This window comes from Lipophrys pholis (assembly GCF_963383615.2).
Source record: "Lipophrys pholis genome assembly, chromosome: 17".
NCBI lineage: Eukaryota > Metazoa > Chordata > Actinopteri > Blenniiformes > Blenniidae > Lipophrys > Lipophrys pholis.
In genome coordinates, this window is record NC_137643.1 from 9,767,550 (window position 1) to 9,828,284 (window position 60,735).

General features: G+C 41.9%; 2 protein-coding genes across 4 annotated transcripts; one reads left to right on the forward strand and one right to left on the reverse strand.

Moving 5' to 3' along the window:
- Nucleotides 1–1,702: 1,702 nt before the first annotated feature.
- abitram (actin binding transcription modulator) lies at nt 1,703–5,516 on the forward strand. Of its 2 annotated transcripts, none has more exons than XM_080485178.1 (6): nt 1,703–1,791; nt 3,024–3,075; nt 3,435–3,564; nt 3,672–3,748; nt 3,827–3,896; nt 4,106–4,976. In XM_080485178.1, the coding sequence occupies exons 1-6, from the start codon at nt 1,758–1,760 to the stop codon at nt 4,241–4,243; spliced, it is 501 nt and encodes a 166-aa protein (XP_080341304.1). In that variant the 5' UTR covers nt 1,703–1,757; the 3' UTR covers nt 4,244–4,976. The 2 variants fall into 2 exon arrangements, with proteins under 2 accessions (XP_080341304.1, XP_080341303.1); XM_080485177.1 differs by lacking the exon at nt 1,703–1,791 and adding an exon at nt 2,705–2,897 and having other exon boundaries at nt 4,106–5,516.
- Nucleotides 5,517–5,540: 24 nt separating this feature from the next.
- ctnnal1 (catenin (cadherin-associated protein), alpha-like 1) lies at nt 5,541–55,659 on the reverse strand. Of its 2 annotated transcripts, none has more exons than XM_080485175.1 (19): nt 55,133–55,659; nt 27,602–27,791; nt 22,343–22,530; nt 21,472–21,591; nt 19,573–19,662; nt 19,139–19,309; nt 17,538–17,738; nt 15,927–16,013; nt 15,488–15,646; nt 14,000–14,092; nt 12,370–12,520; nt 11,256–11,293; nt 11,112–11,162; nt 10,216–10,370; nt 9,861–9,909; nt 9,257–9,313; nt 7,797–7,916; nt 7,112–7,195; nt 5,541–6,484 (listed from the first exon to the last, which is right to left on the reverse strand). In XM_080485175.1, exons 1-19 carry the CDS (start codon nt 55,226–55,228, stop codon nt 6,323–6,325), a joined length of 2,262 nt encoding a protein of 753 aa, XP_080341301.1. In that variant the 5' UTR covers nt 55,229–55,659; the 3' UTR covers nt 5,541–6,322. The 2 variants fall into 2 exon arrangements, with proteins under 2 accessions (XP_080341301.1, XP_080341302.1); XM_080485176.1 differs by lacking the exon at nt 55,133–55,659 and adding an exon at nt 34,122–34,228.
- Nucleotides 55,660–60,735: the final 5,076 nt, after the last annotated feature.

The window sequence follows — 60,735 nt, forward strand, 5'->3', positions numbered from 1 at the left end:
CCTTCGGGTTAAATATACCACACAGAAAGCTACAGGGAAATATGAACCCGACTGTTAATTAGAGCAATACTCTATGCATACCGAAACGTTTTTAAAGTTCACAACTTTCAGGACGGAAGGCGGGACCTGTGGGCTCTCACATATGAGCACATTGACTGAGTGCAAATTAACAAGTTTGTGCTTGTTTATCTGAAAATGTTCAAGGATAAAGTTTCATTAAAGCATTAAAGGTGCTCTCACCATGACCAAATGAAGATATATACATCTAATAGAGTTAAACTACGATGACATATCCATGTCACTGATTTTAGTTTTTACCTATAGAAACTTACAAATCAAGGTCTTGAATGTGTATATTGGCTGAAACGTATACGACTCAATCTGCTTAACACAAAGTGCAGATGTGTGCCTTGTTGCTTTCCAGGAAAAAGACAGGCAGCAACTCTGTTATCCTGGATACTTATTAAATGAGACGGGGGCTCTCAAACGGTGTGCAGTTCCTCTCTTTAACAAATGAGTGCCTTACTGGCACCTCATCTGCATCAGCCACTGCATATTCCATCGGTCTCTCTTGCTGACACCACAGCTGACTGCGGGGCCGTGAGCCTTCAGTTTCCTGGTCTGCATCTTTATTAAGTACGGCCTCAATGACAAAATGAAGAAAAAAATGAACTGGAAGCCACGCAAACATCACCCCCACTTGGCCAGACCTCTAATCCTCCCTTATCAGGATGTCCTGTGGAGGAGGGAATCACTCACGGAAAAGAAGTGGACATCTTCTGTGGCGAGGGAAAGAATGCTGGAGCCAAACAGACAAACAGCAAAGCCAAGAGAGGAATGGCTGCTGTAACAGTGGCTGACGTGGAACTACGCGTGCATGACAAACACACACAGGCACGCACACACACACACACACACACACACACACACACACACACACACACACACACACACACACACACACACACACACACACACACACACACACACACACACACAGCTGGAGGCACTTGAGATGCCTGTCTGACAGCCAGCGAGTGAACCTCAAAGTGAAGTCATGAGGAGTTTGGGAGGAAGTTTTGTTTAATCCCAACAATAAGAAGTAAACGGTTAGGAATGTACACAGTCTGACAGATACATGTAGACAATCATCAGACTGATAAACACATACTCATGTGAGTTAACTGGACATGCATCTCTTTATCCTCTGAATCAACCATTTAAAATGAATGACTCCATATCTTCATGATTTATCACGGAATCTTTGGCAGGACAAGTTGTGATGTGTAGCATGAAGCATTTAATCGCTGCTCTACTAAGACCTTACGCTACTGTAGCAAATAAAATATGGTGTAGGAGTATTTTAGCGACAACAAGATAAGCATTTAAATCACAATAATTATGTCCCTGCCTTGCAGCCACGATGCACAGCTGCACATCTACAGCACACACAGCCTTTGTGTGCGCTGTTTCCACAATGGATTTATGTTTCATCTAAATTAATTGCAGACGACCACCTACCACAGGCAGAGGAGTCATGGAAAAAGTCATTAGAACAGATTCTGACAGAGAAAACTTTCCGAGCTTTGGTAAATGGTGAGTGGCTGTGTGGAAAAGTCATTGTGCAAACAAAATGTCAGCTGAGTCCCCTCTCACTCTCTCTCTGTTGTAACCAAGATGAAGTCATCACTGAATAATCTGACTGGTGCTGGGGCCAGTGCCACAGAAAGGTAGAGGTTCCCTCAGCAGTGCCCGTCATGCAGGAGGAGGATAACGCCCCAGTCACGTTTGGTATGTGATTGACCCGAGAAGGGCTATTTCTCAGATCCAGGGAGGGTAACATTCCTTCATTCCTGCATCCCTTCTCTCCCACTGCATTACATAATGCAGACTCAACAAACTTATCTGCATGAGTGAGGTTCATTAGACCTTAGTGGAAAGAAAAAAGAGGACATATTCTTAAAAGGTGTGAAAATGGCAAATGACTTTCCACATGTGATGCCAAGAAATGATAACACGAGATTTCTCTAAACTACTCTATATATAAGTACGTCTGAGCTAAGCATGGAAATACTTTACAGTCAATATAACAACAACAAAAAGTGCAGTGTGAAGAGTTTGCATGTCTTCCTAAATTGCATTTGTAATATAACCTTATTTAGTAGTTGGCAATAGTCTGACATCTAGTGGACAATGTGAAAAATCACTCTGACAGGGTTTTCAGGGATAAAAACTTAATCACAGCAGAATTGTAATAGTCACATTATTTAGCTGTGCCGATTCAATTTACCGAAGTATGTGGGTCTTCATTTAAACAAGTTCATCGCACAAGTATGTATAATTAATCAGCTTTTGTTAAAAGTGTTTGTTAAACTGTTATCTTGTTGAAATTAACGGTTTTGCACCGGTCACGTACTGAAGAATAAATGTCTTTAGATCTCTCTTTTGCATTAATTTGGAGAATTGGTGAGTTCAGTGTCAACATCAGTCAGATACCTGTGAATAAGGTGGAGGTCCACCCAAGAAAGTTGCGCAAAGGTCAGTGTAACTCAATCCTTCAACTGAACAGAGCATTATTTCTTCTTTTAAAGAGAACCAGACAAAACTAAACAACTCAAACCTTCTTGAAAAGCGACAGAAAAAGGAGGGCGAAAAGCGGAACGTTCGCCCGTTGCAACTTTGGGGAGGGTTGACGTGACGTACCGCTTGGTGTTGCACCACTATCTGTCCGGTGAACAAAGTTGGTTAAATTTTGTGCGGTGAGATTTTTTATTTCTGTTTCAAAAATCAAAAATCTTTGTGGTAAATAATTCCAATGGACTGTCCGGAGGAGAAAGACGATGACACACAGGCGCCCTCGGTTATAGACCGGTATTACACACGCTGGTACAGAGCTGGTGAGTTTAGTTTATCACATGTGAACTTGATGCTAAGTGGCTAGCTCGAGCTCTCACAAACACATGCGTTTTATTCCCGGTAGAATAAATAATGATGTTGTGAATGTATGTCTTTGCTTTAATTAGATATGAAGGGCAAACCGTGTGAGGACCACTGCATCCTGCAGCATTCAAATAGGTAAGAGTTAATGCTAAAAGAAACATCGTCAGGTGTTGGATACAGGAAGTTAAAAAAAAAAATCGATTTAGATTTATTGCATGAATTTCCTTACTGGATATAGACTATCAGTATCTGTAGTATTTATTTGCTTATTATGGTTATGTTTGTTTTATTATTAACCTCTTGGTGGACTCCGTAAAATAGTGATTGTGACAGATCCAAATAGAACAAAGTTAATGTCAAAACTTTAAGGCTTCAGGATATGTGTGCGTTCTTATTTTTAAGAGTTGTACTGACCAGAAGTGTACGTTTGCATGTATAATTCTGAAATGCTCAACAGATTTTAAAATGTATGTTTTTTTTATTTTATTTTGCAGAATCTGTGTTGTCACCATAGCGGAGACCCACCCGATTCTTCAGAACGGGCGAGCGATCAAAAGTATCAGTTATCAGATCAGTCATGGCTGCAGTCGGCTGAATAATAAAGTTTCCGGCAAGTCCAAGCGGGTAAATTAATAAAGCTTCACATGATTTTGTTCTCTGTGCACAGATTTGTTAGTTTTATGTACGTGCTAATAATGCTTCAAACTTTAATCATTTTGCATTTACAACAGGGAGGGCAGTTTCTTACCGATTACGCCCCGCTGTGTAGGATAACATGCACAGATGACACAGAGTTCACCATCTACAGGTGAGGCTATAGTTCTGAAGCATATCTGTCTTCTAAATATTTATGCGTTTTAATCATTTACACAAACTGTTGTTCTAGTTGTATCCGAGGTCGTCTCCTGGAAGTCAATGAGAATATTTTAGAAACTCCTAATCTGTTACTGGAGAAGGTATGTTACAAGTATTTTCACTTTATAATGTGTGTTATGCATACTTTCTACAGCATGTTTGCATGCATCTGTGTAAATGCACGTGCACCTTAGAGAGGCCAGATGATGATTAATCAGTCAATATTAGACCAACAGAATTTAGCTGAACTCATGAAAATGAAAGTTTGAATTAGATTGAATCGTTGCCTTTTTTTTTTAAATCTCTACAGCCGTCCGCTGAAGGATATATCGCTGTCATCCTGCCAAAGTTTGACGAGAGCAAGAGCATAACCGAGAGTCTCCTGAACAGAGAGCAGTTCGAGAGCATCGTCTCCAAGCGCGGCGTTGCCCAGTCGCAGCCTTCTTGACAGAACTCCACGCAGACGCCTTTTCCAAGTTTACAGATACTCTGTACTTTTCTTGGAGAATATTTTCCACTTGTTCTTACCGAATCCATATAAGACTGAAAACAAATTTGAATGGTGGTGGCTATCTTTGTGGCTGTTGGAACAAATAATTAGCCCTTTTGCTGCAGTAAGGCCCAGGTTAGAGTCTCGACTGGGGCCGGTTGCTGCATGTATGTTAAAAGAAAATGCCTAATGGCAACGTTTATTTGTTTTGGGAATGTACATTTGTGTGATTGTCCCTCCGTGAGCCTTGTGAGAGGCCGATGGTAGGCACAGGGTGGATCTTGCCTTTTGTCTTGTTTCGACTGTGATGGGCTTCACTCCTGCTGACTCCAGCCTCTACAAAGCAGCAGGTGCAGGATTATTAAGAAGTTCCAAATGCTACAGCAACGACTTTTTTCTGGAAGTTGTATTTCTCACTTTTTGTTTTGTTCCAACGATTGTGGTTGATCGTATTCCCAGCACTGGATAAAGCCACCAGAAAGATAGCCACTTCTATCTGTATTTGGAGTTACCTATGTGTATAGACTTTTGTGTATATAGCATTTGAACTTTTAGTTTTTGTTTGTTTTTGTATGAGACTTTGATGAAGGAAATACAGAATCGTTTGGTTTTAGTTAAAGCAAAAGTTTGTTTCATCCCGATAAGTAATGTAAAAGAACAAAGTTTGCAGAACATAAAGAAACAGACATTTAAGAAAAATATTGTTTATTTCGTCTCACTTTCATTAACCCTTTCGTCAAAAGAATAGGTGCTCCAAAACTAGATTTATGATTTCATCTCTTCTGTAGTGCCACTACACTACCCAGCATTCTTAGCTGCTCTCACACTGTACAAAGACTCCTAAAAGCTATATGTATGACGTACATTTCAGACATTACCACATACCCATCTCGTACCAAAGTCACCACCTTGGGATACACACAAGTATATGCTTCAAGTACCATAATTTCTCTATATAATATACCATTTAACACGTATCGGCCCACAAGGCAGCTTCACAATGATAGTCTTCATAACAAGTACACTTCAAGTTTTCATTTGACATAGGTGCCAGTTCAGTAATATATATATATTTCGTTTCATCTTACTAATAAGCTTTATCCCAAAGAAACATGCCTGCAGGCATGACGGGAAAACAATGAGAATCATATAGTTTCATTCTCAGAAGCTGAGGATCTGTTTCTTCTTGATAATATTTGGCATTACATTTTTAATAAATATATTTTCTTGCATTTTTTTTTTCTTTTCTTTTTTTAGCTGGCATGGCACATGGGGAATGTCTCGTGAACTTTATGGCATTTAGTCATATGGCGTGGTCAACATTGCAGTGCGAGTGATCATGGGTGTTACGTGGTACCACTGTGGCTAATATTAGATAAAAAGTGTGAACAAGTCAATGATCATTGTACACTCAAACACAAAGGGTTGGGTGCTCATGCGTGGTGGGATTTCAGGTTTAGTTTGTTTTTCTGTTTTTTTTTTTCCCATGTAACTTGTGCAACACATTTACAGTACGTCACAGAACAAATAGGCTTGTTACACAGAGGCACGTAGTGAAGACAGATGTATGGCTGAGCTGAGCATCAAGTGGATTTCCCCTCTGCTCTCTCATCACTTCATCAACTCAGTGGATTGAGATGTGAGGAGAGTGAATTTAAAACAAGGTGGTGTGCCAGGCCTCACTTTCTTTGGAGACTCACTATTGTAATAATGGCTGATTTGTCTCCACCGTGTGGACTGAGGTGGAACCGGTGTTTCTGGTAACCCAACTCACCCTGGAGTAAAACTGCACCATTGGACAAAGAGAGCTTGGATGTGCTTCTGATTTCAATGAGCCTTCTATAATTAATCACCAGGACAGCAAATACAAAACTCTAGCTGACCTACGGCGGCCAACTTCACCCCACAGCTCAAGACCACGCGATGGTGGCTACATAATGAGGATGAAGGCAGTAGTCCCTGGAGGTGAGGCTGGCTATTGTGCTGATCCAAAAAGAAGAGCAAAACAAAAACAGACAGGGGACAGTGTCTGACGGACTATTTGCTTTCCAGGAGGTTGAGGCTGGCCATGTGCTGCTCCAAGGACTTGACACCAAAGCCGTTACCGTTGAGAGCCGCCTCCTCTTTGATGGGTGTGGAGGCTTCCTGCCTTTCTCTCCAATCCTGCGGAGAGCTGAGGCTGTTCCTGTCTGACTTGTACTGCAAATGGACAGCACAGAGAGATGACACATGAAAAAAAACCCCAGCAGAGCAGAACATGTTGGGCCAGTAAAGTACAAATCTTGATACTATCAATTTTGCAAGGAAAACAGATTATTTGGTTATTGGCACATGAGAGCGAGTGGTTGCACTTAAAAAAGCAACAGAAAGTTAGTTTCCCAATTCTCGTGTTTTATGTATTTTTCTCTTTGGCTTACAGTAAAAAGAAAAGAAAAACTTTGCTGCTTTGGTGGCGTTTCATTACTCATCAAATGTTTGGCCACAAAAATAAAAGCCACTGCATGAAACATTAACTCCTTTCAACAGTCTTCACAATGGAGATATAGGAACCAGAAGACTGAATATTATTCATCTTTATCATTTTTCCACCTCTCGTTGGTTCTATCGTCTTTAATTTGTCTGTTTCAGTTATATTGGCATCCAAATGTTGTTAGTAGTTCCCGTGTCTCCTTTAACAGAGGTCACCACAGCAAGTCGCTGCAACACAGACAGTGGACTGAGCTAGTGTTTACACTGCATGCCCTTCCTGCCACAGCCGGGATTTGAACCAGGATCCACCACACTTAAGACAGATACTGATTCAGTGACGGTTGTTGTGTCGCTCACCTTTCTGTTGAGCTTGTTACAGAATGGGAGGAGGGAGAGGACCACAGCCAAAACGCTTCTGGTTGTCTGGATTGACGAGTCCACCTGAAGACAAAGACGTGAAATTATACATCAGTACTTTAAGAGAGTGTCATTTAACATAATCATTAATCTACAGCCAAATCTCGCCTGACAAACACTCTGATAGCAGTGGTAAAGATCAAGTGAAGATTAGGTTGCGATCTCATAAATCTGAGTCAATACGTGGAAAAAAAAAAAGAAAACCCTATGCTCATTAATCAGCAGGGGTCTTTTCATGCCTCGGCTATTCCATTTCATTTCAACCTTTGCCTTTATTACAAAGTTACCCAAGGCAAACTCATCTACATTCATTAATTCAGTGCAGAGATTCATTAATGAAGCTCTAAGTCTCAGATGTTGTCACAGGTCATTCAAAGATTATGCTATAGCCACTAATGACCACTGGTCATTAGTGTCAACTGCCTCATTGGAACCCAAATGCTGTTGGATACACAGTCTAATGCAGTCAAAGCTATTTGAACAAGTTTGTCTTGTTGAGACTCAGTGATATCACTAATTTGATGTGCAAACTGAACAGATTCTGGACAACATCTAATCAAAAATCATTTAAATACATTTTAATTCATTAATGCAGGCGCGAACACACAGAATGCAATGTGGGTACCTTCTGGAAGGTGGCAGTCTTGCCCTGCACAGGAGTCTTGGCACCCATCTGCAGCTGTTGGCACAATGCCACCAGCTTCTCCATTTCTGTCATCACAACTGACTTTTCCTCATCAACTAGCTGGAACATTGAGAAAGAAGAGGATTCTTTCAGACTATGGTTTATGGTGCCATTTCCTCTTCTTCTCTTCACAGGGCGGACTGGTAAAATGAGCAGAAACTGATAAATGTATTGGATGAAATTTACAGTGCAGCACAAAAAGAAACAATCTAGTTAGATCTCAGTCGCAGGGGCCGTCAGTGTGTCAGATACTACTGACTTAAAAGCACATGCTCTTTTATTGAGGGTAGCATTAATCGTCACTGATTAAAGCCCAGAAAACCTCTTAAATCTCAATAGAAATGCTTGAGCTAATTAACATCAACCTTTTTTTTTTAACTTTCCATTGAGGGCAAACCAGGTGTGCTGTAGGCATGTGTAGTGCCAAAGAACCATCGGTGTGGAGGGTGAGACCGGGGGAGCTCCATTAGCACCACTTTGTTTGATGTCATTAATCAGAAAGCATGAGGCACGTTGAAGAACGGCGCCTCCTGATTATGAATTAGTGCAGCGCCGTCGTCGCACATCCCACCCCGATCCCCGCCACACCTGCCCAAACTTACACACCCCGCAGACACTTGTGGGTGACAAATGGCACTCGTTAAAGGCTGTCAAGAAGAGCCGTCTAATTAAACTTGGAGGACCTGGAGAAGAAAGAAGGTGGTGGAGGGCAGGCGGAAGGAAGGCTACATTTGTTTGCTCGATCTCGAGTCTGAGTGGAGAGGAAGAGGAGGATGTGTGTGTGTGTGCGTGTGTGTGTGTGTGTGTGTGTGTGTGACAACCTTAATATCCTGCTCTCGCCGTGTGATTTATAAGGCAGACCTGGCACAGCGGCACGTCAGAATGGGTGATCTGGGCGCGGAGTGTTGTGAAAGGCATAATGTGGGTGGGGGCACAGGTGTCGACACGCATTTTTCAAGCTGAATATTTGAAGCTCACCCTGTTCAAAAGTGAATAAACTATATATTTTTTGTCCTCTTAGCACAAAGCTCTGTGTCACGGTAGCTGGTCAGATTCTTCCAGATTAAAATAAACTTGCTTTATGTCATACATAGACAGTATATTTTCATTTTTTTGTATTCTAGTGTATTCGTATTTCTCCTACGTCTCTAAAAATGTGTTATTTATTTCATTTAATGTGCATTAGTTTCATATTTGAGTGCTTATTTTGCAAGAAATGTTCTGTAACCATATTATGTAAATGCACTGCTCTTTGGTTTACAGCCTGAAACTGCGTGTGTGTGTGTGTATGTGTGTGTGTGTGTGTGTGTGTGTGTGTGTGTGTGTGTGTGTGTGTGTGTGTGTGTGTGTGTGTGTGAGAGAGTGTTTGAAAGAGACAAATTTATCACATTAGTATATACCTGAGTAGAAAAAGTGCGGAGAGATGAGCACAGCTGGAGTCCCTCCTCAGAAAGAACCTTAGGAGTAAGAAAAAAAATAACCAGACAATTAAAAAAAAAAAAACCTTCCTCAACGAGCAGAACTAAAAGTCTTTCAACTTTCACTTGGAAGCTCTTCAATGGCAAAAAAAAACATACTTTGTAAATGTTATGCATTTACTTTTTCTCAGCTTTCCTTATCAGTATGCCTTCCCGTCTCTTTCCCCCTCCCGTTCCTCTTGCTCTCTTATCTCCACTGCTCAATTCCAAATTGAATGAATTCTGGTTGACATTTGGGGCCTTGATTCTACAAATTACTGTATATTACTGGCAATGATCCCAGTTCAGTGGGATATATCTCTACTTCCCGTCCTGTCTAAGATGTCTCGGAACCTACTGCACTGTATTTTGGCCAGGGTGAAAGGTTCTTGTCGTGGCTTATCAGATCTGAATGGAAGCGGGCATCGATTGTTAATCTAGTGTGTCTTCAGACTAATAAAACCCGACATGCATCAATTTACAGTTTTTAATAAAATGGAAGGAAGAGGAAAGGAAGGAGAGGCGAGCAGGACAGATGAGCGGATACCTCAGCTTGATGGAAAAGATCTAGTGTTGTTTTCAGCAGCCCCTCCCCTCTGCGGAATCAATAGGGAAAAGAGAGAATATTAAAAACATATCCATGGGCCACAAAGATGGATGAGGACAACACCCAAAATGTGACCTGAGATAATGCAATTGTTTCATTGATTGGACGAGTCAGTGCCACGTCAACTCAGTCGGAGCCTGAAGCTGCGCCTGGTAAATATCAATATCTGTGTCCCAACATCTAATTAACACCAGGCCTCTGAAGAGATTGACGGAAGCTTTGCTCGGTTGAGCTGTGAAACAAACGGACCGGCTGAAATTCGACGTGGTGGTGGTGGTGGTGTCTGCGGGTTTACCGAGTGAACAGGTACATGTTGTAGGCCATGCTGGCGAGGCTCTGGCTCTGCCGCACCACGTCGTGCTCCTGCTCCTCCCACTTCTCCACCTCCGTGTCCACATCCGACGACAGCAGACGAAGCTCCAGTCCCAGTTTGGCCATGCTGGTTTGCTCCTGCACACACGCAGACTCAAACCATTTAGGGGGGGTGTCCACCATGCAAACACTCGTACCATTGCAGTTTATTCATGTAAGTGTGATCGCCGCCATCACCACCCCGGTGTGCACTGAACACGAGGAACAAGTACGCTCGCAAACTTTCTCCTGTGCAGTTTGATTAAAGTCCACTCGGAGTGTGAATGCAGCTCTGATTAAAGAGCTGCAGGCGGATCAAATAAGGACCAAACCCATCAAACAAAAATTATGCAGTAGCACTTTCTGCTGATATTTTTTTTTATATTTTATAACTTGTAGGTGTGTTCTTAGCTGGTAGAAAACCAAACACAACAATCCAACAAGCATTATCCTGCATTTAATGCAAAATAGAACATTGATAAGAACAATACGCTCTCGTACACAGCCTAAAATCAGTCTGATTGAAGTTTAATACAACTTGGAAGACTGAGGCATAATGTACGCCGTTAGAAAAACATATATGCAAACAGGGTGCTTTTCACTTGTTTATACTCTGGGAAATCCTGTAATCAGCATAATCCTGCTGTGTGTGGAGGAGCAGTGTGTGGAACAAAAGTGCCGGCCAGCAAAACTGTAGCATATTACCATACCAACATGATCCTTTCTTCAAGAGAGTGACAGAGAGTTTTTCGGAGATGGATATAGTGCCGCCACCACACGGTACAAGATGTGACATGATGCATTGTGCCGAGTGCCGGTGGGGTTTGTGGTGCACGCTACCTCTGCATCCAACTTGACGGCCTTGGCAGTCTTCAGGTTCGCCGAGTGTTTCTGTTGGAGGAAAGCAGATTTCCTAAATTAATCAGAGGATTATTAAGCATTTTATCGTTGGAACAGTTGTGCGGATGGACGTGTGATACTCACCCCGGGTCGAGGAAGTGACAAATAAGGTCTTTTGTCTCCTGAAAGAGGAGAGTTATAGTGATTATCACTTTATCGCTTTAAGCTTTGATATTAACGACATATCATATTCCCACAGTTGTTTGTGCTTCTTAACTAACTGTGTAGATAAATGCACTTTTCAACTGATTACAATTAGAGCTATTCAGTGATTACAGAAAGGGAAATTATTTCGCTTTTATCACTGCCCACCTCTGACACATCTTTATCTAGCATCATAAATATAAACAGCACGGTTCATTTCAATGCACAACAGGGGCAATAAACTCAGGTGTCATGTTCACGGGCGAAGATTAGCAAGAATAATAAAAGAGAAGATAATAAAATGCCTCTTCACAATGTCCATAAAACATTTTAATGCAGGAATAAAATGGTCTCGTCGATTGCGTGCACCTTTGACACACTCGGCTGCAATTGATAATATTTACAACACTTTATATTTAAGTCACATACCTGAGAGAAATCCTGAAACTACGAGTGTTTACAGAGAGAAAGCATTGAGTTTAAAAAAAACCAAAACAACCTACGTCCCGCTTTCATGACACAAAACACACATCTAAATGTGCAGGGGACATAGTGTCCAAATACACACACACCTAAGGTTGTGTGTGTGTTTTCTGTTGCTGACTCTGTCAGTGAGGATACAAAGAGGAACGTTTTTAAGAGTGGCTTGTCCATGACTTGGACACGTCAGGTTGCCAAACACAATAGTGAACAGAGTGAGGCGGTACAGAGGAGGAATGAATACATGGGTGCTCAATGACATTGACGTTATTCCTTTTACAAGATGCTTCCTACAGTCCACGATGATTAATTTCTAATAGATATGCTCATGCTGCCGGCTTTGCCTGAGCTTCAACTTGTATTAATTCTGCTGAAATGTTCAGGAACAGAATGACTCATGAAGGTTTTTTTTTATCTCTTCAGACTCAGACATGGGCAGCACATTTCCATGTATTTACTCCTCCTTCTCACTCTTTCAGAAAGACTTTCTCTTGCTTGTTTGCGAAGCCCCGCTGCCGCCGCCGCCGCCGCAGCTCACCCAACTGCACACATGCACCCGTTGACTTAAACGCACCTCGCCTGCCTTCAAACACGTCGTTGATCTCTCGGAGCAGCAGAGCCATGTCGCAGAGCTGCGACTCCCAGGCCTCGCAAAACACTTCCAGGTTCTCCTTTGCAATCTTGCTGGATGGGTGGAGGGCCAGCGTCTGAGCGGCCGAGATGATCTGTGGAGCAGCGAGAAGAAAGAATCATGGGAATTGTCAGCTAACAGTGAGAAGTCAAGTAATCAAAGTAAGAAAAGGAAAGAGACAAATGTCATTTACATTGTAGGGATGGACATTTGAGTCCTTGCAGCTTTTTATTGCAGTGTCTTAAAACTCTTTTCAGTTTTCATCCTTGTCTGTTCCTGGTTTTTAATTTGATTCGAAAGTTGCTGTTATATTGCTGTTTGTTTGGTCTTTGTGTACTTGTTTTATAATAATAATAATTATTATTATTGCCAGACGCTCCTGTTGATCTGAACAAATGGATGTTGTTTAGAGCTTAAAGTCTTCCATCCAGCTTCTGCATCTTCTATTTTTCAATTTAGAGTTGAAGGTTGGAGACAATCCAAAAATTAAAACTGTCAGAAGGGTAAAACTTCAACAGATCACCAATCCCTCACAGTACCGACACAGTTGAAAACATATATTCATACGGACAGCTAATTTAGAGCCACCGATGAACCAACAGAAAAGGGAGGAGGTCAGAGTACCAGGCGAAACCCAGCAGGCAAACATGCAAACTTCACAAAGAAAGGCACCAAGCCCAGAACTGAACTGGGATCATCTAAACCATTATGACCTAACGTTTCCCAAAATACGAAGAATTTTGTAATCTTTGTGCGACTGAACATACTTCATGTGTACAAGCTCAGGCTTATCTTAAGTGCAAAACATACAATATTTAAATATCTATAACTGTAAATACATTCTGGCCTCTGGACTCCATTGAAGCACAATATAAGAAACACACACCACACACACACACACACACACACACACACACACACACACACACACGCACACACACACACACACACACACACACACACACACACACACACACGCACACAAACACATACAGTGTAGTATTTAATAGCCAATTACCCTCTGGGCCACCTCGGCATTACTTTGGGAAGTGACAGTAAGATAGCGCCAGTGCCAACCCATATTGTGTCGTTATTGATTGATTGACCTTTGAACTTAGGAGCGGCGTCATTACCGTAAAGTCATACGGGGCCTGACATTAGAGCTGGAGGACGGGAACATTCAACACTGCTGATAATTACTGGCATGGATGGTTTCCAAGAGCAAATATAATTAGATCGGAGATGGAGGACTGGGTGGACAGCATGTTCTCGGCCATTTTGAATGAATGGAAGGTGTAGGAGGCAGACGGAGTAAATTGTCTATCTTGCCTCCCTTAGTGGAATATTACCCATGTGTGATTTTACTCCTGAATCGCAGTGTAACCAGTTTTGACTTTAATGACATGTAATTCTTAGTGTTAAATGGAACAAAGTGCATCGCAACTTTAATGAAAAAAGTCTCTCAGTGTGTTTCACTGTTCCTGGCCGCTATGTGCTGCTATTAACACATGAGGCAAACGGGCAACCACCTAATCACAAACTTAGAAACAACAAAATGTAGACATATGTTTACCTGTGGACCGATGACGTGGAAGGTCTCCTCAGCGTGAATGCAGGTAATCTCCAACGGCTCTGTACCCGACACGTGGCACAACAGCCGACACGTCTGCAGTGAATTACACACGGAAAAAGAATTTCAATTAGGGTGCTTGTGACATTAATAAAACATCCATCCATCATTTATACCCCTTGTATCTAGTGTAGGTCGGGGGGGGGGGTGCTGAACCCTCAGAGCAAATGGCAAAGTGCACAAAGGCTCCCAGTCTATCAGAAGACACAGACACACACACTCCTAAGAAAATGTTGGGATCAATAATTATATTTATTCTGCAATGACTCATTCAAACTTTCAGAAAATGAAATTAATTATTTCCACTTGTATTCGCATAATCAAAACACCTGCTAGGGTTACATTTGATTGACAGTGAAATATCAATTCTGCTATTTATTGAAAGCACAAGTTGAGTACTTTTTGGATAAATGAAAGCTTGTTGCAGTTTTTAGTTTGCTGCAGCTTTGTATCGTGTCAATTCTGTTTTCATTGCTCAAGAAGTCAAGTAAATCAATAATATGTATAAATTACACTTGACAACAGATTTTTTTCTTATATACAAAATGTGTCATCAGTAGATTGTAAAGAAAGATGATAGGAGGACAAGGAGGATTATCACAGCTAACTTGACGGACTAATAGCAATTTCATTCAACACGGATGTGTTTATTCGTTGTTTTTTTTACTTATTTGGAATAAGTTAAACAGATAAGTCAAAAATGTATTAATGTGAAATCAATACTTTATTGATTTGATTTTTAATGGGGATGCTGCAAGTGGCTTGCACACCTAGAGTTTCCCCTGCATGGCCTAAAGAAAGCAGCCAAATCTTCTGCATTGCCCCAGTAGCTTATTGCTGGATGTCAAAAACATCTCATTAGAGAGTAGGGGGTGTGCTTAACCAAAGAAAATCAACAAATGGATGTCAAACACATTTTCCTGAAGACGCTTTCTATCGCTCTTGGTAGTTATTCTTATTCCACTTTTAAATTTGCCTTTGCGTTTGGATACCACATGGCATTTGAGGGGATTTCTTGAGTGTGAGATTTGTACAGCCTGAGGCTCCGGTCCACTGCCACTACTGCAAAAATACTCAAATGACATGAGCCGGCATTCTTGAAATGCTTTTGAAATGTCATAAGTGTTTGGGAGACATTTCGTCTCTTATCCAAGTGGCTTCACCAGTTCATGCTGTTCATTAGATGAGGCTGGCTAGTCTGATATTATAGTCAGGTGAAACTCACAAACACCAAAAAACAAACAAAAAACACGTAGTCCCAACATATATAGTTCATAATTTGATGTGAATTTGTTGCTGAGATGTACTATAAAAGTAAAGTACAGCAAAGTGGCCTTGGGTTTTCTGGAAGTGTAAACATGTAACCTGTCCTTATTGACCGTCTAACAGCGAGAACCATCCAGAATACCATGCACCCCCGATCCCACCCACCTCCACAAGCTGCTCCTTTTGCTCAGTGAGTTTGCGTGAATACTCCGACACGGCCTCCAGGTTTCCTTCAGCGCCGGCAGCCTTGAGAGCTCGCAGGGGCAACTGCTCCCCCTGAACGTTCAGCAGGTGCGAGGCGCGTCCCACCGCCACCTTGTGCAGCTGCGGGAGGAATCAAAGATTGAACAGCACACTAAGAGGAGCAAGGAGGAGGAGAGATTGCACGAGAAAGAAAGACAAGAGTGAAATCTGGAGGATTTTGAAACGAGTGTAGGTGACAGAAAGAAGTTGGCAGTGAGACGTCGGTAGCAGGGGAGCTGAGGTGACGTGTTAGGGTAAGGTGGGAACGCAGCCACAGAGGCAGGGCAGCCAGCGACAGACATTCCCGTCATGTTTGTACCCGAGCACATCCACTCAGACACAAAGAGAGGCCGCCGCTCACCTCACGTCTGAGGTCGTTGATGCTCTGGCACGTCTTCAGGATGACCACCTCCATGTCCTCCGGGGCCTCCTTGGCATGGACAGACTGCTGCTCCGATGAGAGAAGCAGAAGAGAATAAAACATGAGACCCAATGTGGTTTCATGGACTCGGGCACAATCTCTCGTGACAAGAGACGTGACAAAGCACCGCAAAAAGACTGGACTAGTAATTTAGGTTTGTGCTTTTAAAGTTGGTCTTTTTTGTTTTTTTTTAACAATATAATCTTAATTTTGTTCTCAAAAAATAAAGATAATTGAAGATTGTACCACATAAACTAATAAAATTTGAATATTTCACAATAATTTTCCTAATTTCAGACTGGCTCAAATTAAAAAAGCAGCCAATACAAAAGTGCGCTTTTGATTCTGCCGAATCTGCTACAACAACAACAACAACAACAACAACAACAACAACAACAACCAGGAGCACACACTGAACTGGGCAGAACACCCAAGAATATTTGCAAATTCTCAAGCTTTTTCACTTCAATTTCGAAACGCTGCAGTTTTCTGGTCTTTTCAAGTCTCCACGTGACCTGCAATTGCGGGGGGAGGGAGAGATGAGGCACTCCTGTACAATTATGCAGCAGCTGCCGCTCTGTGTATACTGAGAACACAAAGGGAAAAAGTTGACAATGAGAAGCTGCAACATAATGACTTGTGTTGCATAAGTCTATCAATTTTCAAGGCCAAGGAGCCTGTGCTGAATACTAAGGAACACTACGTAATGTTTCTTCTTCGGCTGAACAAGCCATGGTTTAAATTTTTTTAATTAAATAAAAAAAAAAAAAAAAATAAAATAAAATATATATATATATATATATATATATATATATATATATATAAAACCACATGAGGTCAATTGGCGATGCTAAATTGCCCCTAGGTGTGAATGTGAGTGTGTGTGGTTGTCTGCCTATACGGGTTTTTCCCTGTGACAGACTGGCGACCCGTCCAGGCTGAGCATCCTGCGACCCTGAACTGGATAAGTGGGACAGAAGACGGATGGATGGATAAGAAAAACTGATATTTAGGTGGGTTAACATCAGGTTGTTCTAAAAGAGAGATGTGAAAAGAAAGTGAGAAGGCAGCGTGAGTAAGTGTTGCAGCGTCAAAGTTTGAACGTTGCACAATGACGCATAAAAGCGTGTTCCCACTTAAATGTTTTGTAAAAAGGCCGACAGCAAGCGTTTCCTTCATTTATCATTCTGCTGATCACACTCCTGATTAATCTGTTGATCAGCTCAATGCTGAGCAGGATAAGCAGGAGATTGCAATTTATCAAAAGCTTTGTGTTTTGTTTTTTTTGATAAAAAACAATATCTAAAACTTAAAAAATACATTTCCATGAGAACGCATGAACTGAGAATCTGGAGCGAATGTAAATTCAACCCACAGCTCACCTTTTTTTGTGAGAACAATCCTCTATTTCATTGGTTATATACTGATTACAACACGGGTGTCTTTCAGCTGAAACTCTGACCGTTCTTCATATGCCACCATATGTTTTTTCTGAGTATCCCTCCGTCTGTGCGTGCATCTGCAGCGCCGTGCCTGCGTGTGCCAACGTACCGCTTCAACCCAGGCGTGCACCAGCTGCTGAGCGTCCTGGCGCGCCAGCTGGCACAGACCGAGGATGGCCTGGCGCTGCTCGTGACTGGTGTAGGCCGAATCGGTGAAGTCTTCTGTCCGCTCCACCAGGGCCTCCAGCTGGCCGGTCAGGCTCTGCGGTGACACGGAGTGCAGGTTCTCCCGCAGGCACTCCACGCTGGACTGCGTGAGGTGAAAGAGCATTTAAGAACATGGATAGACGAAGGGGGGGGGGGGGGAGACAGAAAACCATTGTAGCGGAACAGCTTTGGTAACCAGTGTCTTGAGGAGGAGAAAGCACAAGTCAGACTATCAATACTATGCATCTATCACTGTGTAGCAGCGACTGCAGGATTTAGGTTGCGTCGGGGGTTAAATCTCACCCTGGTCCATCAAACGTGCACAAAACATTCTGGAAACCACATCGTCAACACAAACTAAAGCTAATGGATTTTCTGTTTCAGCTTTCTTGTGTCAAACAAAGACCTGGTTTTAGGAGAAGTAAAAGTTCCTGCTTATGCGTCATAAGAAGCCCAGTTTATAAGAGCTTTCAGTAAACTGCCACTAAAAGCTGCTGCACCATTTCAAAACACAATTTATTCACCATCTCCAGATTTCTTCTGAAAATACTTTATTCTTAGTCTCTCTCGACTTGAAAAGACCCCGGCCAAAATGTTTTTGCAAGTGCTTGTTCCTTTAATCTGCAGGCGTACGAGGAGGAGAGAGATTAGTGAGAGTGATGTAGGTTCATTGGTGATTCTGAGTCACACTTGAAGCCACAACACAACCACAATGAATGCAAATATGGTTTTCCTCAGCAGCCACTAACATGAAGGAGAGATCTGGGGAGTTTTGCTTAAAATAATGGGGCTCTTCCAACATGCAGCCAAAAACAGGTTCGATACGGCCTGCAGGATGATGTCGCAAAGTGGAAAAATAAAGAAAGTAATTGTTTCATTGTTTCAGTAAAAGTGGAAGTTACAACACTGGCAACCCTTCCAGAGTCGTATCCTGCCTTTCAGGCAGTTTGAGGTTCGACTGGAAAAAAATCCCCCACCATCCTAAATAAATAGAAATGGGAGATGGAGAGGTTGTAACATTCGAGGCACAAAAACTAAACAGCAGATGGCAACAATGCTTGTTGCTAAGAGATGCGGCAGTGAAAGGTTATTGCGAGTGGAATAGCATTAGCATCATTCCATGAATACCATGAATGTGAGTTTGTGAAAACGGCGGCGCTGATGGCTTCAGAAAACCTGTGTTCGGAGTGGAAGTATACCTCTTCCCACATAAAGTTTCAGAGGAGAAATACTGCAGCGGCAAAATGAACATTTTCAAGATGTTCTCATATTCTTTTGCACAAACATTAATGAAAAAAACTTTGAAGTTGACAATATTTCGAGGTTTTGAACACGGGTTTTCCAGGATATGTAACATGTTTTCGTTAATAGTGTTTATGGTCAGGTCCAGTTGACATTAAAATAGGCTGACACCCCTGGACACATACGATGAGGATCATTCATTGATTTGCGGGATGAGTTTCATCAAGTGGCTACTTCACTGAGTCGATGATCGGAATCTACCTTGAAATCCTTGATGCCGTTGTAGATGCTGGCAGGAAGGATCTTGCTCTCCCCACAGCTCCGGGCCTCGGTGACTATCTCAATGACCTGCTCCAGGGCGCAGCGCATTCGGTGGAACACGGCATCTTTGTTGATCCGCGCCGACTCACAATCGGGGTGCCTCAGGCAAGTCTTTTGGAAGAGGGTTGATGTGAAATGTCAAAGCTCACAACCTCTTTTGCCCTTTTTTCAAATTCTGTCCTTTTTCATGCTTCTCAACATGGTTGATTCACCTTTTATCAATGAAAACGAGGCTTCAACTTAAATGTTAAGATTCTATTAAGCATGTCAAAAGCCTTGGAATTAAAGGAACCTGAGAAAGCCTAAATCGTTAAGCTGGACATAATCCATAACTCTTGCCGGGTGCCCGAGTGCTAACCCCAGTTGTACTGTACCTTGGAGGCGGTGAGGAGCATCATGGTGCATTTCTCCAGCACTGCTCTGGCCGCTGCCATCCGGGCTTTCTTCTTCTCATCCTTCAGGTCCTACAGTTCAAACACACACACACACACACACACAGACACACACACGCACACACACCATATGGTGATAGGTGGCTTTACTTGAGTTACAACTTCTGAGACCTCTTGGCATGTCTGAGGGACATAAAACACCAAAAGTACCCAGCAAATCTCTTTCGTCCTGGTATGAGAGGACATCCAAATATAACACTGATTCCTATCCAAGTTTATGCACATGAAACTTTGCAGGTTAGGCGTCATCCAACAATAAGGGATGCTACCAGAATAGAAGAGATAGGATACGACCTGCTTCATCCCTCTCTGTGCAATTCTACACAGAAATAGACAGCTTGAATTATCTAGATGCAGGATTTAGAAAAAAAAAAAAAAAAGGCAGCTGAATCAACTCCTCTTTGGGCACTTTGCCATAGATTACAAAGAGGAAGTGATTATCTGTCATTATTTTTGCCTATGCACTCTCTGGCTTCAATAGATGTAGATGTGATGCATGCCTGTGCATGTGTGTGCATGAGGAGGAGTGAAATGCGATTAAAAAAAAAAAAAGACGAAGAAAACAGGGCGATAAATGAGGAGAGAACACATTAGCAGCAACAAGGGGTGATGGAGAGAGACGTGATGTGTGTGTCAAAACATGAGCCCATGAAATTTGGAAAGAGGGATGGACGATCCTCCCTCCCTGTCTAGATATCGCAGCCGCTGCACTTTACATAAACTTCTGCAGGCAAAGCGCTTTAGCTGCGAAGGCTGAATGTATGCATCAAAGTAGGATTAGCAGTCTGACAGTACAAAGTTAGAACCCCAAAGTTACGCCGCGTCTTTTCTGAAGATTTCAGAAAAAAAAGTTTTGTTTTGCAAATTTGCACAGTAAAGTGCGCAGTAAAGCTGACATATTGCAGAAAGAAGCAGCGGATGAAAGCACAGGTCAGCTCACATCTACGCCGAATCGCGATGCGAGACGGCTTTGAGGAATACCACTCAGAGCATTTCTTTAATGGATTGAAACTTGCAGTGAAAAAATAAAAGAAATAAAAAAATGGATGCATAAAGTAATGAAAGCCAGATGAAACCATTGTGAAAACGGTGGGGGATTGATTTGTTGCTGCACATTTGCAGTGTAGATGTTGCTTGTTAAAATAGTTTGTTTTCACCATCTGCTTTCAGAATATTGTTACACAAACTAGCTGATTATTCACCTGCAGCTTCAAACACGTGGTTATTCCCACAAATAATTGGCTCAGTGATTAAATACTGTATCCGACCCCTTGCTTGTCCACACCTGAATTACTCCACGAACAAATTCACTAGTGGGGGCGACAGGTGTGAGAAACAGTTTTAAAACAGTGCTGTTTGCTCGGCTTATTAATCGCCTTGCATCTAATCAGTTCAAGTTTGACAGAATTTCCAAATTTACTCCAACATATTTTTACATTTGTATACTAGCAAATATGTAGAGTATGTTGTTTGAGCAATATTCACAGAGAAGATAACTCTTTACAGAAGTTTGATAACTCTCTGATATGTCTCTGTCAGAACAGTTAAGACTTCACCATTTTTACCACGAAGGTCACTTCATTTTTGGCAATAATGACTAAAATACTTCACTAAATTGTGCTCAATTCTGACTGTTTCCATATAGTTTTCCTTTTCTAGACAAGTACACTTGTCTTAATTTCCCCGTCAACAAAACAAAAAATCTGATTAATAGTCGGGAACATCTCAGTGAAAAAACCACCTTTCCATTTCTTAAGTGAACAGTTATATTAGTGCTGTTCAAATTGAAACCCGGTACGCATCCGTTCACGTGCCACTCACGTTCTGTCTGTCTCCTGTGAGGTGAGCGAACTCCACCATCTCGTTGCCAAACTGGCTGAAGATCTGCACAAACTCCTGGAAGGTGCTGACTCTTTCCAGATGGTCAAGTGTCACCAGAACCTATAGCAGAGGTGAGAAACCAGAGGACCATGGGAAAAAAATAAATACTACAGGGGAAAAAAAACATGCAGCAGGCCCCATAATTAAAGTAACTGTACAGGTGACATGAAACATCTACTACTTGCTTATTTCTGTGCTATTCCTGTACTCCCTTCAGTGATACTGGTGGTTTGAATGTGGTATAATTACATCAGTGATAGCCTAAATAAAGGCCTTACATTAAGCACGTCCTAACCCACATTTTATTTAATAGTAGTCCATGCAGCTGCTAATTTGGTTGCAGAGGCCATGCGAGCTGGCAGCACTAACGCAGAAGCTTTTATCCATGCCAAACAAAGAAGAGGAAGAGATGTAATTGTGTTTGCCAGTAATGGAGAACAGGTTGGGGGGGGGGGGGGGGGGCTGTCGAGTGTCTGTCTAAACAACGCTAACCAGTCGTGATTAGCCCCCCCCCCCCCGTTTCCATTCTTGGCTCCTGCTTCGTCCATATCACACTGTCTGGCTAAGAGCATAGCCAGGTACATGGAGTGAGACAGTATCTGGACCTCTGTTTTCATGTGATCATTAAATGTGCTGCCTACTGTCATTTAGGCCCAGAGTACTCCTTTGGAAAGCCTGGGCACGTTTATTAAGCTCTGGACTTCCTGTGTGTGTGTGTGCGTGTGTGTGTGTGTGTGTGTGTGTGTGTGTGTGTGTGTGTGTGTGTGTGTGTGTGTGTTCAAGAGGGCGCTGTCACATGAGCAAGTCTCACCTTGTTGCGTGATGTGATTATCTGTTTGATGACGATGCGGTCGGCCAGCACCAGGACTTTAGTGACTGAAGAGAGCAGCAGGCGTGCAGCTTTCACCATGCCTGTCCTGTCGCTGAAAACGGTGACATGAGGGTCTGACTGAAGCGGCGTGGCTGATCCGACGTCTGTCAGCTGGGCGATGGCGTCGCCTATGAGAGAAGAATAGAGGGGAAGCCAGACTTCAAAACTGTGGATATCCTGTCTCAGTGACTTTCTGCAGATTTATGAATTGTTCTATCTTTAATTCTCTGCTGCAAGTGATTCTGAAACATGTTTCAGCTCCTCTGAAACTCTGCAACCTGGATTGTAACTGTAAGAAATGGGAATGTCACCCATCTTCCCCTTCCTTTGAATTGATTTTAACACCACGCATCTTAGTTACAAAGCTCAGAGAGGCTCAGACTCTCCAGCAGAACTTTTAATTCCCTGGGTTCCTTCTTGTTCCCCTGCAAGAGTCAGACAAGCCCACGTTGGTGTTTCCAGGACTGAGGATCTGTGCAATTAAGGCTCTGAGACTGTGGAACAATCTGTCTGAGGACATCAGAGCTGCAAACGCTCTCGTCTTTTAAAACACCATTAAAAAATACTTTTTAAACTGTCATTATTGTTTTTCTCCAGTCAAGTTGATGCATTTTAGTGAACTCTCGTTTGCTTTAAATGCTCTGCAGAGCTTTGTAATTATGTTTTGAAAAGTGCTATACACATAAAAGTTATCATCATCATTAGGACATAAGATCAGTCCGTGCGATTTCAAAAACACATCTGATGACAGCTCTCCTAATTTAAATGAGCTCAAAGCAATTTCACTGTATTAGGCTGACTAGCGTCAAACATAAAAAAGAACATCACAAAAAAGTTACTTCTCACCTGTCAGAGAGAATCAGACAACAAATCTTTAATCGGTTTTATTTATTTCATTTGCCAACTATGAGACATTGTGCCCATTTGGGAAGATCCGTAAGCTTGAAACAACAGTGCTGTTTGCCTGGTTGATCAGCAAAAGATCCGCATGTGTTCATGTACAGGGAAAATGAAATTTGATCATAGATGCGGGGCAAGTTGCTCTAAATTCCCTTAATCATCTTCAGTGTTTTCTGGTTTGGATTAGCCATGTTGCTGACAGAGCTGTGTCGGGTTTTATAATCTAACTCAAACTGCGCTAAGGCTGATTGACAACCACTAACAACCTACAGGGAATTTTGAATCTCCAATTAACCTCAACATCAGGTTTTTAGGTAAAAAAAACAAAACAAAACTTCATCTGAGCAAACAAAAATATATTCTGTGTTCCAAAAATGTATTTTTAACGTTTGCAACTATCCACATACACTCACAATCATGGTGTTTTTCACTCGGTTTTCTTATTTGCCCTCCTGCAGATCTCTGCTCTACGTGCTGGCTACGTCTCCCTCGCTCTCGCTCAACACCACCTCTGCCTTCACGCTCGCTTTACTTGGCACAGCGTTGCAAATGTAAACAAAAACCAGCCAATCGCAGACTTGCACGGGGTCGTTCTGATTGCCTGATTAAAAACGATACCTAAATCAAATGGAATTTTTGCGGTTTATGTTGGATGAGGACACATTTTCGGTGAGTCTTATTTTCTACGTGATTCAATAATGAAAATCGCAAAAGAGGTAAGAGATAAAAATGTGTGCTTTGACAAAACGACGACTAGCCATACCCTCCAATGGTTTTTAACATGATTTATTTTTTTAAATAAAAGTTAAGATAAAGATCTTGCTGGGAAAAGCCAACTCCCCGACCCCCACATTTCTACTGTCACTAGATTTTCCCTGAAGCTCTTTGGTAACCCCGGTGATGCAGAATGTTTCCTGGCAGAAATGTCTCTGCGATGACCTCCTGATATCTGAACCCAATCATAAAGCAGAACACGTATGAATCTCAGTCAGTAAAAAGTGTCCTTATTGGCCTTTACTGTGTATTTGAGTACAACGGTCTTCCAGTGTACCTCTCTGTACTTCTGGTAGTTCATATTAGAGGATGAAACACAGCAGTACCTCATTCAACGGTGCCATCCTGATCCAAACTCTGCTGGCAGGCTTCCTGGCTGCCATTTCAGGGGTAAAAAACTTGGGCATGCACAGACAGAGTTTGGCTAGTTCAGACGGCATGGCGGCATAAATAGACCACTCTTCGCCTCGAGTATTAAAGATAATTTCCGGAAGGGATAAAACACAATAACATCATGTTCAGCAAAGATACACCAGAGCTATGCCGACCCGATCCTGAACCTAGACCCAGGAAAGCTTTCTACGTATTCTTTTTCTGGCGCCCTGTTTCCTTCCTTTTCTTTCATGATCATGATATCCCAGGTAGAGGAATTTCTAAGCTGAAAATCCATCACCAAACGGTCCCATCAAGAGAAATGTGTACAGTGTTAAGAGCAACAGAGAAAGAAAATCTCAGTGAAAGCGAGAGCTTTCTCTTTTACTGAAGGGTGGTAGGGGAGGGGGCTGTTGGTCGGTATCAGGTCACGCAGCTTGGCCTGTCTATTTGGTTTGGCTGGTCCTTTATAAAAAGCAGCACTGGTGAGGAGATTGCATCCGACAGGCTGCTTTACTGAGCCAGCTCCCCGAACCAGTTCAAAAACAGGCCAAGTTTACTAAAGAGAGGCTGGAAATCCAAGGTTTGGGGCGATGATCTACTCTCCATCTTCAATAGAAATGGTTTGTCTGAACAATTGTTATGAGGTGTTTGTTCTGAAAGGACAAGTTAAACAAATACTACATTTTTAATGAATGATGTTTTTTTGTTTGTTTTTTTACTCATAAATGAAAATATTAAAGACTAATCTGTGATCAGGCAGATTCCATTGCCTGCTGCGATGGTTTGCAACAAGTGTCATTTAGTGGAGCGCAATGACATATACCACTGTTACTTCAGTATTTCAATGATGGAGGACATTGTTGTAAGTCTTTACCTTTACAATGGGGTTCTCAAATTAAAATTTTTCATCCAGCAAGAAGTTGAATCCAATGTAAAAAAATTGCCAAATATACAGTGCAAGTAGAATGTTGCAAAGTATGTGGAAATGTAGAATTTATTGCAATTCAGTTTTGTGCTACACGCATAAGTAAGAAAAGAAAATGCAATGTATTTTGCAGCCTGAATATCAAGGCGAGCTAAAAGCGCCACTGTGCTTCAGTATGTAGTATGAAAACTATTAACTTATAAAAACTGCTACTATTTCACGAGTTCATACACTTCTCGGTTGAGAATTAGACCTTAATACCAGTTTATCAGCCGACATCCGTAGTCCTCTTTGAGCTCACATGTTTAACACTCGCTCAGGCTGTATCTTGTGTGAGTTTATCTGGGTTCCACCTACCATATCTGACATCTGTAATCACCCCTGATGCAGAAAAAAAGTGAGAGAAACACCGAGCCGATGTGATAATGGCACCGGGAGACTGAGGAAAAAAAGACTTAGAGATGCAACAGAGTTTGCCTTCACTGACCTCCCTCAATGGATCCCTCCACTGCTCCGATGGTGGGTAGCATCTAATTAAACTAGTCCTTGCAGCCTGCTTTTATTTTTCATTATCGCACACAAGGCCAAAGCGGGCCTGATTAAACTCTCCCTCCAGTTCCACTTTAAATAAATGTCAATCCTTCACTAACTAGCCATACTCTCTGCTGAAGACTTAAATCTAAAGAGGCATTCTTGTTCATCCCTCAATATATCTTCTTTTTTTTTTTTTTTTTTCCCCCCCAATGGCGACCAGACAAAAACTTAAAAAAAAACAAAAAAAAAAAACTCAGGTAGCAATTGTATAGCGTCTATCAGGAAAACTGCACAAGAAAACTGTGAAAACACCTTCCTGAGAGGAAAGCAAGAACTGGAATACATTAGTCACTGAGTGCAACACACATCCACACTTCATTTTACCATTGCATGCACACGCACACACACACACATGCACACACAATTTCATCAGCCTATTCTCCTCCTCCCACCAGCCACTGTCTTTGTCTGAGTTTTAGTCGTCTTTACAAACCAGGGCTGTGTGAGGATTAAACGCTTTGCTACACAAGCTGGCTCCTCCAGCATAAACCCATTATCACAGTGTTGTGTCTAAATTCTTATCCAGTGCGATACTGTTTCCGGTTGACTCTGTCGGAAGCCAAATGAGGCCCTTGTTCTGGCTGATAACAGTGGAGCTGACAGGTATGGAGAAAAGTTGCACCTCGCGAGTGGTGACAACTATCTAAATGGAGGCTGTTTGGAATGAGAGCAGGACACGTTAGGGTGGATTTTTAAGCCTCAAAGGCAAAACTTTATAAAACAGTCAGAGGAATACATTTTTGACAAAACCATCAGCTACTCGTTCCCAGATTTAATAATAGTCAAGAGTGCTATTAAGGGGACGCACGTATTTCTATTTTTTCTCACAGGCGGCCATTTTTACCAACCCTCTGAACCTCCTGGCTCAGTTTCTTCAAAACAGCTTTCCACTTAATACTTTATCCAGTTTTGCGAAATAAATGACCTAGTCTAGTTTTCGGGGCAATGAAATCTCTTGTAATGCACGTCAAGAGAAAGGGAGACTTCACTGTGGACAGGTCAAGTCCACCACTCTATATGTATGTTTCAGAACAGGTGAAAGATGCAGAAATGCAGAGATAGTAAGTGCCAACCCGTCAATAGAAAAACACACTTTCTGATTGTGACCTCAAGTTGAAGGCTCTACATGACAAAGAAGCTATCAGGGGCTCTGAATAAAAGAAAAGCTACAAGTCCTTTGATTCCACCGACAGCCTGACGCATAAAATCTTTCAATAACCTTCTACCAGAGTCCATTATGCTCTGCCTTCTAAGCCTGCTTACAACACCCAGTTTTTTTTCATCCTTCAATCCAAACCTAATAAAAACAGTGCCTTTGGAGCACTCTGGGGAGGTCTCCTCCTGTAATACGGTTGGACATCAGTGCTGTCTAGTCGAATGGAAATTTGCTGATATTTGAGAACACTGTGATGCCTGATGCTTTATGGAACCGACATGGTTTGCCTCAAGAAAGCAGCCACAACGAGTCACTTCATCGGCTGACCAGCTCGATACGCCCTCAGAAGAAAAATATGATCGTTACATTATCATGACAGTATTCACAAATTCTTTGAGATGAAAACCGATTAACATCGTTTTTTTCAACAGAAGCTCCGACAGCCACAAAATATAGTGATGAGGTTCGGTCCTACCTGCTCGGCGAGCCTCGAAGCAGGCTTGACCCATCTCGTCCCTTAACTCATGGTTCTCTGCAGCGATGGCCTCGCCGACGGAGACGAATCGCCCCACGGCCACGCTCACTGCCTGTCCCACCCTGTGTATAGCTGCCAGGGTGCGCTCCGACTTCTTTGGCTTGTCTTTATGGTTGATCAGAGTCGTGATCTGCAGGAACGTGTAGGGGGGGGGGGGGGGGGGGGGGGGGGACGGACAGAAAGTTTTGTCATAAAATGGGTTGAATTTGTTTTTTTAAAAAGCCAAAAAAGAGGAATACTAGTGAATCTTCATAAATAAGTAGGCAGAAAAACTAATTTAAACCCCAACAATGATAGGAATGGCAGCAAATCTGTTATAAAGCTCCGAAAGATTCCGAAAGAAAAAAAAAAAAAAGCTCACACTACTTTAAACCAAATATTTAAGGATCAACATTTATTTTAAGTCAACAAAGAGGTATGATTTTTTTCTAACAAGACAGGGATGTGAACATAAGTAATGATTTACTCGACAAAGTATATGAACATCATGTAACATTCCCAGCAGAGCTTACTTTATCTTCTGACTCCCCCACAGAAGTCCAACAATGTCATGTGACCCCTGAGGAAAATCATTTACCAATCCCTGGTGTGGAGCAGAGCTGTCCAACATACAGTCAAACTCTGCCAATGGCGGCTTATCACGCTGAAGAAATTGTCTCTTGAGGAAAGACAAGCTTTTGTTTATGAGAGCCACAGTGTGGCAAAAGATTGAGAACACGTTTTATTTTAGCATGTCCTTGTATTTTGCACCAGAAGGGATTGTTAAAAATGGCACTATGTTAAAGTTTCCTTTAGTTTTTCTCAAACCAACTTGTTCCAAGTTTTGAGAAAAGAATGAAGTAAATGTAGTTTTAATGTATTCATAGTGCAAATATACACTGAAACATAATACAAACATGGATTTATTTAAAGGTTGCTATGCTATTTTTTTTTACAACTACTCAACAGCCTCGTGTGCGAGTCTTTTGTGACGTGCGCACGTCTACTGTGACATAAACAAGACAATCCACCGCTGGGCACAAAGGAAAACACACACACTGAACTCAGGTGGATCCTCTTAGTGGTAATTGAGGATATCAATTGTGAATGAGTTGAGCCAATTATCATCAGTTATTTATTGATTGCTTGTACTTGCTCCAGCTGTTACCACTGTGCGTGCGAGTGTGCGTCTGCCAGTGCGGGCATGTGTGTGTGTCTGTGCCAAACCATTTGGGTCAGGAAGTGGTGGGTGGTGATTTTAATTGGTTCATGGCTGCAGGTGGTCCAAGTGGGGAATCTTTTACAGTAAAGTCTTTGTGGGGTTCAGAGTGCGCGCTGGCTCTGCCGAGCTCAGATGGCTGTTTGAACGAGCAGCTTCCTGACACAGGAATGCAACTCTCTCTCCAGGCTGCCGTTTCTCGTTTTCTCTGCTTTTGTGCAGAGGAAAAGAGAAGAATCTGAATGAAACACTTTGAAATGTGTTCACGTTTATTTTTGAAAGACTATTACAGAATTACAGATCAGCCTCCCGCTTGGAAACGGGAACGACTCAAAGAGTCAAACGATCACTTTCAGCATGTTACAACTTGGAAAAGGAATCTCTTTACATGGGATTGAAATGCATCGATTCATACAGACACCTTACGCAGTAAGAGGAGCATTTGTTTCTCAAAAGTTATACAAGTATCAGAACAGCACCCCCTGACTATGTGCCACTGTGCCAATAGCTGAATTAAGCTGAGTCAGCATTCTTTTCAGAGCCGCTCTCCTGTGAGACATGACCCACATTTAAACTGTACATCACACATCATCCTCCACTGACAGTTTTTTCAGGGACCACTGAGTCGCATAGAAGGAGTCTGACATGTTAAACACTGATCAAAGTTTTGCACCGGATCTGCTCTGCATAGCAAGTCTGGATCACTGTAGTATCAGAACATTAAAAAGATTAACTATTAACTCAACTCCACTTTATAAAGCACTTTAAAACAACACAGTTGGCCAAAGTGCTTAACGCTTATTTTTAATTACTCCTTCTGAACATAGTATTGTTTTATATGCTTATTTACCTGTCACATGCTCATCAATGCAAAGCATTCTAAAGTGTCACATGGATAAAAAGAATAAAAATTGTGATGACTGGGCCAGGTTTTGAAACATTAAATTGCTATTAAAAGTATTTCTGTGGAATGCATCCTTATATAAATATTAACTCTGATGACGAAGGTTAAGAGCACAATGTTGCACCACAAAACCGCACTCACCCTTTAACTCATCCCTGCTAGATTTTTAAAGGGACACGACCAGTTGAGCACAGCTGCCATCTCAGCCATCTTTACAAGGGGATATCGATGACGCACACACGACCAGTCTGCTGGTACCTCAAGCCTTTGGGGCTTTGTTGGCTTTCAGGATCTAGGAGCCAGATGCCCAGCAAAGAAAAGCACCACGTGGCTGCAGAAGCACAGCTGTCATTTCTGGATCAAGCAAGGGGGGCTGGTTCCTAATGTGATGATGGTGATTTTCAATATTCTCACTCAATTCTAACACTCAAATATACAGACAAAAACTTGACTTATTAATAGGCGGTAGAATATGAAGCAATCAGTCATGATTTTTTTATATAAACATATATTTTTTTTGTTTGCCAAGTATGTAAATGTGCTGTGAAGTTTTTTTTAAAAAAAGGCAATGGGTTATTAAACAACTCCAGAAGCAAGAGTTCACCAAAACAAAGTGAATGTTTGTTTTAACATAATCCGGAACACGGCGTGCTGTAGCCAAGCTATCAATGCAACAAGTGAAGGCCACAAAGGTGCTTAAAAGAATAATGAAAGGCTGCAGTTGTAGCAATGTATGCGTTTAAGCTCAGTATGACATAATGAGCTTCAGTAGCTGCTGATGAGAAGCTGCATAAATGCCACAGACATGCTTGACATAAACCCACTGCACCCTGCTGCTCCCTTTGTTTCCCCTACAGATTCTCCTCTGTCAGTACCCATCTAATAGTGTCACCATAGTTCTCCAATACACTTCAGGTTGTGTCCATTATCCGAGCATTGCTCTGTAGCGGGTTCACACACGGACAAGCTCATAAGGCAGTTACTTTTGGTCCGTTACTTGTCACATCAGGTATCATTCTCCCATTACTATTTCACTCCTGCGAGGTCAGACTTTTTCAATGACTCATCCACACAGACTAGGATAGTCCTTTTGAAACCACCGATGCCAGCTGGGTGGACAATATGCGGCTCAAAAGAAGGAATCAGGGCACTGTGACACATGATTCAGACTTATGTTATGAGCAGACTGTTGTTCAGTCTCAGGTAGAGTTGATGTTACACAACAGACCCAGCTTTTCAGATGTAAAATAGCTCTTTCTGGTGCAAGCATTTTACTCAGCACCGGCGCATGCATGTCTGAATGTTAATAAAGCATGCATGATTTTTCAGAGGAATAGAGCAGGCTCATGGTGGTGCATATGAACTCTCAGGCTTGCACACTTCGAAAACAAGTCTCCAACTGGGAAGAGGGCATGAGAGAGGATGGCAACTTGTCAGTAATAACAGTGAAGATTACACGGAAAAAGAGTTGGATGCAAAATGACTGGGGGAATACACAGGAGGGGAAGGAGACATTTAAAAAGACACCTTTACACAGATATCCCTGTGAGAAAAAGCTTCTCCAACACTGAGGCAGCTGAGCTTGACATGGTTGGTTTAACAAGGGTAAAATAGTGGGTCTGTGAAAGACAAATAAAGGTAAAAAAAAAAAAGTCTTTATAAATTACAGAAAGACAGCAGAGAGGAGCCACTGCCTCGGATTTCCTCCATTAGGGATTACTAGGTCAGTACATTCGCTGGCCTGTGCAAACAGGAACAGAGCAGGGAGGAGAAAACATAATATTGATACAGTGCCATCACAGAAGAGAGGCCCCTTTGTTTGTGTATGTCTCAACAACACTTGTGTCAGGCTCATGGTGCAGAAGCAGAGTTCATGCTTGTATCACAGTTGTACCTGTATCCCCCCCAGAGGCAGAATCAAAAAAGATGATCAGTAACTGTATTTTTACAAAAACACCTAGTTTTAGACAAGCCCCTAAAAGTATTCAGTATTTTGACTGAATTCTGTATCCTCGCCACTGGCAGCATTGAGGAGCAAATGTTTTTCCAAGTGGACCTTGCTTTGTGTGTGATGCATTCTCACAAGGATGCAGGCGCTGCCGTGCAACACGAAATAAATTCCTGCAGCAAGAGTGGTGACAGTGCTGCGAAAAGGAATGCAGCAGTGTGCAAACAACTAAGGAGAGGAGGAAAACTTCATACCGAATCACATGGATGTAAGACAAAAAAAAAAAAAAAAGAAGAAGCAAGATTTGATGAGCTATAGCTTCTAAAATGTATTCTGAGAAGCGAAGTCAGAAGTTTGTTACACCTCAAGGAGCTTTGTAAAACCAAACAAATCTAAAAAGAGACAAGAAGGCAAACTTCACAAAAGTCAATACAACTAAAATATTGATCTAAGCTCCACATAGACAGTTGCTCCAATGATTGAAACTGCTTTCCAAAGGTTCCATGTGCACAGTATACTGCCTATACGTTGAAAACGCCTCTTTCCAGTTCACTCCTCATTTCTTTGTTTGACTCACAGCCTCTCTCTACCAGACTGCTGTGCTCTCTTGCATTACTGCAGCGCCTCAATACCCATGAGCTCGACCAACCAAGCAGGATCCTGCCCAAAGCCTGTGAAACCTACTGAGGATTTTACACAGAACAGAATCTGTTAAATAAGCACAAATGTTGCTTCAGATGCAAAGCCAGAAGCACAACAGATTTGTTTATTGACGCGGGATGAGAGACTACCTTCACAGGCTGGTTGAAAAAAAAAGGAAAGAAAATAAAACCCTCTTTCCTGGTTTTGTTAGGTTCCCAGTTATTCACTGGCCGGAATACAAAGACATCCACTGCAGAGAAAATTAGCTTCATCTATTTTAACAAAAATGTGGCGGTTGGGATGTATATGGTCATTTGTCAAGTGTTTCTGACTTTCTCAATTTGCCTCTGAAAGACTTCCCCTAAAAGGGACATCAGGAAGTCCTCAACATTTGTGATCTCAGAGAAGGTTTTATAAGCCTTAACGTGTTCATCCCCTTTTCACAATTTTCTCCCTCTGGTACTCAACCAGTTAATTCTCAACGACTCAACTCTCATCTCTTTGTTGTGTATTATTAGGATGACAATTACAAGGCCATTAAAAGCATGAACAGCGACCAACTCTGAGCAACACAATACATGAATGTGCTGGTTAGCGTTAAATCGGGACCAACACCTCAAGGACACAGAGAATGACTATAAATCAGAGCACGACAAAAGCTGGAAACATTTGCGGCTGCCTCCCGTGGCTACTGGCTGAGTTTCACTGAATAGCAATGCTTGGGAGGAAGTTTTATCGGAGCCATTATCTCTGACCATTTTTTTGCTCCGTTCTCAAGAAAATTGCCGATAAATAGGTGTGGCTCTGGGAAAAAAAAAAAAAAAGTGGATTACTCCAAGCAGATCAATTGGAAGTCTTTCCTCCTGGGGGGAATTTGTGTCAGTCCTGTTATTTAATAACTAAAAAAAGTCCTTTCGACAGCGCTAGCCAGATAAAAGTGAGTGTGAACAAGCCGATCCCGGAGGCCTGCTGGGGGATCTTATTAAATGCATATTGTAGATGTTCATCACAATGACTGCTGGCTTTGCGAGCTTGCCTGCTTATTTGTCTAAATTGTATCTGTTATTTCCTTTCAGCGGGACTAAACCTGCTGAGACCACCAGGCTGCAAAGTGGATTTTATTTTAAAAACAACATTAGAAACATATTTCTAAGGAAATGACAACATCTACGAGGGAAAATAGATGAGTGTGAGTCACAGCACAAACATGGTTGGTCTCCGGTTTGAATCCAAGTTGGGTCATAGGGTCTTTTAGTGGAGAGCTTGCGTGTCGCTTCAGTTCATGCATGGGTTTTCTTAAGGCACTGCAATTTTCTCCTACAGTACAAATGTGCTAATCTGTGACCCTAAATTACCAGAAGGTGTGAATGTGAGTGTGTGAGAGTATCTCTGTGTTTTCCCTGTGAGGAACTGGTGACCTGTCCAGGGTGTACCCTCCTTTGCCATTATCTCATTGGGATCGAGCACTCCATAACCCCAGGTTGGACAAAGCTGTTTAAACGATGGATGAATAGAAGCAAGTGTTTGCAGATATAAATACTTGGCTGCAGCACTGCTGTATGTCAGACTTTTTATACATGGGAAGAAAATAATTGGGCAGTATAACGTGCAGAGGAAAGGGGACAGAACAAGGGGGGGAAAAAAAGCGAGAATGAAAATCTTCTGAAGGAAGTTATGCAACTCTGTCCTGGTATACAAGTCTCAAGTCTCATTGCATTAACTCAACAGCATATGGATCACTTTGTAAAACAAGAAAACGCATACTTACAGATCTCATTTCAGCCAATTACAGCACAAAGGGATCACTGTTGCAGGGAGAACTGCATTCAGAAGGATGCTATCAGTTTGTCTCATTCATGTGGATTTCTCCGGAAGGTCTCCGGGCTTTACTTTTGTTTTTAAATCTGCTCTGTGGTACCCTTGAAAAAGTTTAGAGTTTGGTCTCCATTGCAGCAAGGAGAGACGTGGCTGGGCTTTCACTGGGGACGAGTCGAGGGGGAAAAAAAAAAAGAGACTTAAGAGGAAAGGGATGAAAGTTGCACTGAACATGCACTTTAATGGGCCAGCAAATTCCTTCCAAATTGGCCATGAGCAGACAGGAGGTCGATGCCGCGCTGGTCGACAGGCAGAGCTGAGAATACGAGGAGATGAAAAGGGAGACCAGGTAGGGGGGATTAGAGCATATGCAGATTTCTTTAGGAGGGGGAGCAGATAAAGAAGGACATGTCACATGTCCCTCACACTCCACTTTGTGTTCCCTTCTTCCTCACAGAATATCTGGTGTCCTCTCTTTAAAAAATCCCCTCCCTTGTGACTTCAGCACTCTTCTTTTTCGCCTTCATCGTTCTCTCCTCTATCAGCCTCCTGTGCACAGTAAGTGATTGAAGCGTGTCCCCTGAGCTGCACTGCTGCAGCACACTCCAGTAACTTGCAATGTTGCTGCATCCTTTAGGGTTCACTGTAAAGCCACGTGAGCATACCAGCAGGAATATTCAAGAGTTCAGCTACTGCACCATCCCACTCTTTCACTGCAATGACTTAGAAGTCAGAGAGCACAGACTCTATTATTCTCCAAAGAAATTAATCCACTCAAAGGTCATCATTTTAAGTACCCACGTTGACAAACTGAGAAATGTAAGAACCTGTTTTCTGCTCTTTCAGCTGCTTTCACACACAATGGAAAGTTACTTGGAGAAAAATGCACCAAAGACAAACAAAGTCTTCTGGTTTACCTTGTTGAATTTATATCCACAATGCTGCAGTTCAAGTTGGCATTAAAGCCGACCCAAACCACCTCCATATGTAGTCTCCACTGGTCATGCATTCTTTTGGAATTAGACCTCATATATATAACTGCTTTCGTGTTACATTCTCCCTCTCACTCACTCACATGCATGAACGCACAAACACACACACACACAAGCAAACACACCATTGTCAGCTGCCACCCGAGGAGTTGTTGTGGGAATTTTAATGTCTGAAACGATTCTAAAACCCCATAAGCATCAACATAAACCAGAAAGGTACAATGGAAAGAATTCACCCAGTACTGACTTGGCATAACATTTTGCCTCGTGTGAGACATCCACCATGTTTTCTGTAATTCAGAGAAAATAAGTGGCTGCTATAATTATTACCATGAACAGTGTAAGTCTGTCTGGATGCTCACCTAATAACTTCTGCATAAACACAATAAATACTTTTTAATGACTCAGTGCATGGGACAGGGAAGTCGGGGAAACAGGTGGAAAAAAAGTGAAAGTGAGTCTTATCGGCTCACACAGACTCTAAGCTATTTGTAATGAACCTACGGATCTCACAGAGAGAAGTCGAGCATCACTCTTCTCTTCCCTCCTTTATCCGCCTTTAAATGAGCTTCATAGCAGCCTGACTTTAAAAATACTGCTCCCAACTTGTGAAAAAAAATAAAAAAATGTCACACTGCATTATGGCATATTGGAAAGTTAAAAATTTTTTGAATGCATATTTGAGTCACACGCAAACTTATTTTCATTACCCGTTCAGTTCAGATCATGTTTGTGGAATTTATTGCAGTTAGAATTTTTTTTTATCATTATAGTATTGATCTCTGTCTTCCCTGTAGAAGATAGATGAATGATGAGGTTTATTCATAAACCACGTAGTACATTTTCTTCATATATGAATGCAAAGTTGTAAAAGTATATTACTGCTCAAGCGAGCTGTAATTGGCAGCTTTGTTTTGTTTTTGACGGTGTTGTCATCTGCCGGTGATCCTGGAGCTCCTGGAGCCAGTTTTCTTTGTTTGATTAAAGTCTCGGCGGCGGAGAGCGTCAGTAAACATGACGGGCAAGAAAGCGGGCGACATGTGACAAAGGTTACAAATCAGAAGATGAGCACATGACATGAACCTTAGCCGACTCGCTCGCGCGTGCCAACAGACATTCAGCCAGCGAGACAGACAAGCGTGCGGAGACACTGATGGAGGCAGACAGACAGAAGTGGGGGAGTAATGAGGCTTGCAGATACGTGGGCAGGCAAACGGGGATGAAAAACCGACCCACGGACAGTAAGGACAGCCTCAACAGAACACGGGGTAGCAGTAGAGTTTGGAAATCTATCAGACTCTAGCTGGTTGGAGGTGTTAGAGAAAAGGGCACCGCTTGGCCTTCAAGCTTTGGCTCAGCAATCAGGGTTGACATTTGAATATGTGGACAGGCAGAGTGAATCCACAGCAAACATCAACGAGAAAGGTTATCGCTGATGAATGATAACTAGCTGTGTACCAATGCATATTACAAATCACTTAAGAAGGACAATGACCCCCGTATCGCGTTTCTTTTGTGACCCAGGGTGAATCACACTGAATCGGTTCTAAGTATTTCTTGAACGTCTTTTATTCAATTGATTCCACATGATGAACAAAGCTTTGACCATAAACAATCACATTCCTAGATATGTTACAATTAGGTGGGGCTTCATTTTTGTATGGTCACCGTTTTTGTTTAATCCCCCCCAAAGAAAAACATTTTTCTTTCAACTTGAATAAAATATAAAGGTCCAGATTTCCATAAAGCACAACGTCCAGTGTACATCAGGATCCATAAGATAAAAGGACAAGATAATGAGTTTAAAAGTCTGCACAGACGTGTACGACCTGCTTTGGCTGTGTTTTAATCTGTGCTATGCACGTATTTCTTTCAAAATGAGAGCTGAGAGTTCAATCAAAGTGTCTATGCTGTCTGTAATATATAATCACCAACAAGAAAACAACAATAATCTGTTCCTATCACTGCATTGCCTGAAGTGATAACAACAGATCTCCGTTTAGGGGAGACAGTTCTTAGTTATTTAAGGATTAAAAATGGGGCATGATGAAATCTAGATTCATTCTCTGTGTTTCCACAGCGTAAAGCCTCACATAAACACTGCTGGCTCACTGTCTGCTATATTGTGTTGAGGCTGTGGCTTTTGGTCCCCAACCTGATGTCAAGGTAGCAGCCTGAAGCAATGTCCAGAGCACGTTGTAGTTTGAGTTGACTAAGCTTCACTGTCTACATTATTCAGTGACTAAAACAACTTTTATAAAGTTTGAGAGAAATGAAGCCTCTTTCTAGAGAAAAAGTTTTTTTTCAGCAGCAAAATATGCCACGGGTGCTGTCAGAGCACGCTTTGTGTGTCTGTGGCGCATGCGACACTGGACTCTGCCGTATGGAGAGGATGGAAAAAATATTGCTGGTTAAAAAACGTTCCCTGCTCTTCAGACCACAGCAGCATGCCAAGGCCAAAGTATCTGCATAGCTGCACAGTGGCAGCATGAAGAAAAGAGCCCTGAACACACACACACACACACACACACACACACACACACACACACACACACACACACACACACACACACACACACACACACACACACACACACACACACACACACACACACACACACACACACACACACACACACACACCCTATTCAACTCAGCACAATGCATCTTTTCATTCCTCCTTGCTCACGTAATTCTCAGGATAGTAGGTGGGAGGGAGACAGAGAGAGACCGAAACAGAGAGAGAGAGAGAGAGAGAGAGAGAGAGAGAGAGAGAGAGAGAGAGAGAGAGAGAGAGAGAGAGAGAGACAAAAGGAAAGTCAGGGAGAGGGTCAAGCAAGGAGAGTAGAGATGTGCCCTGAACAAAGCCCAACTGCTGGGTCAATCTTGCTCCTATTGCCCTCACAGTTCAGAGGCTCCCTCCTGCACTGTACCTGGGGAAGCAGCGCAGGAATATACTGTGGGGGTCAGTATCAGATACAGAGCAGCCTGAGGCGGTGGCTCACCTCGGCATCAAGCCCTAATTACACAAGGCTTTTCATGCTCTGACAGTGTCTCCTCTGTGCCCTAAACGTTTGCTTTGCAGGGACTATCGGCGGCAGTGTGTTTATATATACTTTTTTTTTTTTTTTAAATATATATATTTCCAAATGTTTAAGCATATTTCTTCACTTTAGAAATCCTGCTTGCTAATGAGCATTTTGGATGACCGCTTTTATACTATTCTTTAAATTCATAATAAAACCAAGATTGTCTGTGTTTAGACCTTAAAATTAAGATTAAAATTTACATTGCGAATATACATTATCTTGTCAAAAATTAAATCCTAAGATTTATACGACTCTGATGTCTGTAGTGTAGATTGAATATGTAACCAAAATGTTGCCTGTTAGCTTCTCCCAGCATGAGTATCATTTTTACACTTTGACCAAAACAAATAAGACTATTCTCTGACTTTGTTCTGAATGAGTGGATTTCCTTTGGGCACTGCAGTTTCCTCCCGCAGTCCAAAAACATGCATGTGAGGTTAGTTAGTGACTCTAAATTAACCTTAGGTATGAATGTGTGTGTGTGTGTGGTTGTCTGTGTCTCTGTGTTTGTGCTAAAGCGGTATAGAAGATGGATGAAGAGATGGATTTCTAGACTGCACTGACAAACACCAGATTACATTTCTTTTTGTTGTTTTACAAATCATTTCCCCATTTGATTAAAAATGTACTATTGTAGACTAAAGCAGGGCCTAAGACTGCTTTCATGCTCAGCTTTCCATTGTTGCTCTGGAGGATCTGATCTCAGCTCCGGCCACGATGACTTGAATCACAAATTCAAGAAACTGTTTAATCACTAGTATTCCAATAAAAGTCCATGCTGAAAACTGTCCCTTCTTCTCTCTTCTCACATAGATCTTCCAAGGTGACGATGACTTTCCATTTGAATATGAGATGGGATCTAACCATTTAGTAGTTAAGTGAGAGGGCACAGCAACGTGTCACACAATAACCCCCCCGCGCCCCTCCATCATATCAGCATTTTGTTGATGAGCACAACTGCAAATGTTTTTGCAATGTGCATCATTTTTTTGTGAAAACTATGTCAGGCTTGACTAAATTAGCTGACTAACCAGGAAGCCCCCTTGGATATAATGAAAAATGCTGATTTATTTCACTGGACACAGCTCTTCCAGCAACTTCACAATGGGTATGTAAATTCAAATATTTTTATGCGGAAACTGCTGACCCCTGTAATTCTTCTTGTTGGGTCAGCCTTTGAAAGAATGCCAAAAACACACAAATCATAAAAAAGGGAGAGTAAGTCAAACGCTAGATCTAAACATATTTTGAGCCTGGTCTGAAGTGAGCAGTTCTTCCTTATGCAACTGCTATGACTGTGAAGGCCAATGGGCTCAATATTAAAGCAATCTGACAGTGAATCAGCTCCGTCTCCACACGTGTGGGCAGACCAGCCAAGACAAAACATCAGACGAGATTGCAAAGTTGGCACAGAGCAGACAAACCAATAAACACAGCTCACATTTTCCTAGGGACCATTTGCTGTCAAATAAACGACGAATATAATCCCAATTATCGCCCAGTTTGGCATCGATCCTTGGTGCTCTGCCACGGTTCAAGCATCCGTAGCCTCTGTGAAACTTCTCAGAGATGGATTTCCAAACAGAGGGATGAAAACATGGCTCGGGGTTTCCAGATTACATTTTTGTGATTGTTTCACATTGGAGAGGCATTCATCTCTGGGGCTTAGCAGCAGACTGGCTTACCATTTGTGTGCCATAGCGGGAAGACTGTTTCTACTCAGGAAGGAGAAGCTCAAAGGAAAAGGGGGGAAAGGCAGTGTGCTACCTGGTACTCCATCACTGCTGTCTAAAAGTAATGGGAAATCTATCAAGTATTAAGTGGGCCCACCGAGTGTGCTGAGCAAAGAGCCTTACAGAGTTACTCCAACCTGAGGTTGTGGCAGTTTATGGGATAACAAATTTTGACAAGCTAAATTAAACCGACAGTTAGTGAAACAGTCTCCTTTTATTGGTAAAGACCATAACAGTTTTCCTAATTTGTTAGTGCGCAAGTGAAACGATGACAGACTGGATGTATCGCAAGATGAAAAACCTCAGTGACCCGGTTTGTTTGTGGAAGAACTGACAGGAGCACATAATATCTCCTGAAACGAAGCACTGCTACAGTGTAATCAGTCAGGCCGATATGAGGTGCAGGAAGCCCAGAGGAACCAGCAGCTGATAACAGAGGATGATAAACCTGGGAGAAAAACAGATGGACAGCTGTGATGGCGAGATAGGCCAGAGCATGGCAGAGAGGACACAGCAACGAAGGAAAGCCTGCTAAAACAGAGAGAAACACCCGGTCTGGTGTACAGACCAAACAAAGCAAAATGTATCTTCATCAGGAAACTCTACTTTATCTGAAAACTTTGGACTGAACTGCTTCCAGTTAAGAGTTATACTTCGAATGGACAGGATGAGTCACTGTTAGTGAGATTAACCTCTGATACAGTGGTCCTTGCAGGGGGGTAGACAAACACAATATGTCTGTGGATTAAATTCTTGCTCTGTTAACCACAATTCAAGGTTAACTAAGACGGGAAGGGAATCGATCTCGTCCGTTTGCTGACCACCAGACCGTGGCACTAACTACCGTTGTGGAACACGACCTGGTTTTGCTGTGAAACCCAAACAATTACTTGTGGGTTACAGGTGAACAACAAACAAGAATTTCATCAAATTTGTCATACGTTATGATTGCACAAGATTAATCGAAAGGCGATGCCCTTTATGAGCTCAGTTTAAAAGCCCATCAAAAGAGCCACTGCACTTTGTCTGCCTCCGTGAATGTGCAGCCATTCAATACATTCGACTTCCCAGCCTGTTAGAAAAACATTGCATCACCTCCCGTTAATGAGCTTTTCAAAGGAATAGTTGAGCATTTGTAGTTTAGATGGATATGTTTTGAGCAAAACACAAAGCAAAAGAGGTTTGCTGTCAAATGAAAAATAAATCCATAAGTCACACATCTCTTTTGGTGTATCATTAGTGCAGATTTAGTTGATGGGCGAAACATTTCCCTTCCAGTAAGCAGACGATAATAGTTATTATGCAGCTGACCATAACACAGGACTACAGAAATGATAAATATTCCAGAGGAAGTGAATGACCAAAGCGCACATGCCATTGTTTACATAACAAAAAAAATGTATGCCTTAATGGTAAAAGGTACAAGGTAAAGGGTACATTAACCAAATCTCCCGGAGTGTGAGTAAAGTCGACAGCATGTAACAACCTCGAACAGTGGATAATGACGACACTGAGTTTCTCACTTGTTTTAACGTGGCTCTACCAGTTACTGCAGCGAAACCAATATAGCAAGCCTGACAGCAGAGATGTCTTTGATGTAGGCAAGTTTTCGCAAAACATCCAAGACGCAATATCAAAGACCTTCCGAGCCCAGGCAGCAGGCGATGCAGATGAGATCCCACCCATTTGGAAATGTACACCGTATGCAGTCGCAGATTTCTCCAGGCGACACTGGGCTCTTTGTTCCAAGGGAGACCAGGTTATTTCATAGGGCTGCTTGTTTCATGCTTTCCCTAGAGTGAGGATATGGTAATTGTTTAATCTGGCAAGGAAATGTAACCTAACAAAGGAAGCAAAGCACAGCAGGGGAACATTGGGCCATCACATGTGACAGCTGTGTGTGAGGTCTTCAAAGTCTCAATCAGATTCGGCAGCTGGCAGCATTCAGGAGAAAGTTTACAACTTCCAAACAGCGTGCCTCATAAGCCTGCGTACTTTACGGTCCTATTTAGTTTCATTTAGTGTGATGTGTGGCTCTGTAACTGAAAATTCATATCAGCAAAGGAGCAGAAATGCCTTTTTGGAGGGTTTCACATACAGAACTGCTGTTGCAGTGGTATAGCAGACCAAAATCTTATATTATCGAATAGCTAAATCCTACAATCTCAAGGTGTTTGCTGCTATGTAATGTGCATGAGAGATGACAGACTGCACAAACTCAACCATAAAATCAATTTTACCCTACAAGTTGAATAATTTAGATCGGTTTCACCTTGCAAGATGAAACACCCTCTAAAGCAACAAGTGAAACTAGTGAGAAAAATAAATAAAAAACTGCCATGGCTGTGACTAATCTTTTTCATTGACACCATTCAAAAGGCTAAAAAATAATACAATGTGGCCCAAAGCAGTGCTTCTACTTTCATGTTATCTCAAAACAAACTTTGATTATCACCCACCACATTTTTGTGTTGTTGAAACTTGATATGAAAGCCCACGAAAAGGGCATACTTTGAGCTCCTGATGAGACTCTATTGTATTCTTCCATCCTGCCATTTAATTATCTCGGTGAGATTGATGAGTAGCAGTGAAAAGAGGTGGAACTGTTAATCGAAGCAGCCGATCATTGACGCGTCACCAGATCAATCATCTACCTGCGAGCCTGGGATATAACCACAAGAGGAGACACTTTGAACTTCAGATTTTTCATTGTCATCAGCGCATTTTGTGAAACAGAAATCACAGGATAACACCGTGTGGGGATATGTTGACACTCCCAAGAGAGGACAGAAAGCAGCCGCCACAGCTCAAACACTTGTCCTCCAGTCACTTTCCGTAGATCCGACCTCGCACGATGACAACAATCTGTCTGACTAACCTGGAAGTGCGAACAAGCCACTGGCAAGCTGCTGCCCCCCCTCCAAGGTTGTCCTCACGCTGAGCCGTGTTTAATGACTGAGTAATTGTATAAAGTCCTCAACAGGATAATCCCAACTGCTTGCCAACTCAGCCACGAAAACATTCCATCAGTCATCATGATGGGTAATTACAAGTAATGGACAAATAATAGTGTGCGGTGAACACTGTGTGAATGTGGCTTAACCAGGCACTGTGACAGCCTTTCTGCAGAATAAAAGGACTGACTGCATTGGTTGCTTGGAGGGTGCTGACCTAATACACCTGATGGTGGCTTATTACGGGCTTAATATATCTTGCTTTTGTTGAATACAAATGCTAAGAAAGCATATTTGGTCTGTGTGTCCTCTGCGAGGAACAAATTAAATAAAAAGAAATGTCAGCGGGACTGCAGTCCTCTCGATTTTGAGGACTGAAATTTCCTCCAGGTTAAAGAAAGGTAAGATGTCAAGTCAGGAAAATGACCACAAAGCCATAAATTCTCTCCAGAGTGAAACAAATCTTAGAGAAACTTTGACATATGAGAAGAAACAGCCAATAAAATGTGAATGACTACATTGATAAATCAATGAAGTATGTCACGGGAGTAGGGGTTGTGAGTAGGATCTATCACTGATGAAAGTGGTGAGCGAACGAGGCCGAGTCCCCGGGGGAAGCACTAACTCATGCATACCAGTCTGTATGGGAGTGCATAAAGGTCTCACCCTTTGAGACTTTGACATTTCACCCCGGTTGTGATGCCCCAATAAAGAATACATAGACACAGTTTCAGACGCTGCACACACCGATGCACATTGTAGGAGCTGGAAATATGAGCCCCCGAAGGAATGCAGCCCCTCCTCACTTAACTGCATAATGGCCTGCACTGTGACACGCATGGGGTCCTTCTAACACATTTATAGAGGTGTAAAGAACATGTTTCCTCTACATATCTATGACTACGAGTTAGACTTTGTCAATGCACTATTTAAAGTTAAAAAAAAAGAATACAATATTTTCACTAGTACCACAATGTACTTCTCCACAAGCATGTATACACAAAAATAAGGTTCAACATAAGCATGTTCACCTATTAAATAACTGCCTCATTTAAATGAAAATTATGTATTTTAACCATTTGCCCCTCAAATGCCACATTTAGCTGTTCACTGACCCAACTGAATATCTGTAACAACCACAGCTGTATTTATAGGATGAGGCTGACTTTAACTTATTTATAGGTGTTGCCACTTTGAGTATGTGTCATTAGGTGCACACGTACAACCGGCAAACCAGAACGACTGTCAGATTGTGGTACCAGTCATCCAGAAACAGAAAGAAGATTTGAACTCCCCTATAAGTACAGACAGCTTTCAGGTCTTTAGAAGTCATCAATCACATATACACATATATCACTAGAGTTGGGGGGAAAAAGGACAACGACATCTGCAATCTTGTTGATAAGCCAGCAACAGTAGCTGCCTTAATATATTTACTATGCAAGCTACACCAACTTATTGTTTACTATCATTTGCCAGTCTGCACTGCTGTGTTTGGTTTCTGTCACTGCGTACTGGATTTAAGAACAACCTGAAATCTGGGTTTATTCTGTACAGTTTTTGAGAGCAATACCTGATTTATTCAGACTTCTGCTTCTGTGCAATTTTATCAGTTTCAGGTTGAAATGATAGTGTCCTATTCTTGGCTCAGAGTCTTTTCACAATGTTTTAGACGCTATCTTGTTACAATTGTGCTTTTAACACTTTGCTGGATCCCCCCTGTAGATGTATGATGCTCACACAAAAGAAATAAGAAAACCACCGTCTTGATCTCTCTCAGGAATTCTTAGTCAAAGAAAGGGACGGGATAATTCAAGCTCAGTTGGTTACAGGCTATTTATTCCCTTTGCTGTTTTTTTGTGAATAGGTGTCTCACAGAGGATTATGTATCAGTTTACAGTGCATAAGAAAAAGGGACAGGTCCAAAGAGGAACGGCAAAACAGAGCTTTTCTGACTCTGTGCAATACTTGTAGCCTCTGGCTAGGTTTTCAGTGGGCTGCATAATTAATAAGGTGATATGGGGACACTGGACTCTCCAGAGAGGTTAAGCTTAAAAGTGAGAAAACAGTGGACTAAGTGGAGAGAGGTGGGAAGATCCTAAGCACAAGGCTGAAGACAGAAAATGAAGGAGCTGGAGAGTAAGGTGTGTGACAGGAAAACAGATTCAGGAAATTGGGCAGAGCAACAGAGGAAGGACGGAAGGCATACAAACAAGGTGCTACAGCTTCGTACATACTGATACTTCCTTACACCCTCAAGTCACCTCATAAAATGAAGCAATCCTACACGCACTCACTGTAACTACTCAAAACGGCACGCACGGAAAGTGGCATTACCATGCAAGGTCAATATTTGCGCTCATGCCTGTGCGACACTTGATTGTGTCCACTCTTCAGTATATAAGAATAAAGTAGGAAGGTTGGAGTGACACACCAAATTTAATTGTTCCAAAATTTCAAAACTCTTCGGTATTAGGAGAGAGAGACGAAAAACGCCTGGTATTCTGTGTTCCTGCTGTCCTTCACACTCCCTTTGTTCTGTCATGTCAAACCTCATCTCTTTAAAAGAACTCATTATCGAGAGGGGAGAAGTTCAAAGACGCTCGAAGAAAGCAATTAACACATACAAGCCAGACTTGAAGGATTCCTCTGCGGTACAGTCAGCAATGTTGCTGCTGGAGAGGAAGAGAAGAACAAATATGATGACTTGGACAGCTTTGGAATGTCAGTCATTTCTACTTTGACTGGCCTCAAATATTAAGAAGACAATTACACAGCAAAAATCGACATGATTAACAATACTTACCAAACAAAGGAAAAGCCCTGCCGTATTTACTAAAAGAAAACTTTGTTTTCTAGTGTAATTATAGATTTTCTAAATTAACTTATCAGTTGCTCCCCCCCCACCCCCCCATTTCATCTTAATTAACTTAATTCAACTCATCAAACGCTGAATTCTTCTTTGGTATGTTGATGTTGTGATGTGAGACGAGCAGTGAGTCTAACCTTGAGAGGATCATAAAAGTTAAGGAGTGGTTGGCGAATGATATCAACCAGAGGTGTCGATATTAGTTCAGAGGCCATATGCAGCAAAACCTGATCTCAAGTGGGCCTGCTCAGTAAAATGACAACAAAACTCACAAAAAAAAAAGGTATTTTTAAAAGTTTGCCTCAGTTTTATTCTAAAAGAAGTACATTTGCACAACATTCCCATTTAACGCACTTTTTTCACAATTTATTTGAACAATTTAAAATTGCGGCTCAGCGTGCACATTAGGCCACATTAGGAACTACATCTGATAGCAACGTTGCAGAAAATAATTTTGTATACTAATCTGTTTTTCATTTTGCAAGGTCATCCAGTGTGCCTGACTGAACCTTCTCACCAACTAATAGCCCACAGTTCATATGTCCATCAAGCTTGATATAGACAAACAACCTAATACCCTGCCTTTAATCTTTATATCTGGAAGGTGCTGGAAATATTCCACAAAGATTTTATGCTGTAATTACACGATCACACAGCTGAGACAGACTTTTCGGATCCAGGGTACAAATATTTTCCATCCCACCCAAAGGATCATTTGCAATATTGAGATCTGATGACTGTAGAAACTATTTTAGTCCAGGGAGTTCAGTTATCTTCAATGAAAAATGAGTAGAGATTTGTGACATTTGTTATCCTGTTGCAATTAATGGACATACAGGTACACATATGCTCAGTAACCGCTTAAACTATTAATATATACCATAGTAGGATGGATGCACAATCGTAAACCCACCATGCAAAGGTCATAACAGAAAACCATAACACCTTAGACCAGGTAATATTCATAGACCCGCTTTTGCAAACCTGAACCTAAACGAGAGGTTAGTCTACTTCCCCTTTCCTCTTTGTCACTCAAAGCAGTTTAGTTGTTCTACACTCATTTCTGTTATCAATCGGGCGCCATGATTTCTAGAATGGCTGCTTACTGGATATTCTTTCTCTTGTGGATTATTCTCTGTAATGCTCTGATTGTGCCCGGAAATCCCAGTAGATGTTTGGTTTCTTAAATAATGTACTTAGCCTGTCTGGCACAAACAAAACAAAAACTTTCACTATTCTGAAGCATCAGCAGTTCACTATGACCATGCCAATGAGCTCCAAGCTTTAGATTGATGGGATGTGACTGGATTTGTATTCTGATGAGCATGTAGTGTATATAAGTGTAGCTGATGCGGTGACTACTGAGTGTCCAAGATAAAATGATGAGTGAAGAGGTTTTCATATCACTTGGAGAAACATTTAAAATTGTATAATTGCCAGAGTTTCCAACGAAATCTGGGGTTTGTGGAGTCTTTAACCCCTCAGTGTGAATAAGTGTCCTATCCAATGATGAGTGATCAAGACTGGGATCATCCCTATGTTGAGGAAAGAAAGAGACAACAGGAAACTGATGGGAGATGAACAGCTGCCTGCCAAATAGTGAAGTGTTTACCTGGGGTTGTCTGGGCAGCGCATGATATAGATAGACCTTGTGATATCTCTGGCAACACATGACAAGGCAAATGAAAGAGTACATGCCGACAAGATCACAATAAGTGGAATGCTTTGTCTCACTCTATGGTGTCCTTTCTGCTGACAGATTGTACACTGACATATTGTGTTTGTGTACATATTTAGACATCGCAAATTGTTTTCAATGCTGAGGGGAGAAGCAGGACTTAAAGAAGGAAAAACATTTCTAAGTAACACGGCATGATATATTCAGTAGACATGTGACATGCCATAATGTTATTGAGTGACTGTGATGACAGTTTGAAATGCTATAAATACAAACACTTGAGTAGATAATGCTGATGTATTTTTGCCCTGGAAGTCTGTTCCATCATATAACGCTGCTCTTTTTGTTGTTGTTTTTGCATCTACAAATAATCATTTCCGATTTAAAATTCCTTCATTTCCAAACAGTTACAGTTCAGTCAATCTTAAGTTGATGATAATACATTTGGTATATATTGTGCTGCCCTAATTCACAGACGTATCATGTTGTATTTTGTATTTTTTATTTATAAATCAACAGAAAACACCTTTCACTTTTGTTTTCACAAAGACTGGCAGTAAAACTACTGTTCTTATTCCCTGGAGTTCACAGATGGCTCCCTGTGCGACTAAAAAGTAATTAATGAGAGGAAGAATGTCCTTGTCTGTACTTCTGCTGTGTGTTCATGCATCTGCTTCAATCCACAGGGTTCTCTACGTGAGGCTGGACAGCACAAAGCATCACGCTACATTAGGCGCTATTTCCCCACTGATAAGAGAGCTCCTCCTGTGTACTCACACTTATGGGATGGCTCATCACTATCTCATCATCATAAACCAAGAATATACTGTATATACAGTCTGGAAGAAGGCCGGAAAGCCACTTGATACTTAACATGAATTTGGGCCATTTATTAGCCTCTGCAAGACTTTACAGACATCTTACATACAGTGGGTGTAGGCTGTGCTTGATGTAAAAAAAAAATATTTTTTTGTGTGTGTGAAGAAAATAAGATTCAACCAATAATAGTAAAAGAGGAACATAGTCTGACAGATAATATGTCCTGGTTTGTTTGGACAGAAGCCTAGTAAAAGCAGACATCTCTAAACCCACTGCTTATCCAGAAATGTCCGTGCTTGATATGACAAAAACGTGCCAAACCCAACCAATCTGAACAGGTTTCTAAAAAGAATGCTTTCATTTTCTGTTGAATACACAACAAGGACAACCTGGACACAGATAATGCCAATTTAAGGCTCTTTGATAGTGGTGTGGATGTTTAATCAATACCTTAATAGCCTCACTGAGATAGCAAATAAGTCTTGGCATTGCTATATGCTTTAAGACAATTAAAAGCTGTTTTAGCTTTAACAACTTGTTTTACAGAGGGTTTGAGAGCTTTTGTCACCATTAAGGTGGCTAATTTCTGTAGGCCTGGGTCATTTGGAGGTTTCACGCACACGTGTCCAATCACACTCTCAAAACAAAACACAATAAAACAAAAAAACAAAGCATTTGGAAGTATATCAGCCCAGGAAAGGTCCATGCATCGTCATGTCGGGCCGACCTCTTTTATCTGCACTTATAGAAAATAGCGATCTGTAATGAGTCCCCACAAAGCAATAGCTAGAGAGAGAGAGAGAGAGAGAGAGAAAGATGTGAAAAGAGTGCAAGTTAAAAGGCTTTGGAAGAGTGAGAGTAATCACAGAACAATCAAAAACATGAATCTCAATCATTTAAATTGATAAAGTTGGCTGACTAATGCACCCTCTTTACCAGAAAACATGGAGGAGTTGAGTGGAATTGCATCGCATTTCAACCGGGTGAAATGCAGCTGTTGTCTGAGTTTACTATCGACCATTGTTCAAGCCTCATACCCAGTGATTCATGTATTTGCAGGGATCTGCTGAGACAAAACACCAAACCACATGTTCTGCCCCTCTCCTTAGGAGAGGAAAGATAACCACGGTTGAGACACATGGTTTCCTGTGAGTGTTTAAGAACATACTGGCCATTCTTCAAGGTTTGATAATGGCCAATCGGGTAAAATGGTGACCCACAAGGTGTTGGTCTGACCAACACCAAAAACATGTTACAACATTGATACGCAGGTGAAACCACACCATTGTCGCAGGTTCATCGAGTTTCCATCAGAATGGATGCAAATACGAAGACAGACGAAACCCAGAGGAATTCCCAAACCTTTCCCGGGAAACACTAATGAACAAAATAAAAGTGTATTTTGTTCTGTAAGATGACCGTGCTCTGCTTTGTGGATGTGTACATGCATACATACATCCTTGCAGTACTCTGTAATCCATGTGTGGTTTTGCTTTCACGCCAGAGACCCATTTGTCTTCATTATCATCATTCGGGTGGAGGAAGCAAATCTGTTTGGGCTCATGGCAACCGTAATGCCTCTCTGTCTGGATATAAAAAACAACTTCCCTACCTGGACGTTTGTCAAGTGCCTCCACCACGAGACCAGGCACATTAAGAAGGAAATAGTGCCTTGTACCTCAATGAAACTCCATTTCCAATATTTCCAGAGGGAAAGATGAAAAACTGATTGATAGCTGTGCTTACAAAACTGTTACTTCAGGAGTGCGTGTTGGGCCACTGTGTTATTTCTGTCAGCATTTTCTTTAATGTGGAATTTATGTATAAAACAGTAATGCCGCCATTGAGCTTTTGTATAGGTTATAAAAACACCATTCAATCCTGTTGTGAGCAAAATGAACATGAAAAAGCTTTTTTTTTGCACTCCCTCCTTTTAGCACATCCGACGGCGGAACTGCAAGCGTCGCAGAACCCCTGGAAGCATGACAAAGTCGATGCTAACAAACCTGGACAGAGAACGGATTTTCCAGGCCCAATTATAGCAGAAAAAAAACCCTCCTGGCCTGGTCTTGAAGAAAAATGATGGAGACGGGAGAGCTTTTGTAATCACAAGGCCGAGGTGTCACAAGTGTTTAAACATGCACCGATCTGATCAAAGTGGTGGATTTTATACCCATAGTCCTTTTCTTTTCCCACACAATTCTGCCTCAAAACCACACCTTTACACCTCAGCGGTGAGGACCACCATGTTGGCACCGAGACTGGACGGCTGGGATTTTAACAGAAAAACACACCTCACAAAAGCCCAGGAAAAGAACTGTTATTTCACTAATCACCACTTCGAAATAGGACTCAGATCTGAAAGAAAAAGCAGCCCAGATTACTGCTAATTGCCTTCCAGCTGGCCAAAGACCACATCACAGGTAGGATACACAAACAACAGCAGACATGTTCGCTTGGGTTCCAGCTCTCCATGTGATGCCCATTACATTTCTGACCACCACGAAAGCAAGTCATTAGCCCCGCCGAGGCCCTCGCAATGAGTGTGATGGTAAAGGTGAAGCAAAGCACGTTAGCAAATTCCTTGTTGAGAGAGGCATCGTCTGTTTTACAAAGACTTTCTAGAAGAAAAAGCAAAAGAATAGAGACAAAACTGGTGAAAGTACCTCAAAAAAAATCCAGGTAGAACTTTACATAAACAAGACTCACATTTACATATTTAAAATGCAAAGAGAAACCAGAGCAGCATAACATAACATCGAGTTTGAGTTGATCCACTGCCAGAACAAAAACCGTGCGCACAAGGAATTCTGGTGAGTACGACAGGTGAACATACAAGCATGAAAAGAAAAAGTGTGGGTGGGACCGTGTTCATCTATCTAACCAGTGACTGTATGTGGTGCAAGCCAGGGAGTCTCCCAGGCCTATAATTACACCCTGTGGTGGGAGTGAAGCTGATAACCATGGCCTGAGGATATCAGCGTCAGAGCAAGACGAGGCAAGGAGGAGCGGGGAGGAGATGAGAGTCATACTAAAAGAAGAGGGCACCACATGATACCTTATCAAACACCAGGTTTTCTTACTGACACTGCTTTTTCATTTCCTCCTTGATCGATATCTAACGACAACCGCAATACAAATGCAACCATACATACACAAATATGTACAAAGCTCCTTGAGAAGAAACGCTTTAGGATAAAGTCTGCAGAGCGCTCGGTGCTTCAAGCAGGATAGTAATTGCATTGAAACCAATGGAAGGCAGCATTGATTCTCAGAAATGTCACCTCAGCAACCTAATTGTTAACCAAACCTAATCTTAAAAACATTAAGGTGGAAATCACATTATTACAGCTCAGTTAGGCATCAGCCTTCCATGGACCCACTGCAAGGTGTCATTTGGTGTTTAGATGAGGTTAGCAGGCCGAAACACAGCGACACAGGGTGTTTGAGGATTCCCCGTTAGGCCTATTTCTTAAACAAAGAAAGTCACCACATATAATTTAGAACATACACAAGGTATTACAAAAACAACATATACAATAAGTGTTCATGTTCACCCTGAGCATGTGTGGGTATATTCAATCTTTCTGTGCTGACCGGTCCAGGATGTACACTGCCTTCAGCCCAGTGTCAGCTGGAAGAGGCGATATCAGGATGGATGGGCATTTGTTTTTAAACGGTTGACGGAGGATTGCCTGCGACAAAAAACATTCATTGAAGACCAGTAGATCCTTAGTGGACGTTTGTCAGGTCAACACTGCTCTAAAAAGTGTGGAACACAATGCTGAACACATGAAGATCCACTGAGGATCAAAAAGTCAATTGTTTTGTTGTTGCTTAAATATATATGCGGAAGAATTCCTCCATCTTGTTTGTCGTTGTTTGAGCAGCCTTGCACCCATGCGGTGTGCTCACAAAGTAATAAGACACAACTAAACAACAATCAGTTCAGCAGAAGGTTTTTTTCTTTCTGTAAATGGACTAACCGCCACAATTTTAAGCGTGTTTAGTGAGCATTTGCACTAATCCAGTGCATGGGACCATGAAAATCACACACAGCAGGTGGAACTAATGTAGCGGTCAACAGTGACCGAGCGTAATGTATCGATGACATTACAACAACAACAAAAGAGGGAAAAAAAAAAATTATAGGGAGTTGACGGTCCTTGGAAATGTGATTTCTTTCAGCATTGCAGAGCTCTGTTGCTATGGGGACATGCCTCACGCTGAGAAAAAGGAAAATTAGGAAACATTGTCCTTGAGGCCCACCATTCAACAGTGGACTGCGATATGCTGAACGCCGTGAGAGCGAACGGCACACTCTCCTGCACTATACACTGGAGCACAGCCAGGCTCTTACAACGGGCCGAAGTGCACTATAAGTTTGCTGCAGAGTAAATACCATTAAGATAACGCAGCGGATTTACTGAACACGTTTGCGCAACATTATAAAAGCCCTAAGTATAAGCATTTCTAAACAAACTGCTGCTTGCACCAGAGGACAAACTTTACCTGGCCTTACCCCTTCATGTCTCATATCAGATGAGCAAACTCCTAGACCTTTTGTTTGGGTGTACTTATGAATGACTGATCGTCAATGTAAGAAAGCAGAAAGCACACACTGCCATCACGTGTTGATAACTAACCCATATCCATTCAGTACAGGATGACCTGTCATGTTTAAAATGAGCCAGTGTGATGACAGGGAGGAAGCGGGCCGTCAGAGCACCGGGGGGGGGCAAAGTTCCACCGGGGCGCCCAATGAGGGTATTAACCACACTCGTTTAATCCAACCATAAGACGCCTTTAGTTTCAACTGAAAGCGACGAGACATTTACAGGTTTCTGGCTGAAGGGGATACTACCATTTATGAGAGGAGTAGTCACTTCCCCATTCATTCATTACCCATTCTGCAGTGGAAAAGCAGAAGCTATATAAAACCATTCATTTATTGTTCCTGCAAGTTCCCCACAAAAGTTTGAGGACAAATTCTTACAAGGGAACTTGGTTGGAATATACAAATAAAATGATTAATTTATTGACTTGACCTTCGTGTTGAGAAGTGGGACTACTGTTTTCAGTCTGCAGTAGAGTTGAAGAGTGCAGTGGCTTTAAGCGGCCTTTCACTTCCACTGAAGACGACAAGATATTTACAACTTTCTGCCAAGAAGAACTTTTGTCTTCTGTTGCACATGAGTTTAATTAAGGAACCATATATAGCTGGTAGTAAATATATTTTGTCAAAAAGTCTACAGCATTCTATACTTCTTTTCTTCTGGCTGCGTTTCTAGCTGTGCTAATTTTATAAGATGGGACATGTGGAAATATATGTTTGAAACCAAAATGGAAAGGGAAAGTTTTAATTTCTGAGAGGAGTCGTCATTCCCTGTTCTTTGAAAGATGTAGCAGTGGAGAAGCAGAAGCACCATAAAATAAACCTGTTTCTGGACCTACCGAATGGCAAATGATAATCGAGGAAACAATGACGTTTATTTCAAGAGAAAAATGCAGTTTTAATTGATATTGGAGAATATAATGCAATTTAATTAAAACAAGGACATTCTTTCTTTTTGAACAAATTAGCCACTGCTTTCATGCAGATATATGGCATTTTTAAATATCTGTACTCAGGTATAGTCTTCCAACGACTCAGAATATGTAGCTTCAGCTGAATAGATTGAAAATAACACAAACAACACATATTCAAGCATTAATCACATTGATAGTGTAGATGGAGGGGGGTTGTCTCAAACTCAAATGGGGGGAGCTTCAGTGTTCCAGTAGTACAGAAATTGCACATATCTCTCTCAAAATGTGTTCCTATACTTCAAATATTATATACATATTTCTTAAGTATCTCATTGAACCCTTGCAATATGTGACTGAGCTTACACTCATAGTATCGTCATTTTAAACCACATTTAAAGACAGCCAGCGTAAACACATGCTAAACACAGACTTGAGCGTATTTGACTTTTAAGTTGTGTCACATTTGTAAGCAACGTGCATGTGTGACAAGCACAATAGCTGATGTGGGTTGAACTCAAACCTTCCCAGAATGACATATAATGCAGCAAGGAGGACACAACCCACTTTTTTTTTTGTTGCACTATATGATAAAATAAGTAATTAACTCGTCGACCTGAACTCCAAGCTTGTCGAGCAGGGACTACTGTTTGGAGTGTGCTGTGGGAGAGTTGTTGAGAGAGTGCGGTGGAGTTTAAGTGGGTCTTTCATCATCTACTGTTTATTGAAAAACAAAGCACGTGCCTTAAAGTGGCCCAATTAGAGAAGTGGGAGTCACAATGCAAAAAAAACAACTAAACAGAACAAAGCTGTGAAAACTTTTAGGACTTCTGCTTTCAAGAGAGTTCATTTCAGAAAAAATAAATAATCAGGAATTAAAATCAGGACTGTAAAGATAGTCAATGGTCGTCGGTTATAGCTTTACTTTCCTGTATTCAAGCATAAGCTGGTATGTAAATATGTTTCATTCCAAACAACAACAACAACAACAACAACAACACAAATCCATTATAAGTCTTTATTACTGTGGTTGTGTAAAGTTTGGATCGCCTCCACTTCCTAGGTTTCGGCTGAATGATCGTACTCCGCTGTAACGACTGTGTAACACCTACATGACAGTAACAATGTCACATCTGCGTACATTTCTAACACGTGGGGAAAAACGCTTGCACGAGACTAAAACACGCACACAAACAAGGTAAACAAGCCCCGACACGGCTCCAAACTGCGCTTTAAAATTTTTTTTTTTAAAAAGTGCCTGGAGCTTAAGGAGAGCTCGTTTAAACAATCGCCGGGCTACTCACCTGCGAAACTAAGGGGATAAGGGTCTGCTCCACCGAGCGGGTTTTGATTTCCAGCCCGGAATCAAAGTTCGTGTTGCCGCACGGAGATGAAGCCATTCCCGCCGAGTCCTCCTGCCTGACGCACAATACACCCAACCGGGAGCCTTTTTCCCTCTGCGAGCTGGCTGGAAAGCAGCGGACCTTGCGGGGATTTCTCACTTGGTTATACAGTCTTGTTTCTTTCTTTCTTTCTTTCTTCTTTTTTCTTTTTTTTTGGTTTCTTTTCCGAGCGGCTCTCCACACACACGCACGGTGTTTTAATCCACTCCGGCTCGGTGGCTGCCTGTGCCGCTGCGCCCGCTAACGTTCACGGAGTTTACTCAACTATACGGCAGGGAGCGGACTGCAGCACACACACACACACACACACACACACACACACACACACACACACACACACACACACACACACACACACACACACACACACACACACACACACACACACACACACACACACACACACACACACACACACAGCTCGCTCTAAAGTGCACTTCATTAAAGTCAATGCGCTTATTTAGATTATTGTCACCAGAGGTGGAAACCACAGGGGGTAGCGAGGGGGTCCAGAACCCAACTGCCCTGGCACTTCCCCCCAAAAATACAATATGGTAAATGGATTTCCACTTTTCTACCACACAGAAGGACGTTACAATAGATTGACCACATGCTGGAGGAACACCAAGGACATCTTGGTTGACTAACATCAAGGAATGGACTGGAAACAGCATTGTAACTTGTGTGCAAGAAGCTGTTGGCCGGGTGCAGAGGTAGAGCCCAGTGCAGTTATCAAAGTGCTCCTGAGGTCAAACAAGTATTAATGACACAACAATACAGATGTTTCAAAGTAAAAATGATCCTATGCTTTGATGATGAGCGTGGAACCGATCTGTTTGGAGTTTGCATTTTCTACTTGAGTGAAGGTTTCCTCCAGGTACTCTGGCTTCCTTCCACAATCCTAACATGTGTGCTTTGTTGATTGGTAACTCTAAATGATCTATGAATGTGAACTTGTGTGGTTCTTCTTTTATTAGAGACATGCCAGCACCCTGTAGGGTGTACCCTGCCTTTTCCCTATTGCAATCTTAGAATATAGAAGCTGTATGCATGTCAAAAAAGAATCAAAGTTTACAAATAACTCATATTTGGTTCTTCTGAATTGTGCAGATACATTAAAAAAAATAGGCATTTATTTAAGAAAGTATGTTTAGACTACAGCATGCAAAAAAGATTAGATGTTCGAAGATGGATTATTAGTTCATGCGAGTTTCACCTGGTGTACGAATTTCTCTTTTAGAAATGTATCACGTATCCATCCCAGCAGATGGGAGAGAGATGCTTTCCTCACGTCGCAGCTCAAGTTTGATCCCAGAGACAAAGAATCCTATATTGTTCCACCAGAGTGAGAATCCCTCCTCATATCCTCAACACACAACAGACATACCAATCAAACCTGACTACACTCATTCACATGCGATGCCTGTCCATTCACTGGAATGCACGAGCGGCTGCTGCAAACTTGAGCTTTGGTCTCTGTGGAGAAAACACTCATTTTCACAGTCTTGCCATCTGAGCTGCTCCGGGTTACATTGGTTGCAAAGCCGCGAAGGGTCTTAAAGTAATGACTACATTGTCTCTGAAAAGTGTATTTATGTTTTGAGCGAACTTTCGTTTGTTGTTGAAACTGCAAACATTGTCAAAATATAAACGGGCAGCTACTGTGTAAGAAAAACAAAAAAACAAAGTGGAACACACAGATCTGTATTACATACTGTATTATGCCAAGAAATGATCCTCCACTGACAAACGGGTAAACGTAGTTTGGTTACATACAGTAGCTTCAAGTAAATCCATCGACTGTAAAAAAAATAAAAATAAATTATTTTTACAGCAGAAGCATTGTAATCCAGAAGTAGAAATGACCCCGTCTCAATTCACATCCAACAGTCAACATTTCCCTGCGCCTCCATCTTCTATTGACTATCCAACTCAGGGTCAGGGGATACCGGAGCCGATCCCAGCTGACTGTGGGAGATTGGTGGGATACAACCTGAACATGTCACCAGTCAATCACAGGGCAAACAGAGAGAGACATAATCGCTCACACTGATATTTACACTTACAATTTCTAGTCACCAATTGCGTTAAAATGCATGTTGAAACCCTGCATGCACAGGAAGAATATGCAAACTCCACTATGATGCAAGAGTGCTAACCACTGCACCACTGTGCAGCTCTCCCCCCCGACACTTGACCCCTAAATTTCACCAAATAGTCATAAAAGTGCATGATAATGGTGGAAAAGTTTAACGGGAACTAATAAATGATCCCTGTGACATGACAGATTTAGAAGTTTCAGACGAGTGGTTCTCTCAACCTTCCTGTCATACACTGAAATGAGGAACAAAAGTTTTATCCAAGGAACACACAGTTCCTCTTCTTTTGTGGCCCCAGTGACTTGAAACTTTAATCGGAGTTAATATATTTTATTGTGGCCTTGATCTTTATTTCATCCAAATCACTGTATCCCCAAGTGGCTCCAGAGGCTATTTCTAACTTTACAAGTGCAGTTATTGAACTCCAAGCAGTGAGCACTTCATACTACAAACGCAGCAGAGGGCAGATTTAGTGACGGGCTTTTGCTGCCTGCTTTATTATCAAGTTCGGCGGCTGGCCAGCGCTCTGTGTCAGCATGGGAGACAATCCCTCTGTGCATGTGTGCGTGCATGTGTGTACGCAGTTCACAGGCCCAGCCAGTATTTATTTAAAACCCCAGAGCTATGCTTTAGTTCACCCCTCCCTGTTTACATTGGTTTCACTCCACACATACACAGACATGTACATACACAGACATGTACACACACACACACACACACACACACACACACACACACACACACACACACACACACACACACACACACACACACACACACACACACACACACACACACACACACACACACACACACACACACACACACACACGTATACAATGGCTCATTATGAAGGCATGCAAGCAGTTTGGCTGCTGTGACCGGACAAGGTTATGTCTTTGATAAATGACTATTCCACCACATAGATAATATCTGTATGTTTTTTTTTAATCTGCACCGAGGCTCTCTTCTGACTGATAAGATTAGAAACTCCACTTGGGCTTATTGCGGTATTAATTTATGTTGGTTTAAAATATTCCAGGCACCGTAGCGGAGTTCAAGAGGAAGAATTAAAGATAGAAAAAACCCCTTATACTTCAAGTAAAAATTCTGAAGAAATAACTCAGACAAAAAGCGTTCTATCGACAATCTACAACAAATGTAATACAGTGTTTATTCTCATTGTCAGTGCCGTACTCCAAACTCTGAAACAAGCTGGTTTTGCTGAATAGTATCTAATTTGTTCCGCAATATTCAATATTTGCTCCTCTGGCTCTAATGTCTTTCAGACACATTGCATTTTGACAATTTGCCTGAAACCTCATGCAAGTACAGGAAGCCCCTTTGGTGAATACTCATCTGCACAGTCCCAGGATATCACTCAATAAATAAAAGATGCTTATGCGTGGTGCGATTGTGTTGCAAACAGCTGCTTCTTTTTCTCTCCATGCATCCGAAGGGCTGACTTCTCTCTCTTCCTCTCCCCCACTTCGGATCATTCTCTTTTGGTCGTGCAGCTCCCGGGGCAGGAACTGCTGAGCCTGAAGAGATCGTGATTTTGCACACTGCGAGATGTAAAATGAGTTGGATAAGTAGATTGAAATTTAGGATTCAAAGGCGGGATTGTGGTGAAATACAGAATTATATTTTTTCTTGCATTTGATAATAGTCGACGTTTCCCTTCTGGAAAAAAATAAGGCCCATTATATTAAGAAAAGACATGTTCTTACATGAAGTTGACCCAGCTTGTACATATTCCTAGACAACTATGTTTGGTAGGTTAATTCTTTATGTATAGTTTTCACATTGTAATTTCTACATTTGTGTTCAGGAAGCGTATGACCCCGCAAGGCTGCTGTTTAGATGAACTTGTCTAAAAGACATATGGCTCCGAATGCTTACATGTAAGGCAACCATGGCCCTGATGGAGACCTGCAGCTGAACTCATTCTCTTAGCACGACACAGTGACCCGAGAGGCCCGTGTGAGGAGAAAGAGTTCAAACTGAGGTGAGGTGCTGGATGGATATTTAGCTGGCTATGTTGTTGTTTTCACTCACTGACCCTGAGTGCTTTTACACATTAAGGCTTTCAGAGTCGTTGATAATGTCAGATGTGTTTAATCCTGCTTGGCTTACAGGCGTCGGTGCTAATGCTCTGCTGGCTCTCGTCACGAAAAAAATAAATAAATATTGGCCTGCTTTCTCCCGCAAACAAAAGGACAACAGAATCAGAAATGGGTCTCAAATAAAACAGTTTAGTGTTGCTATCTAAATTAGGACAGACTGAACCACTGGTGCTAATAAGGAGAGGGTCATCTGTCTGTCATTTGCTGCTTTCCACCTGCCAAAGAGGCACCCTGAGGGAAAAGACTAATTTAATTGCGCGCGAAAAAAACAAAAAAACAAACAAACGAGGAAGCAGCACTGTGCCGTGCAGACACCCAGCTCGGAAAGCTTGGCTTTCCTGTCTCTCTATTTCTGTTCCACAATCAGGGACACCTTGCATAGACTCATTATCATTCAGTTTTCATCCAGCATGTCTTTGTCTGAAGGCTGTCTCATTTGTCAAACTAGCTCTCTTGCAGTTTGAAGTCACAGCAAATGTAAACACGTGGGAATATGTGGAAGTGACACACATACATGGCATTAGTTGAATTTGCAAGTTTGTGCCCTTTATCCAATATTTGGGAAGTTAATCTTCATACACTACACCTGCAACAAAGAACACTCAGAAACCAAACATATGTGTACTGTATGTAAGTAAGCATACAATTCAAGATATTTAAAGTGTAATATCCATCCTTCCATCTTCTATATCGCTTTCTACAACTCAGGGTCTTGGGGCTCTGAAGCTGAACCCTGCACATGCACAGGGATAACATTCAAGCTCCACACCCACCAGCCAACCCAGACCCTGATCCAGGGGTCCTATTGCTACGATGTGCTGACCACTACGCCAACGTGTGGCCCAAGGTGTAATATCATTACCTGAGTACATGCCCTGTTTCAACATAGCCACTACCACTGGCGAGTTCAACGTACGTGTGAGTGAGTAGGGAGATGAATGCAGTGAGAAAAACACTGTATGTATGGGAGGTCTTGTCATAATCCATCAACCTCTCGGGGCCTCTACAAGTATAAAGTTTATTACAGGCACTCTGAATTACTCTCTTGAAATGGCTTTACAGCTCCTCGGTCACACTGAGTTCAAATGGGCTTGGTTTCAACGTACAGCATATAAAAATGAAAGAACTGGGTAATTGAGGACAATATTTTCAACATAAAGCATTCAATTATTGGATTTCACTTATTCATAATTGACATTTTCTTGAACGCAATAAATAATTCAATCCTTTACATGAACAATAACAGAAAATACAAAACAGAATAAACCACAGTAAGAGT

Bases quoted from the DNA above. Each gene is read 5' to 3' on its own strand.
- abitram (XM_080485177.1), top strand. From the start codon at position 2,816: ATGGACTGTCCGGAGGAGAAAGACGATGACACACAGGCGCCCTCGGTT. The intron at 2,898-3,023 runs GTGAGTTTAGTT...TGCTTTAATTAG, and splicing joins CACACGCTGGTACAGAGCTG to ATATGAAGGGCAAACCGTGT. The intron at 3,749-3,826 runs GTGAGGCTATAG...CTGTTGTTCTAG, and splicing joins ACAGAGTTCACCATCTACAG to TTGTATCCGAGGTCGTCTCC.
- ctnnal1 (XM_080485175.1), bottom strand. From the start codon at position 55,228: ATGGCTTCATCTCCGTGCGGCAACACGAACTTTGATTCCGGGCTGGAA. The intron at 14,093-15,487 runs GTGGGTGGGATC...AATTCACTGCAG, and splicing joins AAAAGGAGCAGCTTGTGGAG to ACGTGTCGGCTGTTGTGCCA. The intron at 10,371-11,111 runs GTAGCGTGCACC...GCGTGTGTGCAG, and splicing joins CCGTCAAGTTGGATGCAGAG to GAGCAAACCAGCATGGCCAA.